The sequence below is a fragment of the Lactuca serriola genome, chromosome 9 (assembly GCF_051521515.1).
Source record: "Lactuca serriola cultivar US96UC23 chromosome 9, Lser_US96UC23_V15, whole genome shotgun sequence".
In the NCBI taxonomy this organism is placed as follows: Eukaryota; Viridiplantae; Streptophyta; class Magnoliopsida; order Asterales; family Asteraceae; genus Lactuca; species Lactuca serriola.
This window is the reverse complement of record NC_136416.1, coordinates 60,749,893-60,810,840: the sequence shown is the minus strand read 5'-3', so window position 1 is coordinate 60,810,840 and position 60,948 is coordinate 60,749,893. Positions and strand designations below refer to the sequence as shown.

Here is a 60,948-nt window from a genome sequence, read left to right as displayed (position 1 = left end):
GTAGTCTGGCGGAGACCCATAAAATCTTGCGCCAACTGATGCACCTCAATTTCCGGAGCAAACTCAGCTAGAAACTCGGTCAAGAAATCATCCTATGACACAGTATCAACTACATCATCACCTAACTCACTATTAATCTCTTCCCACTAATCACGCGCCTGATCCTTCAATAGGCAGGAAGCATATTTGACCTTCGCCTACTCGAGGCAGAACTTGTCTTGAACGTATTAGCCATATCTGCTAACCACCTCCTATTGAGAATGGGGTTCCCAGCCCATCTTAGTCTGGAGTTCCGCAAGCTCGGAACTCCCTAATCGTCATCGCACGCGTCCCTATCATAGTCATCACCTCAAAGAGAAATGAACTCATCCTCTCATTAAGGACCTCTAAAATGCCCTCCTTGAGCGTACCGAAGATCATGGGGGTCTGGTCAGTGATACTGCGTGTAATCTGAACTAGAATAAACTCCCTCGTCTGATCATCGGGCTACTCGACTCCAGAGTCCGAGCCTAATCCCTTGCCGGCATCAGAGCTACCATCTGGTCTACCATGTAGCATCGTCATGCTAGAAACATACCATAACAACCATCCAAATACTCATCCAATATCAAGGGATCACATACATGCTACAAGTTTCCCGGTATCATCGTAGCCCTCCTTGAATCGAGTACGGATCCTCTGCTTTCAGTAGTACGGGCCCATACTACCTTCCATATCTATCCGTACTTTCCTCAAGGATTGTCTTGACTCCACCAAGTCCCTTTCACTACTACTTCCCACTGCACTAATCTCATCCTAGGCTTAACTTAAGGTACTCTCTGACCCACTCTCCACCATCAACTGCATAAGAAGTCCCTGATATCTCCCCCTAACTAGCTAGCGAATACCTTTACATATTACTAAGACCAGATAATTATTTGAGAGAAAGGTCCTACCCTACAATGGTTGGACTCAGACAAGAGCTGCAAAATAGGGCTATACCTAACCTTCTGAAATTATTTACTCCTCGTAATATGTAACTTAACGTATTTGTTTACTAGTTAATGAAAGATAAATAGAACTCCTAAAAGCACAAAGCAAGCAGCATTCGAGCATTGAGTAACCAAACCAAGCATATCCTAATTAGGCCATCATATCACTTACTAATCAGTACTAGCATGCAGTTCAATAAGCACATACAGTAGGCATACAGGGCATCCTTCCTTGATCCTTAGCCCTAATCTAGTGTGGAGTTCAATAAGGACATACAGTAGACATACAAGGCGTCATCTCTAGATCCTTAGCCCTAATCTAGCATGCATTTAACATATTCACACTTCATATCATAATATAACATGTATGGGTATCTTGGGGAAAACTTACTTGAGCTTAGCCGATTACACGCATAACACTCCTTATTCTTTATCTAAAACCCTTATTTTAAATTTTAGAAAAAATATTTTTCTTGAAAAAATCTCTCAAACCCTCGATTTAAGTCCAGACACCCCCGAAGGTGTGTCCGAATTCCTCAAACCAAGGCTCTGATACCAACTTGTAACATCCCAAAATTTAAGACCAAAAGTTCATTTTTAATTAAGTAATTATAAAACCAATAGTCTCAAAACATCCATAGTGTCATCCCATGTCAAAACCAATATGTTAATAATCAAAACATGTCATAATAAAACAACATCATAGTATAACTCCCAAAGATCTCACGTGCAGAAATAATGGTGTGATGCGCTGCAATCATGCCGACTCCTTTCCTTTCGAAGAAGAAGTACGTGAACCCAAAACTGAAAACCGTAATCACAAAGATTAGTGAGTTCCCCGATCATACCACATAATCACATATTTCCAGGCATATCTGGGTGCCCGACCTACTCTGTGAGGCATATCTGGGTGTTGCACCTACTCTATCAGGCATATCTGGGTGCCCGACCTACCCTCCGGTATATTTCAACCGGTTACGGGGTCTATTTCACCCCTACCACTACCACATAATAAATATAGCGAAAACACATTGTCAGACATATCTGGGTGCCCTACCTACCCTTCGGTGTATTCCATCCGGTTACGGGGTCTATTTCACTCCTACCACTGCCACATAATAACATAGCAATAAGCACATAAATCATAAGTGGCATAGCAGACAATTATCGTAAAGACAATCATATCTACTATAAATAGTTACTAGTGGGTCGGTATTGGTGCCTTTGACCCACTCATACAGGAAGGTAACTCACCTCACACTGTTGGAGTTCACTGTAAGAAATCCTTAGCTTTTGCCCTGACAACTCCTCGAACTATCAATACCAAAATATCACCCAATTAGCAATTGGGTCCCAAACCATGATCCATAATCCATACTTGGGGTAAAATGACCATTTTACCCTGGCCCAACAAGATTCATAACAAAGGCCCAAGCCCAAAACCAAACAAGTCTAAAACTCCAAAATCCATATAAGCCCACTTATGGTCTAATTTTCCAAATTAGGCCCAAACCCTTGCATGGGCCTTAACCCTAAGCCTAATAACTTATTCCCAATCTAAACATACATCCTTAGCCGGTCTAACAAAATCCATGAACTTATAAGCCCATAAGAAAGCCCAAACCCAAAATGGCCTACAAGGCCCAATAAGGCCCAAATCCATTATTGATCTAACCCAAGAAGGCCCAATGTCCAAAAAGTCCTTAAATACTGAATGGTCAACCCTATTCAACTCTTGGTCCAAGGTCCAAAGCCCAAAAAGTCAATAATCCAAGAAATCCCAACCTGGTCGAGTAGTCCCAGTGTACTCATCTAGTATGCTAAGTGTACTCCTGTTGGGGCTAGTAAGCGCCGTGTACCAGGTGGGTACGCCCAACGTACTCCCCTGTACTCTAAACTTCTCCAATAAGCACTTAATCACTTCAGCCCTTGCTCCAACTCTCCAGTCTGACTCCTTAAGGTGACTTTTCAAGTAAAGTTGGCAACTATACTAACATGCATGGCTTAATGGGACCCTAGAGCTCAAAAGAACTTAATAGATGGTCTTAATTCATGATTGAGCTCAAAATCTCCATAAAGCTTTCACCTTTATGAGAGAGGGAATCTTAGAATGTCCAGATCTACTTTGAGTCCCTAAAACAACCCTAGCCCACCAAGACCAAGCAAAAGGGACTAAAATGGCCAAAAACCAACCCAAAGTAGATCTATGAAATGAATGGCCAAGGTAGAGACTTTATACCTTGAAAGTATTGAAATGGAGATGTTAGTACTCGATCTCCAAGCTCTTCTCCAAAGGTTGAGTCTTTCACCTCCTTCTCCTCTTGCACAAACCACCAAAAGTCTTCTTTCAAGCTCCAAGCTTCATCCAAGGCAATCTAGGGTTTTATGGACGTAGGTTGGGGTGGTGGCTGACTTAAAATGACCTAAGAAGTGGTATAATGTTACTTATATAGGGTAGAAACCCCGATGTTAGGGTTTTGGTCTGAAGGGAGTACGCCCCGTGTACTCCTTTGTACACACTCATGAACCACCCATGACCAATCACCTTTATATGCCGGGTGTACCTAGCCAAGCACGTGCATGCATGGGACTGATTTGCATGCTTTTCCATCCAAGGACCAATTCTGCCAATAACTTCAAAATACCATAACTCTCTCATCCTATGTGTGTTTCCAACGAACCTTATATCCATGAAAAGGTGGCGAGAATCCCTACGCTCCTAACAATACACCCAAGCCTTAAAACGCTTCGAATAAAACCCAAAACCCATAAAATACCGAGATATCAATTTACATTCATACCCTTAGCTTTCGAAGACACAATCGAATACATGGATCACTTAAACCATGACAATTAGATCCGAAATGGGCTAAATCCTTCCTTTCCCGAAGCCCTAAACTCCATGTCAACTGATGTTTGGGCTTCAGCCCCAAACAACAAGGAGAATCTGAAACTGGGTGTTACACCCTGTCATGTGATGTACGTGAAACAATGAATCAAACTATAAGCCAAAGCTTAGTGAATTTCCCCCAAAGTAACACACGCGGTAACATAATACAATGCACGCAACCAGACCTACAACACAAGGCTGGACCGCCACTGAGCCTTCATGTAACGACCTAATTTTGAAAGTAAAATTGTCATTTTTAGAGTAGTCATACATAATTCCATACATTAAGAAACCCAATTATAATTGTTTTCAAAACATAAGTCAAATACAACTTTTATTCCGAATATCAAAGTGTCCCATCAAACGCCTATGAGAGAGTGCACGCCGCGCCATCACGCTACCTGAAACCATAAAGAAACCTGTAACCACGAAGCTTAGTGAGTTCCCCAGAGCATACCCCACGCACAATCCACATAACATGCTAGCTATAAAAGCTACCTCTACCACATAACACATATCAATTAGCTATAAATCTACGTCTACCACATAATGCATATCAATTAGCTGTAAAAGATACCTCTACTACATAACACATATCAATTAGCTATAAAGCTATCTCTACCATTAGCCATAAAGGCTCTCTCTACCATTAGCCATAAAGGCTCTCTCTACCCTTAGCCATAAAGTCTATCTCTACCATTAACCTTGAAGGCTATCTCTACCATTAGCCCTGAAGGGTATCTCTACCACTAGCTGTAAAAGCTTTCTCTACCACATATCAATGCATAATAGTGCCACACACCTCTACACAACAAGTACACCAACTATCATAAAATGGGCCGGACTTGGTGCTTTAGACCCATTGGTATGGTGAGAAAACTCACTTCGAATGCAGAAGCTTCCTGAAGAAATCCTTAACTGCTGCCCCGCCCACTTCCTGAACCATCAATACCGATCAATATACCTAATTAGAAACTGGTTCCCATACCATAATCCTTAATCCATGCATGGGGTAAAATGACCATTTTACCCCTAGCCCAGTAAGATCCAAACTAAGGCCCAAATCTCAAAACAAAACCCAAAACTAGGTAGGCTTTCCAAGCCCACTAGTGGTCCAATAATGGCCCAATTTGCTCAATTGGGCCCAATACCTCTAATGGCCCTTAGCCCAAGCCTAAACATATTCTTGGCCTAAATTATCTGACTTCTAATGGCCCACTAAGGCCCAAAGACCCAAAGCATGGCCCAAAACGTGGCCCAACTGACAGAGTACGCGGGGCGTACGTCCACGTACGCTAAGCGTACTGTCTAAGTGGTGTGTACGTTGGGCGTACCTTCACGTATGCTCAACGTAAACCCCCTGCTAAGTCCATTTCTCATTAAGTGATTAATACTTCACTTCAGAAGCTACAATCACAGATCATGGTTCTTTTCCATGTCTTAATCCATAAAGTCACTGACATGGTGACTTTACTTGGCCCAAACAAGCCCAAACTCCAAAACTGATATTCCACTTTCATGAAAAGGGCTAGATCTCATGCATGAACCCATTAAGACATTCAAGATGGAGACTTTACTGCTTATGGGACCCTTTTAGCTCTGAGGGTGGTAACCTTAAGCTCACAAACGAGATTTCACCATAAAGGTCCATTCTTGGGACCAAAATGACTCTAAAACCAAACTAAACTAGATCTAAGAATTCTTAGGTAAAGTTATGAACTTTATACCTCTAAAGAGTCCCAAAGGATGATCCTATCCTAGATCTATGAGCTCCAACTTTCCAAGTTCTTCCTTGCCAACTACTTCTTTTCCTCTTCCAAGCTTAGACCACCAAAATGAGCTTCTTAAGGTTAAAACCACACAAGAACAAAGGGATGAGGCGTTCTAGTGTATCTCTGAGGTTGGGGGACTGATAAGGAGGCTAGGCTTTGAGCCATTAAGTTCTTTATATAGTGGTTGGCCTCAAATTAGGGTTTCTGGACACTGAACGTATGTGGGCGTACGCCAAAAACACCCGCGACCATTTCCTTGTTATACGCTGAGCGTAACCCAGCTTACGTTAGGCGTACTCACGCGCCTTCCACTTTGCATGCATGGTCCTTCCTTGTCATTTATTTCCATTAGGGGCTAAAAATTGACAATAACTTCAAAGTGTCATAACTCCTTCATTTTAAGTCCGTTTCCGACGAACTTTACATCCACAAAGAGGTGGAGGGAAGCCCTACGCTCCCATCGACACTTCCAAGTCTAAAACCTTCTAGATGAAACTCGGGACCCATAAAAGACCGAATCGCCCCTACCCTTTGGTTTTCGAGACCCCAAGCGAGTACTTTTAAACAAGGAGTTACAACTCTCCCCCACTTAAACTAGACTTCGTCCTCGAAGTCATGCATCACCATCCCCGACATACCAGGCTACCTGAGCATCACGACCACAAACCCGAGAATACCCCAGACCTCCTAAGACAATCAAAACCAACCCTCGCAGGGTTCTAGAATCCGAAGATGAACGATTTCCTTGCAACCTGATCACATCCGCTCCATCTGAAACCTAAAGTCTCGAGGTGGTCTGTCTCCCTGACAGCCTGCCCACAACGAATTATCCTTGAACTGATTCCACCAGAGTCCTGCCTAGATAGAATACTCCCACTCGTAATACGTTGAGGACTCTTAAAGAACAAAAGTCACCGACCAACTGCGACTACCGAATGACCTCTGAAGTCCCACATGCTCAGAAGTCCTACATGACCTCCAAAGGACACCTCGTCCGACAACAACTGCCCTGGCAATACCTCTTCTCTCAACTCCTTCAATCCTTGATCCATCCGATCATGACAGGCTGACAACCTGTAGCCACTGAACCTGACACAAAGATGAATGCTACTAGAACAACTTTAGTCTTACATCATACCCGACCTCCTTTGACCCGCCTTTCCTGGTTTCAACATGTTGTGGTCCTATCACTGATAGAACCATTCGAGGTACATCGTGACAGCTTGAGCTACCATTCAACCCAACCCATTCATTACCCTGGTATACTGCCTTTGATTCCCTTGGCATCCTTATGCTCCCGTATCCCATGACACGGAATCAAAATACTGAACTGATTATGCGTGAACCCCGATTCGGAGTCCTCTACGACACAGGTCGATATTCCGCCACTACCTCGCGGTCCATTCTGCATCATAACATCTGATTACCCTTACCTAACCGGTAAATAGACATCCTTAGCCGATCCCCAAGATTACCAGTTTTGCACTCGGTCCCACCTCCAGGTTCCCAAGCGATCAAATATCAGGACCACCCAGTCGTAGCTCTTCTGCGTTACGTACCGCTTATCCACAAATCCTGCAACTCAGTCCTCAACCCTTGCCTCAACAGTCTCTACCAATTTCATTATGAATTCTCATAACCACCTGGCTCGCCCACCGATATCCGATCGAATAATCATCTCAAATCCTGATTCCACCCAAGCTGTTGATTCCCCCTGACCTTATGAACTGGTCTAAGCCATCTGAACGAATCCGTGAATGCTGCAGCTACACCCGTAGACTTAGAACACTCTCGTCACAAACATGATCCTTGACCATAGCCCTATCGCTCATCTCTTAATCCGAGCGCACCTCAGCATTGAGCGCCCACGCAGTCTATCCTCCCAGCTGAAATCAAACACTGACTAGAACTCTACCTGGTTCCCTCCTCCAAATTCTGTTATATGGCGTTAAGAAGACGTGATCCAAACGTTGGGGAGTTTCCCAAACTCCCATCCCTTGTTATCCTATGCTCAGTTGGCCCCTAAGCCGCCTTTTCTCGCTCAATAGGATGTGAAATGCATCCTTGTCTCACACTTGCTTCCGTCCTGGATATCTGAAATATTCTCCCCCACTTAGATTCATCTAGGTCCGCTCGACACACAAGAAATGAAGGATTCTCTAAACCCTCTTCCAAACAACATGACTCCTGAAAACCACTAGCACTTCTCGAATCCCAACAATGCCAATGACTCTAGCTGCTCCAACTAATATCACTCATGCAGCACTCGCCATGCGGTCATCTACAATCTCTACCTCGAGCGGGAAACCAAGGTTCCCGGAGCATTCCAGAACTCCTTGCTAAGCATAGGTGACACGAACGATCGGATAGCACCCGAATCAAAACAAAACATGTACCAACATACCATTGACCGTAAAGGTCCTCATACAAGCATAATGTTCACACAATTCATATGAATAATAAAGAGCAGAGAATAATAGACACGTACCAGCCATAATGTATGGCGCTGCCTGAGCCTCCTCAGTGGTCAACTGAAATGCACGGCTCTTCACCGCTGGAGTATCCGCCTTGGCAGGGCGGTCATCAATAATCCTCATTGTTGCGGGTGTAGGTGCCGCCACTGCCCCTCCTCCTCCTAGCAACCTCGGACAGTTGACCCACTTATGGCTGGTCTGGTTGAAGTGAAAACAAATCAAGCCTTTTATGGGGCAGTCCCTGCTCAAGTGGCCCTGTTGGCCACATGCGTAGCATCCTGTGCCTATGATACGACAAGCTCCACCGTGCACCCTACTACACTTGGCACACCGGCCCTGACCCTGCTGACCCCTGCTGGAAGTGTCTGAGGTCTTAGGCTTCTTAGCCTGACCCCCCGCTACCTGCGTCTGCTCCGGCTTCCACTTAGTGCGGAAGTCCAATTCCATCTCCCGTTCCCGAGCCTTCTCTACCATCTCATTCAGAGTTTTGCACCCTGTAAAGCTCACAAACTCCTAGATATCATCCCACAGTATGGAATGATACCTCTTCCTCCGTATCTCTTCATTGGTGGCATACTGCGGAATCTACAACACTCGCTCTCGAAACTTGGAGGAGATCTCTGCCACAGTCTCGGTGGTCTGCTGTAAGTCATGAAACTCTCTCACAAGTCGTTGCACCTTAATAGCTGGAGCAAAATCCAAGTCGAATCGCCGAACAAACTCGTCCCATGTCATTTCAGCCACACCGGCTTCTCCCACCTGACTCGTAACCTCACCCCATCAATCCCGGACCCTGTCTCTCAGCATAAAAGAAGCAAATCCAACCTTTGCCGCATCCGGGAAAGAACTCGTGCGTTGGGCATTCTCGATATCCGCCACCCAGCGTCGGCTAACAATGGGGTCCCTAGCCCCGAAAAACTCTGGTGCCCCACATGCCTTGAACTCCCGGAACGAGGGAGTTCGGGCCCCAACCTGACCCGCAACAATCTCAGCCCTGAATGTCCTGAATCTCTCCTCCATAATCTCCAGCATGCCCTCCTTGACCGTCCCAAAAATGACTGGGGTAGTGTCAAGGATGCCCTTGGTAACCTCAGCTGCGATAAGCTCGCACAACCTCTCATTAATCACATCAGTAGTGTCGCCTGACCCTGCCCCGGATCCAGATCTCGATCTTGATCTCCCTACTCCAAATCGTGTCATCACCATGTTGAACTGTAATGTCATAAATCATAACGATCAGGATTTCCATATAAGGGATCTCCCCACACCAATCCTCCATGAAGTTGTCAGATCTAACACTGGTTAGGGTACAGGTCCTGTGCTTTCAGTAGTACGGGCCCAGTACTACCTTCCACACCTACCTGTACCTTTCCCCAATGTTCTACCTGATAACCCCAATTCGTCCCAAAACCAAACCATATTCCACAAACTACCACATACATCAATCTCAGGCTGTCCTAAGATTGGCTATACTCATATCAATTAGACCAATCATAACATGTTGCCTTTATGCATGCAAATTATACACAGAAAAGGATCAAATAGACTTTCGAATAAAAGATTCTACCCTAGGACCACAACCAGACAAGGAATAGGAAATAAGGCCAAATCAATCATTCTAAGCCTATAAGCTCCTGACCGTATATAATTTTAAAAGCATACACAGAGCAAGTTCCATACGATCATCAAAGCTCAAATATCAGAATAACATGGCTAGCACATTAGGGAACTACTTACTTGGCTCAGCTGATCGCACGCCTTGCACTCTCATCTTTTCCTTTCTTTCAAAAGATTTTTATGTCATTTGTTTTTAAAATAATTTTACCATTTCCTTAGTTTGAGTCCTGACACAACCGAGAGTATGCCCGAATCCCTCAAACCAAGGCTCTGATACCAACTTGTAACGACCCAATTTTCAAAGTAAAATTTTCATTTTTAGAGTAGTCACCCATAATTCCATACAGTAAGAAACCTAATTATAATTTTTTTCAAAACATAAGTCAAATACAACTTTTATTCTGAATACTAGAGTGTCCCATCAAACGCTTGTGAGAGAGTGCACGTCGTGCCATCACGCCTTTCCCTTGCCCTTGGGATCTAAAGTACCTGAAACCATAAACACACCTGTAAGCACGAAGCTTAGTGAGTTCCCCAGAGCATACCCCACACACAATCCACATAACATGCTAGCTATAAAAGCTATCTCTACCACATAACACATACCAATTAGCTATAAAGCTACCTCTACGACATAATGCATATCAATTAGGTATAAAAGCTACCTCTACCACATAACACATATCAATTAGCTATAAAGCTATCTCTACCATTCGCCACAAAGGCTATCTCTACCCTTAGCCATAAAGGCTATCTCTACCATTAACCTTGAAGGCTATCTCTACCATTAGCCCTGAAGGCTATCTCTACCACTAGCTGTAAAAGCTTTCTCTACCACATATCAATGCATAACAGTGCCAAACACCTCTACACATCAAGTATACCAACTATCATAAAATGGGCCGGCCTTGGTGCCTTAGACCCATTGGTATGGTGAGAAAACTCACCTCGAATGCAGAAGCTTCCTGAAGAAATCCTTAACTGCTACCCCACCCACTTCCTGAACCATCAATACCGATCAATATACCTAATTAACAACTGGGCCCCATACCATAATCCTTAATCCATGCATGGGGTAAAATGACCATTTTACCCCTGGCCCAATATGATCCAAACTAAGGCCCAAATCTCAAAACAAAACCCAAAGCTAGGTAGGCTTTCCAAGACCACTAGTGGTCCACTAATGGCCCAATTTGCTCAATTGGGCCCAATACATCTAATGGGCCTTAGCCGAAGGCTAAACATATTCTTGGCCTAAATTATCTGACTTCGGATGGCCCACTAAGGCCTAAAAACCAAAAGTATGGCCCAAACTGTGGTCCAATAACACAAGGCCCAACTGATAGAGTACGTGGGGCGTACATCTACATACGCTAAGCGTACTGTCTAAGTGGTGTGTACGATGGTCGTACCTTCACATACACTTAGCGTAAATCCCCCTATTAATTCCATTTCTCATTAAGTGCTTAACACTTCAATTCAGAAGCTACAATCATAGATCCTGGTTCTTTTCCACGTCTTAATCCATTAAGTCACTGACGTGGTGATTTTACTTGGCCCAAACAAGCCCAAAATCCAAAAATTATGTTCTACTTTCATGAAAAGGGCTAGATCTCTTGCATGAACCCATTAAGACATTCAAGATGGAAACTTTCCTGCTTATGGGACCCTTTTAGCTCTGAGGGTGGTAACCTTAAGCTCACAAACGAGATTTCACCATAAAGGTCCATTCTTGGGACCAAAATGACTCTAAAACCAAACTAAACTAGATCTAAGAATTCTTAGGTAAAGTTATGAACTTTATACCTCTAAAGAGTCCCAAAGGATGATCCTATCCTAGATTTATGAGCTCCAACTTTCCAAGTTCTTCCTTGCCAACTACTTCTTTTCCTCTTCCAAGCTTAGACCACCAAAATGAGCTTCTTAAGGTTAAAACCACACAAGAACAAAGGGATGAGGCGTTCTAGTGTATCTCTGAGGTTGGGGGACTGATAAGGAGGCTAGGGTTTGAGCCATTAAGTTCTTTATATAGTGGTTGGCCTCAAATTAGGGTTTCTGGACACTGAACGTACGTGGGCGTACGCCAAAAACACCTGCGACCATTTCCTTGTTATACGCTGAGCGTAACCCAGCTTACGTTAGGCGTACTCACGCGCCTTCCACTTTGCATGCATGGTCCTTCCTTGTCATTTATTTCCATTAGGGGCTAAAAATTGACAATAACTTCAAAGTGTCATAACTCCTTCATTTTAAGTCCGTTTCCGACGAACTTTACATCCACAAAGAGGTGGAGGGAAGCCCTACGCTCCCATCGACACTTCCAAGTCTAAAACCTTCTAGATGAAACTCGGGACCCATAAAAGACCGAATCGCCCCTACCCTTTGGTTTTCGAGACCCTTTTAGCTCTGAGGGTGGCAACCCTAAGCTCACAAACGAGATTTCACCATAAAGGTCCATTCTTGGGACCAAAATGACTCCAAAACCAAACTACACTAGATCTAAGCATTCTTAGGTAAAGTTTTGAACTTTATACCTCCAAAGAGTCCCAAAGGATGATGCTTTCCCAGATCTATGAGCTCCAACTCCCCAAGTTCTTCCTTGCCAACTTCTTCTTTTCCTCTTCCAAGCTTACACCACCAAAATGAGCTTCTTAAAGTTAAAACCACACAAGAACAAGGGGATGTGGCGTTCTAGGGTATCTCTGAGGTTGGGGGACAGATAAAGAGGCTAGGGTTTGAGCCATTAAGTTCTTTATATAGTGGTTGGCCCTAAAATTAGGGTTTCTGGACGCTGGGCGTACGCTAAAAACACCCGCGACCATTTCCTTTTTATACGTTGAGTGTAACCCAGCCTACGCTGGGTGTACTCACGCGCCTTCCACTTTGTGTGCTTGGTCCTTCCTTGTCATTTATTTCCATTAGGGCTAAAAATTGACAATAACTTCAAAGTGTCATAACTCCTTTATTCTAAGTCCATTTCTGACGATCTTTACATCCACGAAGAGGTGGCGGGAAGCCCTACCCTCCCATCGACACTTCCAAGTCTAAAACCTTCCGAGACCCCAACCGAGTACTTTCAAACAGGGTGTTACACTTCAGCTCCAAGCTGGATCGCTCCGGAGCCTACATCATAAGCTGGACCATTCCCTTGGGCCTACCGTATTAACTGGACCACCCATGTATCTTGACCTTCTGTACAAAGTAGGATTGCCTCATACCCACAACACATGTTGACATATACAAATATAACCAATAGTTAGCCGGTGTGAGTAATCATACAAATCTATCAGTCTATCATATCACCATTACATACATGTAATCATACAGATCTACCAGAGTAACATATAACCAACATAGGATCATCTTATATATCAGGATACATAACCTAGTGGGTCGGCATTGGTGCCTTCGATCCACAAGTACAGTGAGGAAAACTAACCTCAACCAGCTATTAGAGAAAACATGAGCTAGAGCTGTTGACCTCCGAACTCCTCACACTATCAATTCACCAAAGCAACATTAAGTCAACCAAGGTAAAAACCTCCAACCAACAAGTCCTTAGACTAAGACTAATTTTTCTAACTGAAAAATACCATTTTCCCTTCCTGAGACCTATCCTAACAGTTAACCAAAAGTCAATAAGTCAAACGTCAAAGGCCAGTATACAGACCGAGTACGCCCTACATACTCTAGCTTTACACCCTGCGTAGAATGTTACTTGGCTTTTACGAGAAAATATAGGGCTACGTGTTGCGTACCCATATGTACACCCTGCATACTCACATTAAAGTCAAACTTCTCATTAAGTGCTTAATATAGAAAGACATCACTTCCAACTCTCTGATCTGGTCTAAATCAATTTCCTAAGTGATAATGTTCCAAACTTTATGCACTTGCATGACTTATTAGAGTTCAAGAACAAACCTTAATCCTATAACATCTTTCAAGGATCTCAAACTCTTGCATGGAGGGTTGTATATGGCCAAGACACCATTTTGTGACTTAATACCCCTTAAATATCTCTGAAAATACACTCAACAAAGTCTAGAATCATTCATACTCAAAGAGACCAAAGTAATCGGATAAAATGACATAAATTCAACATCTAAGCTAGATCTATCAACGGAGGAATAAAGGTACAAACATTATACCTTTTGGAGATGAATGAGTGAGAAGAGCTTCCAGATCCAAGCTTGGTTCAATCTTTCAAGCATGACCACCGCCTTCTTCTTTCTTCAAAGGCAGCCACAAACACACTTTTAATCTCATAATGCACTAATATGGGGTTAGGGTTTCAATGGAATAATTTGGAGAAATAGATCCTGAGAATGGAAGAGGCTTATGAAGGTTAAGGTGCTTAAATAGGGCTCAAAAACCCAAATTTAAGGTTTGGACTTTGGCCGAATACATCCTGCGTACTCCTATCTATGCCCCCATATAGTTCATTAAAGGCCCATGCACATTTTCCTTTTCTATGCAACTTGTAGAGGCTATCTACGCCCAACGTAGATCAAAACTCCATACTTACACATAACAAATATACAAAGGAATTACCTGCAAGGACTGGGTGTTACAGTACAATCTTTGATCTACAAGAAACTCGTAAGAGAGAAGCGAGACATTTTGTGAAATTCCAGAATGCAAAAGCAGGATGAAGGCACCTTCATGGAAATCGAACTGTCATTCATGCATCAGCGTTAGGTGAAAGTGAGGAAAAAATGGCGTAAAGGAGAAGAAGATGAAAAGGCGTTTAGATAAAAAAAAAAGGGGGGGGGGGGGGTATCCTGGTTATTTTAATTGTTTTTTTACTTAAAAAGGTATAATTAAAATATACATGTGGACTCTAGGTGGCTATTCTCACATCAACATTAGATGCTTGATTAGTGAAACCTGGAAATTTGGGTTATATAACTCTTTTTAACAGGCCAGTTGTAAGTTTACTGGTATACACTTCATAAAAAAAAAACTTTAGTGACCATTTAAAATAAAATACAAGTTTATTGTGCTATAATGAAATTACCTAGGGGTGTCGAACGGGTAAAATTTTCGGGTTTCGGGTAGAACGGGTATTTCTTTAAGAAAATAATACCTGATACTCGACCTATATTATAATTCGGGTTTTTGGGTTTCGGGTATTTGTGTTTGAGGTCGGGTTGGGTAATTATCGGGTATACCCGAAAATTTCTTAAATAACACTTATTGATAATTATTTATTTTTTTTTATTTTTATATGTTGGTTGGTTTAATAAAGAATTGGGTAGGAAATACTTCATATAATTAACAAGTACATATATAATAACAATACAAATCATTATAATATGCTATGTACTTTTTTAATTCAATTCCGTGCGATAGTGAGAAACTAAGAATTGTGATGACGGTTCAGGACTTCAGCTTCAGCGTCGTATTCTCTTTGCAAGTTTGCGTCGACTGTTGAGTCGTCATTCATAAGAAAGAAACGAATGGAAAACTCGAAATATCATTATTCTCGAGAGGAACATTGTAGATGATATTAGTATTTACTCATTTAATTGGATTAAGATTATATAAATCTAAGTTGCAGGCTTGATTTGTCTATTTTGTTAATATAGACCTAGCAGTTTAATACACGAATACACGAATTCCTGTGTGATACGATACGATACAAATACATTTTGAAAATGTGATAAAACTTATTTCTTTTTGTGTCTTCATGTCGTGTCAAATTCGTGTCTAACACCGGAATACAACACAAATTGCCAGATCTAGGTGCATGTCTCCCATTTACAATGTTTTCTTGTAAGTTGATTTGAACTCCTTATGTCTTTGGGTTTTTCTGCTAATGATATTTGCTTTCCAAAAGAAAAAAAAAAAGTTTAATTCAAAATTACAAAGCGTGGTTTCTATATTCCGGGGATCTAAATACATTTTCAAAATTAAGTTGCCAAAACCCATAGCAAATGCCATTGGTTTCCTGAACTTTGGTTAGATCCTAATCTATTTAAGTCAAATTTCTAATACAAAATAAATATAAAAAACCCTAAAATTAATAATCATCTTCTTTCCCAGTTCATCAAGAACAGAAATCTGCATAAGAAGCACCTAAAAACCTCAATTTGTGTGCATGGTACTCATGTGATACAAGCAAATCTTCACTATGTATCGTTCCAAACCGTGAATGTGGGAGCGCCGCCATTAGCCACCACAAGGTTGGCGGTTCTTGCTGGAAGCGTTGGTATGGCAGTCGGCACCCAACCTCCAAAACCGGATCCCTGGTGTTGGTAATACAAGTTTCCATCACCATCATGTGACGAGTCAGCAGTAGTTGCAGTAGCCATAATCTGGTTCATATAACCCCCACCACCATATCCCACAACCTGGTGATCACCTCCTCCGCCACTGCTATAACTATGTTCCATTGAAGATGAATCCAAGTTCATGAGATTATGGAGCACCGAAGAGTTGGGTGCAGGTTGGAAAAACTGATGAATCTGTTGAAGGTCTTGGAAACTTTGACCATCGGGTTCCTGTTGTTCTTGTTTGCACCATAATCGTTGTTGGTTCGAGACGTTATAGTGTTGTGGATAGTGCATGCTAAACGGTTGCGCCTGTGCTTGAGCCAGGGCTTGGTGGTGGTAGTTAATGGAGCTCGGCCATGTCATGGTGCCATAACTGTTGAGTCCCTCGTGGGTCAGTTGGGTGGTCAAGTGATCATCTTTTGCAGCCCGAAGTAACTCAGTGGCAGCGGCTTGTTCTGCATCCTTGAGACGTTTAGCTGCACCACCAACCGGTAAGGTGGTGCTTTCAAGTATGCATTTAACGTCGTATCTGTTGATTTCAAAGTTTGTGACTGCATTCAGTCCACGGAATTTGATGGCAGCAATGTCATAAGCCTCAGCAGCTTCTTCCTGTGTACCTGTTAACAGATATAAAAACACGAATTACATGAAATTATCCATTGTATATATATCTAGATATGAATTGTAAGGAAAGAAAAAGATTTAATTACCAAAAGTTCCCAAGTAAAGATCTTTGTTCCCTGCAACTCTTCCAATTCTTGCTTGCCATCTTCCATGTTGATGGTGTCTGCATGTATGTTTCAGATTAATTTCGTTATAAACCAATCAAGTCTTCTTTAAAAAGTATATATCATGAGTACTTAATCAAACCAATTGCATAATTAATAAGACACAATTTAAATTGCCAATGATACATCACAATGAACAAACACCAGAAACTTGTCTCATCAAGTTGGCCGGATATTGTATGGAAAGTTGCTCAAGGTTAACTATAATTAACTCGTAACTAATTCAAAAAGTTCTCATTCAATCCTCTTCAACCTTGCAAAAGTTTCAATCTAAAACACATTTTAAATCGTCTTCCAGCCCACTCATATTATTAGCTCCAACGTTAATTAAGATTCCTATTGTTTATTGATTTATGTACAAAAAAGGAAATCTTCCAAAATATATTCTGACTCCTGTTGGTAAATGGCATGTGCAAACTGGTATTTGTTGGTCCCATGTAATCACATATGTCAATATAGCAATTTATAGCATGCAAAAACTATTTAAATGTTTTTTAATAAATAAATATATTTATGATTTAGGTACTACGTTAAGTTTTCTTGAAAACCATCTAATTTTCATTTATTTGCTTAATATTATGTACTTGATTTATTCTTTGCTTCAGCTTTAACAAGGTAAATGGTGATAATAAACTAATTTAATTAAAAAAGTGAGCAAAACGAGGAGCAAATAGTATATTTAAAACTAAACCAAATTATATTTAAATGCTTATAATATAAAATATAAATTAAATATTTCTAATTATTTTTCTTACCCATCCTCCTAGCATAATGACAAATATAATAAAAAAAATATTAATTTATTAAATATAATAAATATCACAATTTTAAATGTATAAGAAGATAGTAAAAGAAAAAACTTAATAGATATAAGTGTCCCAATGGTAAATTATAGGAGGATAATAAAATGTATAGAAAGATGATAAGAGAAAAAAAATAGAATAATATTTGATTCTCTATAAAATAATATGATTTCAAAATTTATTATTATTTTGATGATATAATATGATTGAATTTAAAAATATATATATTTATAAAATACTAGTTATGGCATGTTGGCCATAGATACCATTCCGACATCATAGAAACAATATTTATTTTGACTTATATATTATTCTAACTTGTTATGCATTTTTGCTTAGTTATTTGCTTAATTAGGAGTTATTACTTGATGTAAAAAGATTTGGGTTAGAAAGTTTTTCAAAACTTATTATTATAAAATGTTATTTCAGACATGTAATTTGTAGTATATTAAAACATTTGGCTCATTTGACATGCAATAACACCAAATTTAATACTATGTTCTAAATTAATATCATACTCTTTAATTTTACGTATATATCTATGAATTTTAGTACCATGGCACAAAATGTACCTTGTCACACCTCTATAGATGGAAGCACCTCGAGAAAAACCGCTACTTTTCCTGCATGAATTAACAAAAAAATATATCACATGATATATACATATATCATATATGTGTAATTTATATAACCGATAACTTGCTTTGCACTACGCACCTTCTAAGTGATGCTACGTATTCTTGTCTAGTCATGTGTTTCATCTCCTCGATCTCCTTCTCATAGTTGCTAATCTACACGTTTTTACGATGCCAAATTAATTAAAATCACATTCATATCGGCCAATTGATTTCGGTCTTCAGACACAATTCCATTATAAACGGAATTGAAGTTTGTGAGAGGAAACAAACAATATTTTATGTTGCAGTTTCAAAAACTGTCCTTAAGATATGAAAGAAATCAATTTTAAACTTATTTTAAATACAAAATAAAAAAATTTAAAATGGATTCTAGCATGTATAAAATATTACAAACATGAACAAAAACAAATAAATGAAACTATGAAGCTTACAGGGAAATTTGTCGTAGTTGTGGTACCCCAATATTTCAATGCAGCTAAATCATAAGCTCTTGCTGCCTTATCTTCTTTGTCGTAACCACCTACATTAACACAAAATCGATATCATGAGATCTACACAAGAAAATGAGAAACACCTTTCCTGGTAATTAATTATACTTACCCAAATAAACTGCAAGAATATTGAATCAAATCCCAGTTGAATCATTTATTAATCCATGCGAAAAAAAGAGAAGAAACCAAATAAATTAAGTTAGTAGATGAATTTATTAATCAATTAATTCAAAAAGCATATTTAAAAGTATTTCTTTTTAATTTATATATAATTAATTACCTTGTCTTCCTTTGCGAACTTGTCCTTCTCTTCTGCAACTATTGTCCCATAAATGAGCCTCGTATCTCCCCGTCCATCTGTGTCTGCACTACCCAAAACCTAAATACTTTTAGAGTAAAAATAGTAATAAAACAACGAAAATAAAATGGGAATTTATAGAAATATCAAAAAATGATATATTAATATTAATATTAGTTGAATAATAAATGAATGTGACCTTGTGACACCACGGTAAATGGAAGTTCTTTGTCCAAACGTATCGATTGATTTTCGGGGCACCGCTTCCGTCGTCACACCGCCGCTTTCACTACCTATGGTGGTTGCCACCTCCATTTGCTGCCGTTTATTATCGGAAGAAGAACTGTCTCCACCGCCACTGACAACAAACCCACCAGTATCACCGGTGCTCATGGATAAAGATAGCTCGTTGCTTCTACCACAACCAGTAAAACCACCTGTCACTGCCGTCCCTGTCCCGCTGTCGTTTTCTTGATTAAGCGGTGATCTTGTGGTGGTGGTGTTTTGATTAGATGGAGTTGGGTTATTTCTGAGCCAGTTCTTTATCATCGAAAGACCAATACTACTGTTATTGTTCATGTTGTTGCTTCCTCTGGTGGTATCGTGTGTGGTGGTTGTTACCTCTGTCACCGCCGCTTGAGGCGGGAGTTGCATAGTGGAGTACATATAATCTCCGCCATTACCAACACTTAGAAAATTTTCGAACTTTGGAGGTTGTATTTCAGAGTTTTCACCGTTGCATGAACCACCACCGGCCATTAAAACCGACAACTCCGAGCTCCCTTTCATGTTCCAATCTGTGTTTTCACCATAAAAAACAATCCAAAACTTTATTTCTGTTTTCTAGGGTTTTTTTATTTCTTCAAGATGAACAAAACCCTATAAAAATCTTGTTAAAAAATAACAAACTAATTACCATGGTGATTATGATAAGGTTGAAGTATGCCATACGGAGGATGGAGGTTGAGAGAAGGTATGGTGGAGTGAACGGCGGTGGAACCAAGATCGAAGCATTCACTACCGGTGCCGGAAATGTCATCAGAGTTGAAGTTATCAACAATAGATGTTTGTGAATCAACCATTTGTTGCTGATCTTGAGGTGAGAGTGAGAACCCTAACCAGTTGTTCATGGATGCTGCCATGAAAACAGTAATTAAAAGGCTTTTGATTTGTATTTAATGGTGGGATGATGAGTTCATGCACACAGATGGATTAATGGATGATCAGAAGATGAATGTTTGAGGTTTGAATCAAAAGAAAGAGAGAATATGAAGGGTCTATGAAAGAGAAGAAAACCCAAAGAGAAAAATCAATTGAAACACCCCTTGTTCATACTATATACTTGTTTGTTCTCCAAGAGTACCTAGATACAATGAACTTTTATATCTTTTATAATTATAATCGGTATTGGAATTAGAAACTCTATGCGAAAATGACAAATCTTTATACTGGGAACTAAAAAAAATAAGTAATTATGTTTTTATTCTAAAATTTTTAAATATCATTATTAGTTACGTAAATTGGTAAGAAAACGACAACAAATGTTTGCCCCTCCAAGCTCTATCGCTTAAAAGACCAAAGGGATTGAGCATAGTTTAGCTATGGTTTTGTCACGGTGGCGGTGGCAGTTATATATATATATATATATATATATATATATATATATATATATATATATATATATATATATATATATATATATATATATATATATATATATGTTCAGGTTCATTTGAGACCATTCAAATTTTGTGAGACCGTGAAACCAAATCTAAAAATAATTTTAAAATTCAAAATAAATAGAAAAATCCAAAAATTCTTTTTTTAAATATTATTTTCGAAACTTGAATTAACTAAAACAAACTAAAAAAAAAAAAGTAAAAAAATTCCGTTTTTTTTTTAAAAATACGTGAAATATTCTAAATAGAATATTACACTGACATATTCTAAAAAATAATTTTAAAATGCAGAATAAATAGAAAAATCTAAAAATTCTTTTTTTAAATATTATTTTCGGAACTTGAATTAACTAAAAAAAAATAAAAAATAAATAAAAAAAATCTATTTTTTTGAAAAATACGTGAAATATTTTAAATAGACTATTACACTGTACATATTTTAAAAATAATTTTAAAATGCAAAATAAATGAAAAAATCAAAAAATTCTTTTTTTAAATATTATTTTCGGAACTTGAATTAACTAAAAAAATAAAAAATAAATAAAAATAAAAAATAAAAAAATGTGTCTCACGGTCTCACAAAATATAGGTGGTCTCAAATGAACCTAACCCTATATATATATATATATATATATATATATATATATATATATATATATATATATATATATATATATGATCAAATGAAAACACCTAAAGATTGAGAACGCGACAACAAGTATATTCATTTGTGATTTCATATATTTATTTATGAAAAAATAATAAATTTTTACGCCTTTAATTTCAATTGAAGAGAAAAAACATATTGAGGTGAGATCGGTTGAGAACTCATACTTTTTTGAAAACCCAAAAACTAAAAGTGGAGCGTTAGATTAACACTAATTCAATAAACACATGATCGTAATTATACCAATTTCATTTAATGTTTAATTTTTTGTGTTATTGGAAACATTAACAAAAAAAATTTACAAATTAACATAAATTTCAATATATATATATATATATATATATATATATATATATATATATATATATATATATATATATATATATATATATATTAAACAAAATTGTAATTTTTTCAAAAAACAACTGCATTTTTTTCTCAAAAAAACTTCATTTTTCTTAAAAAAACTGCAATTTTTTCAAAAATAAAGAATAAAACTGCTTTTCTTTTAAACAAAATAGCATTTTTTTAAAAAAAATCTGCAAACTTTTCAAAAAAAAGCTACAATGTTTTAAAAAAACCTGTAACTTTTCTTTTTTAAAAATACATTTAAAAAAAAACTACAGTTTTTTCAAAAACCACATTTCTTTTTCAAAAAACCTGCAATTTTTTCAAAAAGACACTATTTTTTAAAAAACAAAACTACATTTTTTAGGTGCGTATATGCATATTTTTGGTACATTTATGCATATTTTTACAAGTGCATATATGCATATTTCATATTTTATAATATTTATAAATGAATCATAAGAAAACTCATTTTATTTACTAATCTGTAAAGACAATACAATAAATATTTTATTCGATACAATATAAAATATCAAAAACAAAAAAATGCTACAAAATTTCAAAGCGTTTTCATGTCTACGTGTCAATATTTCTATATTTTCTTCAATTTATCATCTTTCACCTTATCAATATTCACCACAGTTTCTTCCAAATCTAGAAAACAAAATAAAAAGAAATTTATTGATACAAAAACAATCACAAAAATATATATGTGATTACATGTGAATCACATATAATTTATTTGTAAATTATATGCGATTTACATGTGAATCACATGTAATTCATATATGAATTACATGTGAATCACATGTAATTAACTTATATGTGAATCATATGTAATTCATATTTGAATTACATGTGATTTACATGTAAATCACATGTAATTCATACGTGAGTTACATGTGATTTACATGTAATTCATACGTGAATTACATGTAATTTGTATATGAATTACATGTGATTCACATATGATTTACATGTGATTCACATGTGATTCATATATGATTTACATGTGAATCACATGTAATTACAACGTTGAACTTTTTTTTAAATTTAGATAAGTAAAAAAGAAACAATCATAGTTATCCAGATTTAAGTGTTGAACTCATTAAGCCCATTAAGTAAATAAGATAACTGCCCATGAGTTGTATTAAGAAACTGATGAAAATGCTTACTCTTGTTGAAAACTGAATCAAATTCCACAGGGTTTGCCTTCCATCCTGCATACATGACATTATGAGAAATTATCAAGTCAAATGTTTTTAACATTGAAATGTACGCTTTCATGAAACTTTAAATCATCCGAAAAGATAATTTACCTTTTGTGACAACACTAGGATCCTCATAAAAACCTCCTATGATTGCAACATGTCCAGGTCTGGATTCTGTTGGAGGACAAGCATGAGAAACACCCTAACGCCCTTGTCCTTTGATTACACTTCTCAAAGTTGGCGCTCTGTAATTCCCATCAGATTCTGGCTCAAATAACTTGTCGGCTCGTAATCCATCAGCTAAAATCACAATTAAAGTGTCTGTGATTACTTTGTTATATAGATCTCAAAAAAGAAACCTCATTCATGAGTGACATATACGTTAAAATGTGTGTCATCTAGCATTGTGTTTAAATAACCGTTTGAAAGAGTTAAGATTTAAGAATATTCTAATATTTATTATACTTTAATTTTCAAAAATACCACTTTGTTTTACTCATTGAACTTTGAAATTTAAATTCCTTGAATAAGAAAGATATTGAATTAGAGAGAAAAATTACAATATTTCATTAAATTGAAAAACTATATATATATATATATATATATATATATATATATATATATATATATATATATATATGCTACTGATCTATCTATATATAAAGGTAACAGCTGATCAAATTGAGAAGCAATAAGATTTTGGTGAGAACATTATCTAGTTTAGATCTTGTACGTAAAAAATTGAGATGAAAGGATTAAATATTACCTTGAGAGGAGGATTATCAGGCGCTAAAGCCTCAGCAACAAACTATGGTCCATGAGCTGAGCCTCCAATTCCAACTAAGAGTATGTGTGTGAATCAGCCTTCTAGAGAAGAAGGAGGCTTTATTTGAAATCATAAAAATATAAAAAAACATTTTACAACCACAATTTTATATGTATTGAAATCAAATAAACTTTTACATGGATCAGAGCCTCGTTGGCATCGGGAGGAAACCTAAGACGAGATCGAGATCTTAGTTCGAAATGCTTACTGAATTCCGATGGAGTCATGTAGGAGAATTGAGTGACGCCATGGACCGCCGACGGATCAAGCTTCTGGTGACGTACTGTGAGGCGGAGGTTAGTTTGGAAGACGGTGAACCTGTAATCATCCTCTTGTTTGAATGTAGAAGGGGAATGGTGTTAATCGGAGGAGATGGAGACGGTTGGACGCGAGGAAGACGATACGTACAGTACGTATATTTAGGACAATTTCCATCGATCTTTATCATATGTGTTTGCGTTCAATCTTCAATGGAGATCGATTTTAATAAGACGTGAATACTCCGTCAATCCCCAATCGAACATTTTAGGTCTCCAATGATCATTGCTAAAATTAAAGATGATCACGGACGGGATCGATCTCTTGGATCATGAATTTGTCTTTGATGATTTGGAGATTACTAACAGTTGATTGGTAGTAGTTGATGATTATAGAGATAAGATGAAGAGGAAGACAGGAAAGACGAGAGAGAGAGAGAGAGAGAGAGAGAGAAGTAAATGAGGGATTTAATCAAGGAAATCAAGAGTAATTATTTTATCTCTAAGTTACCCCTGATTCATTTTCAGTTTCATGCCCCCGGTCTTTTCTTTTCCCAGTATTTATAAAAATACCACAAAACATCTCAACCGTCTATTATTTTGATCTAAAGGTCCTCGTATGGTTCTCGGGTTCTCATGAACATATAGGTTATCAAATGATCCTTCGTCTATATATATATATGGGAAAAGTGAATATACCCTTAAGGGTATATAAAGTTAGGTACCAAAGAGCTATCTGACGTCGTTTCAAGTTAAATATACCTTAGCAGCTATTGCATATCTGAGAGAAGTCAAAAACATAATCGATCAGGCTATAGCCTCTTCCGCTCCTATTACGAAGATGGGGAAAAGATGTGACTCCTTCGATTCTTCCCAACTTAATGAATCATTGAGATTCATCTTATTTACATCAGAGGTTTTTGATCACGCAAAGTGGGATTATTTCAGTTGGTTCTGGCACACATGGCTTACACCCTAACGACCGAGGGAGAGAATGATTTTCGTTTGTCATATTTTAAACAACTTCCTTTTCTCAAGACAACCAATTGTTAGTTGATTTCTTCTCCTAATTTTTCCTTCCAATTTTTCTGATTTAATCTGAATCTTGAATTCAGAAAACTAGAACACAAAAGTTATTATATATCTTATTGTTGGAAGTTGATCTTTCAAGAATGGAGACTAATTCACTTGAAGTTAAAATTCATTTATGATTCAGTTTGAGTATGTGTTTCGACAAAATGTAAATGATTTTTGACTCTCAAATGGTTTTTCATTTGCAACTATATAAAAAGAAGCCCACCAGGTGTTCGACAAAATGTCATCTCTTATAATAACACTATCTTTTTCATTTTTTATGTGAATCTCAAATGGTTTTTCATTTGCAACATTGTTTTTGGTTGGTGCATTTATATTATATATATATGCATCTAAGAATTAGTCCATAACAAATATAAACTGCAAGTGAGTAAGTTTCTGAGAAGCCTGTCTAGGAACACATAGTCTTGGAACCATGGGTGTGTGTGGTATGTGTCACCTCTTTATGTTTTCTTTTAAATCATATTTATGGTATATATACATATATATATATATATATATATATATATATATATATATATATATATATATTGATTTATTTTCAAAGGTTCAGGGAGCTCTAGAATCTCTTGTGAGTCCTTTAACACCAATTGCTCATGCAAAGCTACATGCAAATGAGGTTCAACCAGCTTACAAGAAGTATTTATCTTCTTTTAAGCTTGCTTGTAAGGCTTCTAATCTTGATCCTTTTTACCTCAGGAAATGAATTCTTTATTTTTTTTTCTGTGGTTTGTGATCGGTAATCAAGTGTCTTTACAGGGAGAGGATGACTTTTATATAAGATACTATACGCTTCAACTTTTGACTGCCCTTTTAACAAATTCCCCCATTAGGTATGTGTCATACACACGTTTTCTTTGTTTTCTTTTTAACTTCTATTTCATATACTAAGGTCTCCTTCAGGTTACATGAAGTCATTCTTACAATCCTGTGAAGTAGAGGTAATCTTTTTCCTCTATTTAGTGCCAAATTTTTTATTTAACTATAAGATTACATTACTTTCTGTCTCCTGCCTATTGTCATTTTATTGCTATACTAGGAAATCAAAAAAATCTTGGTCTTTGAGGGTGCTTTTGAGAAGATTTTCACTATCATTAAAAGAGAGGGAGGTTCAGAAAGTGGTGTTGTTGTCCAGCTGATTAGTTGACTCTTCGTCAAATCTATACCATCAATGGTTTCTTGTTGTTTTTGGTCAGCTGATTAGTTGACTCTTCGTCAAATCTAAATTTTTCTAAATTTTAAATTTTAAAATTTTCTAGTAATTTACTTTTTCGACCCCTACCCCACACTTATTACATACAATGTCTTCATTGTATGCATAAAATAATTTAAAAGCAATAAACGGGAGAAAAAGGAACAGAATCCCCTTGGGTAATAGTGGTGAGATCAAATTGTTGATGCGTGTGGAAAATTTCAAACATCTTGAGAATGGACACCTTCAATTATGGATAATGGAACTTGGATCTTCAACGAGCGAGATACGTAAATATGTCAGCAAAATATGAATATGAGACTTTAATCTTCAAAAAATTTAGTGTAGAAAATCTTCAAAGCATAATAGACCAATGTGGGAAAGCATACACCACATTGCATGGTGTAGAGAAGAAGAGAAATGTAACTTCTGAATTCCACGTCGTGGTGTACGAATACACGACGTGGCTTCGAGCGATTATGTTTTCTGAAATCGTGATTTAAAATCAATCCATGATGTATAGTTGATGTCCACGTCGTGGAAACTAGACGTCACAATTTACATAATCTGTAAATCAAGTTAGATGCAACTTGATTAAATAACTTTTAGACGCTATCAAAACTCCCAAACTTTGTAACTCTTCACTACTTTTTTTTCTCTAATGAATATAACCCCACACTTATCAAATAAAGTGGGTCTTGACTCTGGACTGTAAATGACACAGCCTCTCTGGGAAACTCCTATCTCTAACTCTTAACTTCTTGCTCACAGAAACTCACGAAATCTACAACAAAACAATGTATAGAGAAGCAAAGAAAATAATCATCCATCATTCGGTTACAAGTGTTAAACATAAAAGGACAAACAAACAACTTCAAAAACCAAATGAAAACATAAAAATAAAAACATAAATATAAAAACTAATAATCATTGTTATCTCCTTGAGCTCCACTAGTTCCTGCCCCGTCTCCTTGTCTCGTCCATAACTCTTCCCATGTTGGAATATACGGGAAATGAGGTGGTATTGTGGGAGGTCGCTCCATATTCATATGTGTACATAAAGCATTGAGCAATTGGGTGTTGTAGTTGACACCTCCATGAAGATTATCCAAATATAAACCAACCCGAATTTGAAAAGGATTGGTCGGTATCCCACCCTCAAATTGTTTAGGTGGTTGTCCCCTCTCTCCTCGGGCTCTCATATTCCTCCTCCTCGGCCTAAGTTGTTCTCCTTGTTTCCTTATAGGTTGTTCATCATCCTCCGGTGGTATCACAAAAACTCCTCCAATATTCACTACAACCCGCATCACACTCAAAACTTGGATAGTTAAGTCATTGTCTGGAAAGCGCGTGAGGTTCCTAATAAAATTAAGATCAAGGTACCATAAGACTGGGCAAGTCGGGAAACTAAGTGTCCACCCGTAATGGGGCTATCGGGTCTTGAATTAGTTTCCTTCCTTCCCATAAACCGCACAAGCATATAATTAGGAACGTCACAAAAAATACCGGGTGTAATTATGCTCCACAAATGAAATAAATTTTGAATGGGCACTTTATCTCCATGATTTTTATGATTGATCGAGAAGGTGATGAGGCGATGCAAAAATCGATAAACGTGATTCCAGATTTTCCCTTCGCTTGCATCACGAGAATTGTACTCATGATTCGAAATGGTTCTCCAAAACTGGACATCAAAAATCCCGAAGGTGAAATCTCGAACACACCCTTGTAAAAATTGAACAAAAAATGGTGATTGTGTTTCCTCCTCAGTGTAAAGTCCCATGCGCCATGCAAATTCTCTAAGGCTGCACTCGTGGTATACACCTCCCAATCGAAAAGCAAGTGCCCGGTTGTATTTGGGATCGGTGGTCTTATCCTCAAAATTCACGGTAGTGAAGAACTCCACCGATAATTCCCGATAAATGGGGTCTTGAATAGAAAAGAGGTTCCTCCAATCGTTACACGTGAATGTAAAGTTATCTCCCATAAATACTTTTGTCCAATACCTTTCCAGCTCCATAACGATACCAACCCCGCGTAACCATGCCAAATCCACAATTGGATCAATTGCGAACTTGCGGTTGTACAACCACCCCAACCGATTTTCATAATTATTTAACATAGCATGGGAGAGGTTTTGAGGAAACCGGTAGAGTGGGTGAATACTCGACACATCAATAGGGTCTTGCGCTTGAGGAACTACCCTTTGAGGACCCATTTTTCCTAAAATGACCAACAACAAAAAAAACAAACCAAAACAACCAAGAGATTAAATTGTAAACCAAAGCAGGAAACTGGTCGCCCAGATTCCACGTTGTGGGTTTCTGTCCACATCGTGGGCGTGATTTGTGTCGTGGTTTCTGTCCATGTCTTAGCAAGGCTTGTTGTTCCTTCATGATATTTTGATGTTCCCTTATCACTGCATCTGTCTCATCGTGTCTCTTCTCGGAAGCCTCTATAAATATATGTAACATAGACTCAAGATCAACTTTCTTTTCAGGATGTGGTTTTTCTTTTTGGTAAAAGCCTTTTTCTATCTACCTATATTTTTCTTCTTTCAGCTTCTTATATTCGTCATATGGTAACCACTCCCTCTTTGGTTTTCTCCAACTTTCATCATACTTATCCCCACTCGAGTAGCAAACTTGCATCTTTTTATTTCCATTTTCATCCAAGTGGCAATCTTTTGTTAAGTGTGGACCATTGCACCTTTCACAACCAACTCTAATAGCATGAACTGATTGGTCCATCTTGGTCATTCTCCTATCCATGCTGTCAAGCATAGCTAGTACAACAACCATGACTTTGGAATTTCCTCCCCCAATTCCTTTAGCTCCATCATGTCTTGGATTATGGTACTCACAAGAATACTTCGAGAACTCTTCAATCAACTCCTTTACTTCACCTAGATTTTTCTTAGTATATGGTCCTTGAGAATCAAGGAGTTGCCTTGTTATGACATTCACCCCGTCATAGAAGATAGACACTTCTTGATGTATGTTAAGGTCATTTTGAGGGCAGTTTCTTAGTAACCATTTATAATGCTCTCATGCCTCATAAAGCGACTCACCCGGTTGTTGCTCAAATTTGGCTATTTCCGTCTTGAGTTTAGATATCTTTGATGGTGGGTAGAATTGTTCTAGGAATTGCTCACGAATCTGTGCCTAAGTAGTAATTGCACCGGGTGGAAGTGCTTTCAACCAATCTTTTGCAGTTCCCTTAAAAGTCACGGGAAGCATCATTAACAAAATTGTCTCTCTAGGAACATTCGGGATATTGAAATAGTCTGTAATGTCATTGCCCTCATATAGGTGCTTATAAGCATCCTCATGATCCTTCCCAGAAAATGGTACATCCTTAAGGGCAGTAAGAATGTTTCCTTTCAACTCGAATGTCGCAGCAACGGGAATTACGGGTTGTACTAAACCAGGACTAGCATCGTCTCTAATTTACTTCTTGTATGCTCCCATGGACATATCAACAATGTCTGCCATCTCGTTCTTTGGCTCGTCCTCTAAATCGCTTTCTTCAAAGTCGGGTTCAGTCTCGTATTCAGTATCTTTTAGATTTGGATTTTGTTCAAAGCTTTCTATTTTGCTCTCTTCCTTCCTTTGACTACTAGGCTCACCCACGTTCTTTCCTTTCTTCTTTCCAAAAACCGATTTAAGGTCCTTGAAATGTGACTTCTTTGGCGGGTTAGCTTCTTCTACATTTTTATCCGTCTTTTTGTGAAGGGCCGATTCTAGATCTCCAAGCAGTGGTACCAAAGGTGTGTTGGAACTTATGGTCAAGAACTAGTGCAATAAAAACAAAAAATAAAAACATAAATCTGAACAAAAACTAAATAAAAATCACCTACTGACTGGACTCACGTTTTGAGCTTAAGGCTCACATCGTGAGTTCAGTACTAAAACAAAAACTAATGTAGAAACTTAACTTTTTGCAGGTTTAACCCTACAAAAATGATCGATTAACCTAAAGCAAAAAAAAACAACAATCAAATAAGTCGTTCCCCGACAATGACGCCAAAAACTTGATGCGTGCAAATAGCTACACCTAATTTTACCTATTCTCCTACTAGCTATTCGACCCAGGGCAGTGTACCCTTTCACAAATAGTATAGAACAAAAATTCGGGTATCGATCTCAGGGAATGGAATTAATTATTTAATCTACTTACTAATAAATTAATCTAAAATTCTAACAAAAGTAAAAGGGTTTTTTTAATCTAGTTTTGCAAGCCTAGACAAGCTTAAATTCTCAAACACTTATTCGATCAAATATTAAAAACACTTCTGTTAGTTTGAATCCACTTTCCCTCAATGGTTTAGCTGTTAATTATGACAATTCTCGTTGGTTACCAATTAATGTATTATTAGCAATTCAAGTCCAAATTTACAAATATTGAATTAATTCATGTAGAGCTATGCATGGTCATACATAAGTTAACACATAATCAATTATTAGATAGGATTGGAGATATGTAAGATTGAGTTAACAAACACAATTATGATCATAATATGAGTTCTCCAACACAGCCAAATTCAATACTTTAATTACTTATCTAAGATTGGTTCGATCTTAGCTCTAATAATCTAATGTTCACTAAATTACTAGTTAATCAAATTCATGAAGATTAATGGTCACTAAACTATACAGAATATGAATTAAAGCAATCTAGTATTAAATTAAGCATGCTAGGTATAAACAATCAAACACAATCCATTAACCAACAAGAAAAGTCTATATTAATATAACAAAACCATGAGTTCCAACTTCATCTAGCTAATAGATGCAGCTAGATTTAGCTACTCATAACAACAAATAAACAATCAATCTCAACTAATAAAGACATAGTAAATTGTACCAAACCAGAATAAAGTTTTGATCTTCTCTTCTTTTTCCTTGGTGTTATTACCAAGTTTCTGGCTTCTATTCCTCTGAAAAACGACTTCTGGACTCTTAATTCTCTCCATCCAACTTCACAAACCCGTAAGTACCAAGGATATATATATATATATATATATATATATATATATATATATATATATATATATATATATATATATACTTATCATGAATATGCACTCCACATCATGGAGAAGAACTCCACGTGGTGACTTTGGATGAATCCTTATCGGGTAAGGATTTCGACTTTCCATGTACTCATCTTCCAAAATTTTGCATGCCACGTCGTGTAAATGAAGTCCAAGACGTGGCTTCAGCTGTTTACGTGGATTTTCTTTTCTTTAATTCTCCAAGCCTCCAAAGTTCAATCTTTTGTCTCTTTAGTCCTTGTTCTTCAAGAATGCTCCTTTTAGCTGCAAAATACAATTTTAATCTTATAAGTACCACTTATCTATGCAAATAACTAAAATATTAAGCAAAACGTATTGAAATATTGCCTAAAAATATGTATAAATATGGCAATATCATGAACATAATGGTGTTGTTCACCGAACTTCTTGTGTTTACACTCCACAACAAAAATGGTGTTGTAGAGAGAAACCACATACACATTTTAAATGTTGCAAGGTCTCTTCTTTTTCAATTTGGAGTTCCATTAAAATACTAGGGTGATGCCATTCTTACCTTAATGTTTTTAACCAATAGAACTCTTTTGTTTGTTTTAAAAGGTCTATCTCCTTATGAATTCGTCTATAAGAAGTGTCCTAACTTTGATAATATTTGTGTGTTTGGATGCTTGTTTTTTTCTATGAATTTGAATAATAATGATAAGTTTTCTTCTCGTGTTCACAAGTGTGCTTTTTTTTTTCGGGTTATTCTTTGTAAAAGGAAGTGTATAAGGTTTTAAGTTTTGATTCGAATTCTATGTTTATTTCCAGGGATGTCAAATTTTATGAATCCGCATTTCCTTTCAAAATGCAAAGTTTTGTTTTTGGTAAGTCTAATGAACAATCTAGTATGTTCGATCCGTTTTCCTATGATGAGCATGTTTATTCTGAGTAATCTCTTGATGAAAATTTACCTGGTAGTAGTAAAAAATTGGATCATCAGTTAGATAGTACCAGTTCTCCTCTAAACCTAAATAGAATAGATTCTACTCAGGTAAGTTCAGATACTAATTTTGGTTTTCAGGAGTCTTATGTGCCTTTATCTATTGGGTCTAGTCTCGATACTACACTAGTTTTTCTATTGAAGGTAAATGTCTTGTTGCTAATCTTGATAAAATTGTGAAACCTTAATCCTATTATGAAGCTTCTCTTAGTCCTGAATGGGTTAAGGCTATAACTCAAGAAATGGAAGCACGTTATAAGAATAACACTTAGATAGTAACTGATTTACCTAAAAATAGAAATTCTATTGGTTGTCGTTGGATTTATAAAATAAAATACAAAACCAATGGGGAAATAGAAAGATATAAAGCTTGTCTTGTAGCAAAAGGATACAATCAAAGATAATGAATTAACTATAAGGAGACATTTATCACTTTAGCTATTAATTTTAGTTGGAATTTCTATAAGTTTGATATAAATAATGCTTTTTATATGGTTCTATTGAAGAAGATGTTTATATGGTCTTGCCTCCTGGGTATCATAGTGACGCTGATAATAGTGTTTGTATGGTTTAAAACGTGATCCATGAAAGTGGAATGAAAAATTAAGTGCTTCTTTAATCAGTTTTCGGTTCAAACAAAGTCTTAATAACTATTCTATGTTTGTTAAAAATGTTGGAAAGTTTGTTATAATCTTGCTAGTCTATGCAGATGATATAATATTAGTAGTAGATTGTGAATTTGAAATTAGTAAAGTAATAGATTTTCTTAAATCTTAGTTTCTTATAAAAGACTTAGGAAAGTTAAAATATTTTTTGGTAATTGAAGTTATTGAAATTCCAAACGATGTGTGTTTATCCCAAAGAAAGTATTGTTTGGAATTACTTCATGGATTTGAAATGTTGGTTTGCAAGCCAATAAAAACTACTCTTGAATCAAATCTTGTTTTAGATAATAATAATAATAATAATAATAATAATAATAATAATAATAATAATAATGATACTTTACTTGAAAATATAACATATTTCAAAAACTTATTACAAAACTCATCTACCTCACTATTACTAGGCGATATATTGCATATTTTATTCAAGTGTTGAGTCAACATATGCACAAACCGAAAAAGACTCATTTCCATGTTGCTTTAAGGTTGTTGAGATATCTTAAACATAATTTGGGTAAGGGTGTTAGTTATTTGAAGTCCAAGTCTGAGTCTCTTGTTTTAAGACGATTTTTCAGATGCAGCTTGTGCAAAAATGTTGTTCTCTAGAAAGTCTGTTAGTGGTTATGATGTGTATTTTGGTAACTCTCCTGTTTTTTGGAGAAGTAAGAAACAAGCTACTATTTCTCATTGTTCTAGAAAATTAGAATATAGAGCTCTTGGTTCTTTGTCTTATGAGTTAATTTGGGTATTGAAAGTTTTGTATGATTTGGGATTTAAGATTATTGTTCCTATAAATGTTTTTTGTGATAAGAAGTCAGCTATCAAGTTGGCTTTGAATCTTGTGTTTCATGATAAAATAATGCATTTCGAAATTAATGTTCATTTTATAAGAGAAAAAATTTCTAAAGGAGTTATTAAGTTGGTAGAAATTAGTTCGTCTAATCAAATGGAAAATATTCTTACTAAATCTCTTGTGTCTTCTCAACATGAGGTTCTTTTTGAAAAGTTATGTCCGGTTAATCATTTTTATTCAAAATAATTGTTTTACAAAATGGTTAGTTCAAGGGGGCTGTTAAAATATATAAATATTACAAACTAAACAGTTTGTTATTTATATTGCTTTGGATATATTTTGCGTTGTAGCATTTATTTTGGTGTACAGGTGATATAAGTTTGATGTTCGAGGATGAAAGTGTAACATTTTCGGGTTTACACGCGAGTCTTCAGGTCATGCTCGACCAGGTGTATATAACATTCAACTGCTTCGTATTGGATTCATTATTCATGTTACAAACAAACAACTCTCAACTTTTTCTCACATTCTCTCACAAACTATCTCTGTGTTAGGGTTTCATCACTGTATATAGATTAGGGTTTGCTATTGCTCTAATATGTGCTTGTTGATATTTTAGGTTAGATTGAGTGATATATTCAGAGAGTAGATTAGGTTATTTGTAGAAAGGTTTATTTTGTAACTATATAAAAACCTTCTATTCTTTGTCCTATAATAATATAAAAATCATTGATGTTGACAAAGCTTTGTTTCTATATTTTTCTCACATTCGTAATACGAGCACTCATGGTTAACATTTTTAATGTTTAAATATGAGCCATAATACCATTGCGCCGGCCTAGGTAAGTTGGTTTTGATGTTAGTGTCGCGGGGTTCTTGGTGGTTCAATATGTTAAAACATAGGAGTAGAGTTAGAAGAGGATAAGCAACACTAGTTATTTAGCATAACCTTGTAACATGTTAGTAGCCTATATTAGTATGTTGAAAACGTGTGTGAAGATAGTGCCCTATTTTGGCATGTTGCATCAATTACTTGGTTTCTACGACCTATAATTAGAAGATTTAATAGGAGTACAAGTTAGAAAATTATAAGATTTACATTATTACAATTAAAAAGTAGAACAAGTGCATGTCTTTGGGAAGTCCATGTGACCAATTGGTAACTAAAGTTTACTGCCTATCATTACACTCAACCCCCTCCCCCACCCCACCCCACCCCACATTCCATATATATATATATATATATATATATATATATATATATATATATATATATATATATATATATATATATATATATATATATATATATATATATATATATATATTAACTGTTACCCAGCTGGGTTAATTATTTTATATTATACGCATTTTCCTTTTATTTTATTTGTTTTGGGAAGTCTCAAGAATCAGCTGGAATGAAGGATTATATTTGACTTGGTCAAAAGTTACATACATTGGTACACGATAATTTTATACGTTATTTTCAAATTTATCACATGTTAATTATTAATTTACATATATATATATATATATATATATATATATATATATATATATATATATATATATATATATATATATAAAATGTGGATAGACAACTATTGTACGGACATGTAGACAATGTTATTCTATGATAATTACTAAGATAATAAGTTGTTTAATAATTTGACTACGTTCAATATTATATAACTATCGTTATTTTTATTCATTCTCATTAATTCTTATTTATTTTTGTTCCTACACATCGTTTTTCCCTCATTTTCATTTTTACAGAATACGATTTAATAAACATTCTGACAGAATGAGATTAATAATAATAAAAAGTCTATAATAAGTGAGAATGTGTGAGAATGACAATATTTATGTAAGATTGAATGTATTTATATTATTAAACAACATATTTTCTTTGTCATTCTCACAGAATGACACTGTCCACACATCCCCACAATAGATGTCAATCCACATTTGAACCTAGCGTTCTTTGTCTCTCTTTATATATATATATATATATATATATATATATATATATATATATATATATATATATATATATATATATATATATATATATATTGTGTGCATGTAAGATTGATTGTGGACCAATCATTTTAGTTATTTTTAGAAAATAATTAATACATATTAAATGGTGAAAAGTTAATTAATGTTCATTATATATTTAACATGTAATATGTATTAATTACTTTTTTAAAATAACTAAAATGATTTATTTACAATCAAACACACAATAAATAGTTAGAACACCATAACTAAGAGAAAATGATTTAGGAGGGTAACTATCTCTTATCCATGTTCACATATTGGCAACTTCTTATTTTTTGTACATAAGAAAGCAACTAACTTGTTTTAACTGTGTAACATCCCAAAAATCATGAACAAAAATTTCGTTTTTAATTTAATACTAAAACCATAATTGTCAAACCATTAATTTAATACTCCGGCATCGGGCCCCGCCTGGCATCAGGCCCCGTCTGGCATCGAGCCCCGCTCGGTAACAGATATGTCTCTCTTAGGCCCCGCCCACTAAACACATGCAATCATATAACATGCTAACACGTAAAGAAACATACTCTACTGTATCCCAGTCCTAAGAAACATACTCTGCTAATAATGAGATACAGAACTTCGTCCGTACTCAACTAGTTCCAGCCAAGGCTTCAACAGTGCAAGGTGAGTCTCCTCATTGTGAATGAGTTTAAGGCCACAATGTCAGCCCATGCAGTCTATGAGTAGGAAGACCCGGGGTTAGCCCTAGGCATTGTATGCTAGTATGTTATTCCAGACCAAGGTCCGATGTCGGGCGGGTGCCCGAGGAAGGTTTACATGTTAGATTATACTTGTTGTCTGTGTGATACTTGTATGTGACTGGTAAGGAGGTGAGTGTGGGCGAGGTCCCATATCTCATCACTAGCTGAGTACGGACGATGTTCTGTATCTAATTATTAGCAGAGTACGTTTCTTAGGACAGAGGTATAGTAGACTGTTTCTTTATGTGTTAGCATGTTATATGATTGTATGTCTTTAGCGGGCGGGGCCCGGAGACAGGCGGGGCCTAAGAGAGACAAACATGTATACCGAGCGAGGCTGGATGCCAGGCATGGCTTGATGCCGGGCGGGGCCCGGCGTTGGAGTATTAAATTAATGGTTTGACAATTATGGTTTTAGTATAAAATTAAAAACGAAATTTTTGGTCATGAATTTTGGGATGTTACACAGTTAAAACAAGTTAGTTGCTTTCTTATGTACAAAAAATAAGAAGTTGCCAACATGTGAACACGGATAAGAGGTAGTTACCCTCCTAAGTCATTTTCCCCAATAACTAACTCTCTCTCTCTCTCTCTGTGTATGTATATATATATATATATATATATATATATATATATATATATAGAGAGAGAGAGAGAGAGAGAGAGAACACATAGAACATAGAACGACGATTATTAAACCGAAACTTTCTACATATGTTGATTAAAGCCTTTTTTACTTTTCATTGTGTGTGTGATCGTAAGGGTTTTAGGATACAGCAGTTTTGTCCATATTTTCTGTTGTAGAGTGTTATAAATGTGGTTTGTAGATTTGGTTTCGAAAAAATAAAAGTACACATTATATATGGCTTTGAATCGTCAAAAATGCCCTTTATGAGATGATAAACAAGTTTAGTACTTTAACGTATCTTTTTTTTTTTTTTTTTTTATTTATTATTCTTTAGTTTTAAGTTTCTCAATCCACCCATGTTAAAAACGGGATGAAAATATATAGTCACATGAAAGTAGAAAAATATATAAGAAAACTATAATGTTAGATTAGATAGTTTGTAATTCCAACAAAGGGTAAACACAAATCGGAGTTATCTTGAACTTGAAAGGGGTTTTTAGTAAAATAAAATAAAGTGAGGTTCCGGGGTAAACGCAGAAGTGCAGAACCCTGCAACTGCACCCATGCGGTTTCGTAACTTTAAAACAAACTCCATTCATTTATTACTCTTTTGGATTTGGATTCTTTTGACTTAATTTTTATTTATAATAATAATAATAATAATAATAATAATAATAATAATAATAATAATAAGTTTTAGCTTGGTTCTAATAATTAAGGTTAGAGGTGTTTAAATATACGAGATGCATGGATGAATATCATAGAGAAAAAGGAAAATAACACTCTAGTCATATATATAATGTTTTCGGAATTGTTCTAATCACTCTTAAATTATCTTTTCTTGTTTTAGGGGGCGTAAGGTCGTTTTTGTCGGATCAAATGGTCACTATGGAAGAATTGAAAGGGTAACCAATGACATTTTTGTCACCTCACCACGTATATGTTGATTGTCAAGGTTACCAAGAATTTCATTGTTGAAATCTTAATTAACCGACACTCACTCACACGCAACCCCACGTGTCCAATCATCTTTCATTCGATTCAAGTATTGAAACCTATATATAGTTATATTCCAATTCATCATTTGAAATTTTCATTTCGATCGATTCTTGCTTATTTCTTTAGTCGGTGTTTGAATTACTACTGAAGAAAATCATAGATAACGAAAAAACCAAGTCATCTTCTTATTTTCTTATTTCTACCGGTATCATTGTTATGTATTGATTTTAGTTTTTGATTGTTTTTGGTCTTCGATTGGTTGATATTTTTTCTTGTGGTAGGGCAACTAACGATTACGAATTATAATTAGCTTTTATGATCTAGTTTACTCTGCATAAATTGAAGGGCTAGGTGTGAACTGTAGGACGAAGGCGACACATAAGATGTATCCAAAAACGGTGGTTCGGATGTTGAAGGACAACATATTTCCGCAAGTTTTGTTTTTCTAGTTTACATTTTGATGTAAGACGTTGTATTGGAATCCAAAGATGCACAAATGAGCAATCTTTTACAACTTATCATGGATGTGGTATTGATTTTGTTTGTAATGACGAATATTGTATTGTTATTATCAAGTATATTAGTATACATGTTGTAACCTCCGCGTTTCTTGTTATGCATAATTATAAAAAATCTGTACCAACGTCTGTCAACAATTATAATCCTTTATGAATAGATAAAAGGCAATTATTTGAATATATGTGTTTATATATTATGTGTGTGAAAATTGGACAGATGTTATACGAATATACTATTTATAGAAAAACTTATGTTAAAACTTAATAAATAGGGCTAAAATAAACATTAAAAATAAAAGCATAATTAGGATAAATGGTCTAAACAAAAGTCGCAGTGTTCGTCAATACCTACGTTTCCATATAAAGAACACTAAAATTTCATTTCATATGAGGAAGTTATGATTTTTTAAAGTTTCGACTGCGACACAGTAGAATAATGAGCGACACGGAAATCGAAATGAAAATCAGTTAACTTCTAATCGAAATAATATAAATAAAAGTTGTAGTATTCAGAGATACCTTGGCGTGGATTTAAAGAACGTCGAAAACGGAGTTCGTATAAAGAAATTATAAATTTCGTAGCGTTATTTACAGTTCGAGCCTCCTTGAACCGAAACACAGAAAATAAAGAGAAAATTAACTGATAAAGTCTAAATGAAAGTTGTAGTGCTTCTCGATAGTAATGCATGAATCTAAATATCGTCAAAACGGAGCTCATATGCAAAAATTATGAATTTCACAAAAACATTAAATTTTGACGAACCATAAGCCGACACAGGGCACTACCAGAGGGTGACACATGTTAGCATCTCAACCCACCCTTGTCCTCAACAGAAATGCACCAGATGGCGACACGTGGCATATGACGCGACACGCCCTATGAAAATTGGTGTGTGTATGTGTGTGTGTGTGTGTGTGTGTATATATATATATATATATATAGACACACACACACACCACACATACACGTCGTTTTTACATGTTTTGGTGCTCATCTCTTTTTCAAACTCTCTCGAACTTTTCTGACTTTTCGAGCCCTATTCTAGCACTTCTTAGACATTAGTAGTGAAGCTCTGGAGCACCAGAGAGCCCGTTGAAATAGAGTTTTCCGTTTTGAAGATCAGTCCGCACATTGTCTGTTTTTCTGGTAATCAACCTGTAAGTTGAGATATATTTTCTATGCTTCAAGTATAACTTATATTTATGTTTATAATCGTTATTATGAACTTATAATAATATTTATCCATAATACCAATCGTTGTATTGATCAATCTAATTACAAGAATGATGAAAATGTAAGATGATTGAGGTGTTTTAAGTGGATTTTTCAAACAATATATCTTTATATGTCAAACGGATCCTACCTCGTTTGGGATTATTAGTAAATCTAAGAAACTATAATTATAGCCATGAATAATATGGACAATGACAGAACGTAGTAATATTTATATTTAGGTTCGTTTTAAAGAAAAAGTTAAAGCGTATTTGGAACATAGACTTAATTAAAATTTATCCACCTTAACAGAAAAGTGCATAGTTATTTTCATTTTACTTATAAATACAAAGTATCTAACTCTTTAAATGTTATACATGCTTTATCTACATTTATGATATTTGTGCTAGACATGATTATACTTTATTCAAATCATATTTTGTTAAATATAGATATACTTATTTTATCATACTTAATTTATATTCGGTATATAAGGGATGTGGAAGATGAAATAATGATGTGAGGCCGTGACAATTATAATACCTTTATATTGATGAAAAAGTAATCTAACAGAGTATAGATGAAAAAAGTAATATAGCATAGTATAGATGACGACCACAAGTTATTCTAGACAGTTTAGTGGAACATTGGCAGACTCATTATCTTTAGGTGTTAATGAATTGTACGTTTATTTTATGTACTTTATCCCCCCTCATGGTTTTCTTATTGACAAATATTGTTATGGAACCCTCAAAGCGATATCGTCTACTCGTTGCTTACAGTAATCCTTTAGCAAATGTCTCTTTAGATTATCATTTTAGTATAAGGGAGTGAGAGTAATGGGAATGGGTAATCGGGTTAATTGTTGGTGTGAAATATATATTTAAAAGATTCTAGTTATATTTTTGTGAGTTGAAAACCATATGTGCTCACTAGACTCCCAAGCATGACCCACTCAATTTCTTTGTATCATAGGTAACGGTACAAAGATATAGGGATAGTGATATTTGCTGAGATATTTATGAAATTAAGGTCATTAGTATAATAAATAGTTGTAAGGCCTATAGAAATAGTTTGTGCTTATGTTTCTATATCAACCTTTCGAGGTTTTTTTAATATTAAAATGTTTCATAAAAATGTTTTGACTCTTATTTATGTTTAAAGAAAATGTGTTGGAACAAATTCTGCATTATTATATTGTACAAAAGGATACTCTAATTTAAATAAGTATAAAGAAAAAGTATTATTTAGCCTTGAAAATTAGGGATGTCATAGTTGGTTTCAGAGCATTAGTTTAAGAAAACTAGTAATTTTGGTAAATTCTAGACTTAAACTTAGAATGGTAAGTGACTATGGTGAGGTATGTGTCTATTATATTTTAGGATGTATACCTAAATTGACACAAGCACTAAAATAAGTTAGGTATGTGCTTACTTGCTATTATATGCTAAATGATTTGTATTATAACATGCTTTTGGTTGTCTACCTAGATTGTTGTTACTTGAATAAATTTAAGGTTCTTAGCTGATCTTGATTAGGAAACTATATGTGTTCAGAATTCTAAACATGTAATTATAAGTATTAGAAATGTCATGTAACTTTTCAAAGTGATAAAGATTTATGCATCGAACATAAGTAAAACCTTCCCTATCATAATATACTCATGATTTTGGTACACTTTAAAATTGTTTGGTGTACAAGACGTCATGGTGAGAATACATATTGTAACGCCCGCATTTTCAGGCTAGGCATTATCATTGATGTAATAGTCTAGGTTAATCCTTGTAACTCTTTTTGAAGTATTAATGATGAAATATTTGAGTATTATGTGAGTGATGTGAATTATGTGTTTATTTTCTTAATTATTATAATTTAAAAAATTAAGAATAAAATAAGCGTCAAAATTTAAAGTATAAGATAGGCCCGATATTTTTGCATAAAGTTGTAGTGGCCGAAACGAGGTTTCCGAATATATATAGAACGCCCAAATCTGACTTCGTATGAGGAAGTTATGATTTTCTGAAGTTTCGACTTAGCGGTATGCAGCCCGAATACTCGATTTGAGATCGAGCAGTTTTTAGCCAAAACAATCTAAACGAGAATCGAAGATCTCGTTGTTAGTAGCAAAACGATGAAAAGTTAGGCGAGAACGGACGTCGGACGAAGAAGTTATGAATTTATAATGAAGTTTTCCTGTCCGGGCCTACTAAAAATAAATAATAAAAATAAAGTCAAAATTAGCCAACGGAGTCTAAACGAAAGTCGTAGAGCGTAGTCTCACCTACGCGTGGATATAAAGAACGTCGAAAACGGAGTTCGTATGATGAAGATATGAATTTTAAAAGTTTATTAAATAATTAATATTTAAATTTAATTATTATGCCCGATATTATCCGAAGAGGAGTCACCGAACTTATCAGGATTACGCCCAGCGTAAGGCGGTACGTCTCGCGTACGGCGAAGCATGACGCGCCTCGCACTCGAGTGATTTCGGATACGTAAGCCATGACGACTGAGGCAGTACGCCCCGCGTAACCTCGTACGCCCAACGTATTGCGAGGCCTCAGCCTCCTATAAATGGGATGCGAGGGTTCCGTGCATTCTTGCTCATTTCTTCTCTTTTTCGTGTCGAAGCTCTGCGTGTAAACCCCCAAAGCCATCCCGACACTCCAGATCTCATATCCAAGTTAAGAAGGAAGTTTTATGCTCCTGAGATCCCGAGAAGTGCGATTCCCGAGCCGAAGCTCTGCCCGAGAGGAGTCCGATTTTTGGTGAAGATCTTCCAGATCTATCGAAGTATACTACTTCTGCAAGCCGTAGTGCTGTCTGATCATCTTCTAATCAAGTGAGTGTGTAGTTACTTTCTTCCAACACATTATTATGAAGTATTTTATATAAAATACGTGCTATGTGTATATATTTTGTTGTTATATGTGTGAATGCATATTCACTTTCTTCTATCTCATGGATCTGATTTATTCTCTATGAAATACATATTATGTGTATGTGTCTCATCTGTTGTTTGGAATATCTATTGAATGAGAATGCTATACATGTTTTAAACTATGTATAAAAATATATATTTTTAAACTATGTATAAAAATATATATTTTTATATACTAATATGTTGGGTAGAACATGGGTAGATAGTTGTGTGATAAACAGATGAGAGGCCTCGATGTTGTTTTGATTTAGTCATCTAGCAGAGTTTAGATGACGACCACAGACTTTTCTAGACAGTCATGTGGAACACTAGCAGGTTCGCCACCTGTAGGTGTTAATGAACTTGGATGTTCATTCAGTGTACTCCGTCCCCCCCCCCCCCCCCCCCCCCATGGTTGCCTTATTTGACATATATTGTCGGGAAACCCCCGAAAGCATGTGTTGTCGCCCTGATGAAATATTCTTAGACTAGGTCCCTTGTGTTAGTTATTTTAGGGACATAAAGTGAGAATAACGGGAATGAGTAATTGGGTTATTGTTGGTTGATGAATATTAATTTAATTATTTATTGTGGTTTGAAAACCCTATATGCTCACTAGGCTCACAAGCCTGACCCACTGAGTTTTATTTGTATTACAGGAAGTGGCGCAAGGGCATAAGATGGATGAATCATCAAGTTGTTTTGTTTACAAGTTTGTATATGTATATATTTGTTGAATGACTTGTAATGTTATCGTTTATGCTTTATGGTCTGTATCAGAACATGACATCCCGGGTTTTGATTATATAATGAAAATAGATTTCTTTATGAAATGCTTTGGTAAATATTATTTTATCATGTTTTGTTTTTGGGAACAAATTTCGCATCTCTTTTAAAATCAAAAGGATTTACTCTGAAAATGTTTAAAAAGCATAAATGAAACCGGTCTTTTCTGGCCGAGATTATGGGGATGTCACACATATTGGACTGGAAAATGATAACGGAGACCAACATCCTAACCCTCAGCCTTAACATGTGAATGGACCGACAATAGAAGTCGCACCAACAACTGAACTGGTCACAATGGCAGGAGTTCAAGCTATGATTCGAGTAATGTTAGCTAAACAAATAGAGGAGGTCAGGCAACTATTATAAGGGAATAAGAGAGAACTCACTTCACTGATTGTTGAATAAGTGATAAATAAAGCTCAGCCCAAAGAAAGAAGCTATTGTAAGACTATAAATCAAGCTAAACCACGAAGGGTCAGGAAGAAGAACGCCAAAAAAGAGATTGACACAAATGGATGCAGGTATGAGGACTTCATGGAATCCAAACCAGTTAAAGAGGAAATATTGCTCATAAATAGACCTTCTGGAAATAAGTAATGAATTCTAGAATTTGAAAAAGGAAAGATGAGTGTCAACGAGTACGTTGATGCCTTTACTGAGAAAATGAAGTTAGTTCATCACCTAGTTCCTACTGAACTCTCCAACATAAATGAAATTTCTAATGGACTACCAACATATTTCGGTCTAACAATGAAGCTATCAAATACTCTAAAAGAAGCCATCAGGGTTTGCCAAATCTATTGAAGACATGATCAACGGGAGGACCTCCGACAAAGCTGAATTTGGAAAAAAAAATAAAAGGAAGAATGAAGGATTCTCACAATCCAATAAGAAGAGTAGAATTTAGAAGCCTGACATGTATTCAGAAAACAGTTGAACTTCTAGAAAACAATGCTCATTGAGTTTCTTAAGTTCAAATTTCTAATACTAAAACGCTTCAATAAGACTTTATCTAAGCTTCTCAACCTCAAACGCCTTTTCTTAGATAACGCATGTGTGTGTCTAAATGATTCTAGAACTTATAGCAATAAGTCTAAAATGTTCAGACCCATTTTCCATTTCCCACAATTCGAACTATGAAGAGAGATGTCGTAATCATAGTTGAATTTGAGAAACCCAAATTACATAATGTTATCTTCAAAATCTCTCTTAGTGAAAGCGTTTCCTCACAATCATTTTCATGAATGAGAGAAACCTGATGACACTTAGATTTTGTGGTGTATGCATTCCCATCTATGTGAATTCGTCATAGCCATAATCACAAGATAATGTTAGTGACAAATTCAAACTTCTTATGGATAGAACTTGTTCTTCTTAATTTCTTGCCATCAAGGGTCCCACTATTACTTCCAAGTTATTGAACAGCCCACCCCTTCATTTCAATGTACTTTCCATTGAACAAGGTGCCTTGCCCCTATACAACCCATTGAGAACTCGTAGAACTCACATGCATAATTAGCTCAATTGGAATGGCACAGAAACAAAATTAGTGTCAACACGATAGTTTGTAAACCTCAAGTCATGTGCTAGGGATGATTGATAAGGCTTATTCTTGATTTGTTCTTGAAACCTTTCAAGACCATTAAGACTCCCACTGACTCCTTGACATATAAGATTCTCTTGTCAATAAACATTTCTTGACAAAAAAATATTGAAGAGTTAGTGTAGCTTTTATCTAGACAAACACTTCACATAATTGGTCCTAGTTGGTCTTCGTCTTATCCAAGACATCACAACTTACCAATTTCAAATGTGCAAGAATAAGAAAATCCTTTTTCCAAATTCCACATTTGATGAATGTTATAAACCTTCTTAAGACTTGTTACTCAATTCACAATCTTGAAGTAGAACTCTAAGACTTGATGTTGGAACGAAGTATGATTGACTTCTTGATTTAACCATTTCCACAATTCTCGATTCCCTTTTTAGACATACAAATTGTACTAAGACTCACTTAGAGGATCAATTGAGATAAGGTTCTTAATCATTAAGACTTATCATAAAATGTACTCTCCCTTCTTCTTAGAATAGAGAAACTTTTATTTTTTCTGCCTACTTGATTCTTCTTATTCGTTTTGCTATTGATTGAAACTCTTTCAATCAACTTAGAATTATACTCAATCTTATAGGTATAACCATATTCACTAAACTTTAGTAAATCATGACGAATATCTTTGTCACTCTTGTGGTAGACTTGATCAACGTACGACCTAGTGTATTTGATCTCCTAGTCCTTCAATTGACACTTTGTCAAGGAATTAGTCCAAATTTCCCAAATGTGAAAGTTTCCATTCATCATATAATACTTGTTATACGATTCCAAGTTCCTATCCACTTGAAACTTGGGTGATGAGAAACTCTCCCTATTTGGTAAACTCTAGACACTTCCATAACTAACCTAATTAAGAATCAAATCCATTTTGCTAATAATAGAAGTACACAAACATCAATTTTTCATATATGCCATTGTAAGGATAAACAAATAAGATAAAACCAAAATTTATTTTATTCATAAAAGCAGCGGAAAACATGTCCTTGCAATGCAAAATTCAACTGAAAAACTATGTAATCAAATACTCCTAACAAATCTTTCATAACTTCCTAAGCTCAAAATCTAATCTTTGAATCCATGCGATCGTAATCCATTTCTCCGTGATCAGACTCATCTTGCTCTTCCATCAAACTTCCTCTCTTTTCTCTAATTCTGCAAAACATTCAAATGTAATCTTATCACATTATGTATAAAGAATATGAATTTAATGGAGTTAGATAGTGGATTTTATACCTGAAGTAGAGCCATACTTCTTGACTCTCCCATCTCTTAGACTCTTCAGGTCCTTTGGGCAGCTTCATATCCATTGCCCCTTCTCTTGGCAGCTGAAACAGGTGGGTTCTTCTAGAGTGTCCATGGAAGCATGATTGGTTGAATTATCAGACAAATATGCTCCATTACTTCGCCAAATCATTTCTGATTCAGCATCAATAAGCATGTAAGTTAAGTCAATGAGGGCCGCGTCAAGATCCATCATATAATACTCTCTTATGAACTTATCATATGATTTAGGGAGTGACTGAAGAACCCAGTCCACAACCAACCTATTGGGGAAAGACTCACCAAACATAATCAACCTATCAATGTGTGATTTCATCCCTAGGACGTGAGCACACACGGGTTTACCATCTTCATGTTCCATTGCCAATAGGGTTTCGGTGATCTTGAACCTTTCAAATCTTTGTTCTTGTGGGCCAGGGAGAACAATGGGAGGAGGAGGAGGAAGTGAAATCAAGCTAGTCCACATTGATCCTTCACTTTGGAACAAGCTTTTACTTTCAACAGGAATACATTTTCCTTGGGATTCAGGAAGACCACGGTTAGAATCAGACATCTACAAAACGGGAGAAATTTCAAGTTAGTTGATTGAATCCTTAATGAAACACCCAAATGAGACATTAAGGCTAGGATCCAACAACATTATTTACACATTATAAGAGGGATGCCGTAATCCAACATGCAAATAATTCGGAGGTAAGTGAATGATGATTCACTAATTCTTCACCATGAAAAACATAAAGGCTTAAGTTTTAAATGTATTAAGAATTCCTAGATTTCCTTTGAGATTCATTGAACTTTCAATGGCATGTTTAAATCTCGATATGCCCCTCTCGTTTGTGACTGGGATGTCGAGGATCATAAAGTGGGTGTGAATAACCATGCAAATCTACACGACGCCTTCATTGTTACAGACACCTATTCGATGTGCCGGTAAACCACACACGCTCCATCGAACTATGACAAACATTGAGTCACCCTTTTCCACATTTTCTTAGAACCCAATTAATGTGCCGATTAACCACACACGCTCCACTAACATCTTAGCAAGGGTACAAAGTGTAATTTCATGGGATTGCATCAATTTCACTTTTGCCTAAAGTAACTAGGATTGGAAATTTGTAAAAGCGTTTAGTTACTTTACATAGATTCATTATACTTATTAATGAAGAGAGGATTGCCCTATCCTACCCATTCGGCTAACGACCATCCACCAATCAAGGAAGCGGTGGGTAAGAGTGGATAACCATTAAACGGCCATTTTATAAGCCATAACCTTATACTCCCTTTATAGATCGGCTTTGTGAATGAGGCCTACTAATGGTAAGACTAGCATTTTAGTTATATATATATATATATATATATATATATATATATATATATATATATATAATATTAGACTTTTAATGTTATACATAGTATAAGGGTGTATTTTACACTTTTAAAATACTAGGTAGTTTAAATTTTATAAATTACACTTAAAATACAAACCTTATCATTATGGATTTATTAACTCTCTTTTAATCATACACTTAATTGATTTAATAAAACCATAAGGGTGTAATTTGAACTTTTCAAATTTAGGGTTTTAGAATTTAACATTTTTCAAAATTAAACTTTTAATCAAACAATTTAAATTCCAAATCTTGAGGGCAAGTTTTGAAACTTTTCAAAAAAATTAGGTTTTAATCTCACTTTAAAATTTTCGAAATTTAAGACTATTTAAATTAAAATTTTAAATATTAAAACTCTTGACTTAGTAATTATCTTGAATTAAACTATTAATTTAAATTATTAAATCATAAGAGATTAATTAAATCATGAAGGATAATTACCAATTAAACAATTAATTTATCCTAATCCTTTTAATCCCTCTAAATTTCGAAAATCATGGGATAGGATAATTCAAAGTCTTTAATTACCATATATAACCATTAATGGATAATTACAAGATATAGGATAATCCAAATCCCTAAAATTTAGGATCTTATCTTGGGGAGGAGGCTAATCTCGAAAATCCTAGGGTTTGCAAACCCTAGATTTCGAAATCTTGAACCAAAGGAAAGGATTTAAAAAACCCTTTCATAATTTTCGCAAATTTAGGGTTTAGAAACCCTAATCTCGAAATTCTTGCCTCCTAGGGTTTATTGGCTATAAACCCTAATATGTCAAGTTCATACAATTGTATAATACTAATTGAAAACAAGTTAACCAAAGGCTCTGATACCACTGATGGGTTTTGTACAAACAATTCTATGTGTGCATGCAACCCTAGAATTGGATCTATGTTTTCACTATTAGATACACAACATTATGAACACATAAAGAAACCCTAATATGCCCTAGTATTTTTAAAACACACATAGAAAACTAGATCACATACCTCTTGCTGTTATATTGCAATAACAACTCAAATCTTTAAACCCTAAGTCTTGAAAACAAGTACCACAAGTGTAGTACCTATAATGGCTCACAAACACCAAGAGCAAATGGAGAGACAAGAGAAAGAGGGAAGAGGTATGAAATCGGCGCTAAGAACCCTTTAGGATGCATGGACGAATTCATGTGCCAAAGGGGTGTTTATATAGGTGTAGAGATTAGGGTTTCAGTCCTTATCCTTATCTAGTTGCTTGCCCACCAAGTAACAATAAGATAAGCCTTGAAAACCCTTTATTCTTTATCCTTTGGATGATTTCAAGGATATCTTATCCCTTGAATTCGTCCAACCTATATCTAGGATAACCATTACCCTATTTTATAACTATCACATAATTACAATTCAGCCCCTCAAGTTTAATTAAGTACACTTGATCACTAAATTAATTCTTAATTAATTATTGACCAATATTAATTAAAAAAATATGATTTTCTCCTTTAATATATTATTCTTATAACATAATAATAAATCATAATAACCTTTTTCTCTATTATTTCTCCAATCAAGTTGCTCTGCTGAAGGCAACCCAAAAGGACCATGCATAATCGGGTCAAGTACTTGACAAATATGGTTACGGGCTTAGACACTAATCCAACACTCACGTTGGATGAAGACATGTCGCCTCGCTTCACTCTACGCCTCACGTCCGAAGTTGGTACGCCCAGCATACCTTCGGTCCTTATCCTATTCCGGTGTGCGAGACAGCTGGACGCAGTTGGACCTTATCTGAAGACTACGCCCAGCGTAGCCAAGGACTACGCCCAACGTAATCCGAGGCCTCGCAGGCTATAAAAGGGGGCCGAGAGTTCTGAGTTTTTCACACCAATTCTCTTTCTCTCTCTATTTCTTTCTCTCTCTAGCTCCTTAAGCCTCCTTAAACACTAGGGAACCTCCCTAGCACCTGAAGGAAGCCCTGAGGCTCCCGGAGTCCCGAGAAAAAGGATCTTTCGGTTCGGAAACGCTGCTCCAAGCGAAGCCCGGTTTTCTTTAAAATCCGATGTAAGTGAGCTATGCCTATGAAATTTTTAATATAGCTTTTAAATAATTATAGTAATGTTATTAGGTCCTTAAAATAATTATTTGGGCTATTATTATGAGTTATATAGAGTGTTGTTTAACGCTTATATAATAATAATAATAGCTAGACTATTAATTAGTCACGGTTAACGTCAGACTAAACCCTAGTGGTATTGATACTAGGTTTTGTCGAGGGAAAAATTGTTTTGAGATAACAAAGTGTTGTTTGAGTACCGAGTCACCACCTAATCAAGTGAAAGCATAGTTAATTTCAGCTTACACATAGATATGAAGTATTTTATATAAATTACGTGTTGTGTGTGCATATTATCTGTATACTTGCTATGTATGTTGGATGAACGATTTTATACATGTTTTAAATGATTTAAACTGTATATGCATTTTATATCTACAAAAATGTTGGGGTAAAACATGGGTAGATGTAATAGACGATGTGTGATAAAATGATGAGAGACCTCGATGTTGTTGTTGTAGATTCTATCATCTAGCGAGTATGGATGACAACCACAGACTCTTCTAGACAGTACAGTGGAACACTAGCAGGCTCGCAACCAATAGGTGTTTGTGAACGATGTGTTCACCGGTGTACTCCATCCCCCTCATGGTTGCCTTTAGGACATTTATTGGTGAGGAACCCCCTTAGCAGTAGTGTCCATCCCGATGATGATCCTTAGGCTAGGTCCCTTATGGTAGGTGTTTAGGGACGTAAAGTGAGGATAACGAGAACGGGTAATCGGGTTATTGTTGATTGATGAAATTAATAAACTTATTTATTGTGGGTTGAAAACCCTATGTGCTCACCAGGATCCCAAGCTTGACCCACTCAGTTTCATGTATTACAGGTAGTAGCGCTCGAGCATAGATGTGATGTTTTGGATGAGGGATTACGGATATAGTCCTGTAGATATGAAATAATGTAGTAAGGCTTATATTGTACTGTTTATGCTTTTGATCTGTATCGAACATGACATCCCGAGTCTTTTAATGAAATACATTTCTTTGGAAATGCTTTTGATAAATCTTTATCATAATTTGTTTTGGGACGAATTCCGCAACACTTTTATTTAAAATGTTACTCTAATTTTCAAACAAGCATAAACAAAATCGGTCTTTTCTGGCCGTGAAAATGGGGACGTCACATATTATATTATGTAGGATGATGTAAGAGGCATGGAGTATGGTGAACTTTGAATATCACTGTAATAATTTACAAAAGTTATATAATCTCTAATTATGTTATATTGTTCAATGACTGTGATCCAATGTCAAACTCAAATAGTCCGACATGTACATCGTCGACCAGGGGTGTGACAGTGAGGAATTATGGTTTTGACATGATGGATTAGCTAAGCACCAATGATTCTAATATAGGTAGTTCGAGAGTGTTTATCTCTATACCAATAGAATAAATTCTGGTATAATGTGCCTTGTATATGTGAGACTACACGAGATAGAATTTGTACATAGAGTTTAGAAGTAGAATTGCAATTGAAATTACGAGTTCTTTAAGGGAAAAAAGTGGAGGGGCAGAACCTGTTATTACTAAGACAACATTTTAGTACAAGTATTTCTAAAGACTTCTTTAATGTTGAAAATTCGTTTAGATTATTAATTTTGAGATAAAGAAGCGCAAAGTTAGAATATGCTAGGTCGAGCATATGCACGAGAGGGATTCTAGAAGGAGATTCTAAGGAGATTCATATGTGTGTGGTAAAACGCATAGCCATTATTATAGCGCCTAGTTGTAACGACCCAAAATACGACCCAAAAATTTTGTTTAATCATTACTAAAATCATTATATCAATACCATAAAGTAAAAACCCATACGTCAATATCTCAAGACCATAACAAAGTATCACGAGAAAACTGTATCAAGACTGTATCAAATCATATCTATGAAAAGCAAAATTAACTCCCAGGACAAAAACTGAAGTTGTGGTGTGTGCGATGCCATCATCCCGAGCTCTTCCCTTTACTTGCATAAGTACCTGAAACCAAAACTGAAACTGTAAGCACGAAGCTTAGTGAGCTCCCCCAAACTACCACATACCATACAATAACATAATAAGCACATACTGGGCCTTTCCCACTGCATCGGACTGAAGTTCGGCTAACTGCATCGGGCCGAAGCCCGGACTAATTGGGGCCTTGCCCCCTGCATTGGACCGAAGTCCGGGAACTGCATCGGGCCGAAGCCCGGACTAACTGAGGCCTTGCCCCCTGCATCAGACCGAATCCGGCTAACTGCATCGGGCCGAAGCCTGGAATAACTGGGGCCTTTCCCCCTGCATCGGACCGAAGTTCGACTAACTGCATCGGGCCGAAGCCCGGACTAATTGAGGCCTTGCCCCCTGCATCGGACCGAAGTCCGGCTAACTGCATCTGGCCAAAGCCTAGACTAACTAGGGCTTGCCAACTGCATCGGACCGAAGTCCGGCTAACTACATCGGGCCGAAACCCAAACTAACTGGGGCCTTGCCCCCTGCATCGGACCGAAGTCCGGCTAACCATCGGGCCGAAGCCCGGAATAACTGAACATAACATAGCATAAATATATCAACTAGCATGATCACATATACTGCATACTATATCGAACCGAAGTTCGGAACACATAACACAAACATGCTTGAAACACAAAGACATCAAGCACACTGAACTACTGCATCGGACTGAGGTCCGGAAACTACTGCTAACTAGACGGGTTGGCATTGTGGCCGTAGACCCGTTCCTACTAGAAGGAAACTCACCTCGAAGAACTGACTGTTGAAAGCCTGAGTAAGAAATCCCTGACTGCTGTTCCGACTGCTCCTTGGCTATCATGACCAATTAAAACACTAAATCAGAATAAAGATCCTTCCATGGGTAAAATGACTATTTTACCCCCTGCTATGGTGTGGGTCATAACCAAGGCCCAAACCCTTTAATTCTTCTAAGTCCATCAATGGCCCACTAATGGCCTGATTCTCTAAATTGGGCCTAACTCCTCATAGGGGCCCTACTTAAGCCCAAAAAGTCCATGGCCCATAATCTAACTGACTTCCGATGGCCCACTATGGCTCACAGGCCCAAAATCCACAACACATCCTACACCGAGGCCCAATATACACAAAGCCCAACTCTGCTGAGTACACCGGGCGTACTCCATTGTACGTTAAGCGTACGGGCCTGCTAGTGAGTACGCGGGGCGTACCTTCACTTAAGCTCGGCGTAACCATCTTGTTAAGACACTTTTTCCATTAAGTGCTTAATACCCCACTTCAGAGGCTACTAACTCAGATCCAGGTCCTTACTGATGTCTTAGTCCATAAAGTCACTAACTTGGTGACTTGCAATCCACCAAATATACTCAAACTCAAAAAAGGTAACCATACATTTCTAAAACCAAGGCTAGATCTCATGCATGAGCTCATTGGGACCATAAAAATCAACACTTTACTATTTATGAGGAACTTTTAGCTCTAAGGATGGCAATCCAAAGCTTGAAGGCGAAGTTACATCTTAAAGGTCCAACCTTTGGACCTAAAAAGATCCCAAAAGCTCCCTAGATCTAGATCTAAGCTTCTAAGAGGAAAGTTAGAAACTTTATACCTTCAGGAGCTTGCAACTGAGCTAAAGAACTTGGATCCAAAGGCTCTTCCTTGATCAACGAGACCTCAAGATGGTCACTCCACTCCAAAATCACCAAAATGCACACAAAATGGCCTTAGAATCTCCAAGAACACTCTAGAGAGTTTAGGGTTTCGTGGTGGCTGAGTGAGAATGAGAGGGAGGCTGAAAACCAGGGTATCATGTTCTTTATATAGCGAATTACCCTAAAAATTAGGGTTTTGAGACTCTGAGCGTACGTTGGGCGTACTTCTCGTATGTTGGGCGTACGCCTACCCGGACCCGCGATCACTTGCTCTTCTACGCTGGGCGTACCAGCTAAACACGCATGCACTACATGCATGCAAAGGGACTGCCTTGCCAACTTTTCCATTAAGGGGCCATCATCGTCTACATCTTCAAAGTGTTGTAACTTCTTTATTTTTGATCCGTTTCCGGCGAACTTTATATCCACGGAAAGGTGACGAGAAACCCTATGTTTCTAACAACCCACCCTGGCCCGAAAACTTCTCGAAAAATACCCCCAAAATTAATAAAGGACTAAAACGCCCCTGGCCTTGGCCTCTGAAATTCGATAAATGAATATTTTAGAACAGGACGTTACACTAGTAGAGTCTATCTGGAGATGTGCTTATCTGGACACATTAGTATGTGTTTAATTGCTTTATGGTTATTTTGTATAGAAGCGTCTCTGGAACTACGAGGCCATTCTTAGGACGAGGATGCATAGGTGTGAAAGGTAGTACATGCCTATACTAGAAGAACAGGATCGGTACTTGAATCATAAACAGTCACAAGGTTACCAAGGCACTAGTAGTTGAGTAAGTTTTGTCTGTTTTCTGTCATTACCTGCATTATGGTGATGATTAGGAAAATGATTTTTGTTCTAAACCTAGTAGACATAAAGGACCGAGTCCAATTAAATTTGCATAAGTTATTCGATTGGTTCAAAGAACCATATCTGTTGTAGAGACCAACTATAACGCCCATGTTTCTAGTTAAACATTAATATTATGATGTAATAGTTAGGGTCAACAATTGTAACCTATATTGAAGTATTGAGAACAATTATTTGAGTATTATGTGATTTATGTGACTTGGTGCAATATAAGTGCTTATAATTATGTAATAAAATAATAATAAAAGTATGCGTCAAAAATAAAATTATAGATAGGCCCCATATATATTTAGAAAGTTGAAGTGATCATGACAAGGATTCCAAAGATATAAAGAACATTGAAATCCGACTTATAACGAAGAAGTTATGACCCATCGAAGTTTTGCGAAAAAACCAGCACGACGCCATGTGTCGTAAAAACTGAGTTTGTGATAAAATAATTTTTAGCCTTAGTGATCTAAACGAAAGTCATAGTATACGTTAAACTGAGAGCGTGCATATAGAGAACATCGAAATTTTACTTTGTTAGAGGAAGTTATGATTTTTCTAAGATTTGACATAGCAGTATGCAGTCCGGAAATCGAATTTTAGATCGATCGATTTTTAGCCGACACAATCTAAACGAGAATCCAAGATCTCGTTAATAGGAGCTCAACAATATAAAGACAAACAAAAATGGACGTCGGATGACAAAGTTATTAATTTTTAACAGACTTTATCTGTCTAAGCCTAATAAATATCTAAAATTAAATTCAAAAATAGCCGACGGAGTCTAAACAAAAGTTGTAGATCACGTTGCTACCTACACGTGGATATAAAGAATGTCAAAAAGGAAGTTCGTATGCGAAAGTTACAGATTTTAGAAAATAATTAATTTTCTTAATTAACTTCGGAGATGATACGTGGTTGAATCAAGACCGTTGCTTCCTCCCCACGCCTTGCAACCGGATTGTGACACGTGTTCAGTACGTCCAACGTACCAGGCTTGGTATGCCACGCATACATGAGAATTACGCCCCACGTACGTATCATTTCCAGCCTATAAATAGAGGTGTAAATCACCTTATTTCCTCACACCAAAACCATTCTTTCTCTATCAAATACCCCCCCCCCCCCCTTAGCCCCTCCCCTTCCCTAGCACTTCCCAAGTGTTAAAGGCGAAGCCCAAAGCACCATAAGGCTCCGAGAAGAAGAGATTTTGAGTCAGAAACTCTGCCCCTGCAGAGTCCGACTCCTAGCTAAATCCCCTTGTAAGTGAGTTATGCTTACCATACTTTAATTATAACTTATGTTTAAGTTATTTATCATTATTATAAACCTATAAACAAGATTTATTAGTGATTCAAAGTTGTTATACTGATTGATCTACTTACAGGGATGATGTCTAGGCTGTGATTTAGTGAGGTGTTTAAAGTGGGATTTCCAAACAGTATACTACGTATACCAAACGGACCCTACCTCCGATATGATCCTACCTGGTTGTTCCTTACTTGATAGATCAAGACGTAGATATGGAGTTAATGATAAATCTCGACTGATAATTAGCTGCAATACATATTAGACTAAAATCTAGTAATAATGATACTAGATTTCGTCGAAGGAAAAAAAATGTTAGAAGCGAAGTGCTGCCCAAATTACGAGTTGTCACTTTAACAAGTGAGTGCTAGTTACTTTCATCTTACACGTAGATATGAAGTATTTAATATAAATTACATGTTATATGTGCATATTATCTGTGTTCATGATATCTATGTTGGATGAAAAAAATTACATGTTTTATTCGATTTAAACTGTATATGTATTTTATACCGATAATTATGATGGGTAAAGATGGACAGATGATATAGATGATGAGAGGCCTTGATGTTTAAGCTGATTCAGTCATCTAGCAAAGTATAGATGACGACCACAGGCTATTCTAGACAGTCCAGTGGAACGCTAGCAGGCTCACAACATATAGGTATTTTTGAACTACGTGTTCATTAGGTATACTCCATCCCCCTCATGGTTGCCTTTTTGATATATATTTTTAAGGAATCCCCTAACCAGTGTTGTCCATCCCAATAAAAATCATTAGGCTAGGTCTCTTAATTTAGATGCTTTAAGGACAAAAAGTGAGGATAACAGGAACGGGTAATCGGGTTGATTGATTTGATGAAATTAATAAACTTAATTATTGTGAGTTAAAAACCCTATGTGCTCACCAGGCTCCCAATCCCGACCCACTCAGTTTCTTGTGTTACAGGTAGTGGCAATAAAGCACATGAGTAATCATCTGATGAAAGATCAATGGATTATAAGCCATTAGAATAATAGATGTTGTAAGCCCTGCACTATTTCTGTTTATGCTTATGTATTGTATTGACAATGAGATCATAACGTTTTAAATATAATGAAAACACATTTCTTTGGATATACTTTGATAATTTACTTATCATATTTTTGGGAACAAATTCCGCAACATATTTCTTCAAAAGGATATTCTGATTTTCAAATAAAGCATAAACAAATCGGTCTTTTTTGGCTGTGAAATTGGGGATGTCTTAGTTGGTATCAGTGCATTTGTTTAAGCGAACTAGGAAGTTGTAGGATTTCTATACTTAAACTTAGAATGCTAAGCAATGATTGTGAGATGTGTGTCTACTATATTTAGGAAATATACCTAAATAGACACAAGCAGTAGCTTATTTTAGGAACGATGCCTAAATTACTTTTATGTGCTAAATGATTTATGTTATTATTTGATCGGATCTATGGTCTATTGCTGAACGGATCTAGAAACTTTATGTGTTCAGATTTCTAAACGTTCAACTACGATATTAGAAATGACATGTAACTTTTAGGAGTAACAAAGAGGATTTAAATGTTTATCAAAAACAAAGATCTAAATTTGCCTACTTTGGTGTATAGATCAATATGGCAAGAACCCGAAGTGGATTTGGAAATGCTAATGTAAATGCTAATGCTAATGCTAATTAGCAGCCTGTGATTGAGCGTGCACCCGAGGCTACAGCTGCACCCGAGCCAATCACACTAGAAGGAGTACAAGCGATGATGAAAATGATGTTGGATCGTCAGATGGAAGAGACAAGGAGTCTACTTCAATAGAATAAGGATGAACTTACTGTACCCATCGTACAGGTTGAGCTGAACATTCAACAATCAAATGAAGGAAACTATAGTCAGACTGTAAGTCAAGCAGAGCCACAAGTGGGTAGAAGAAACCACCCTAATGGAGGAAATGATGGACGTGGGTGCAAGTACAAGGATTTCATGGCATCCAAACCATTAAGTCTTTCTGGAAGCCTAACACTGGTGGAAGTCATGGAATGGATCTCTGAGATGGAGATGATATTTGAAAGTTGTAACTGCAACAAAAAACAGAAGACCTCTCTCGCGGTTACACTGTTAAAGTCAGGGGTATTGAGCTGGTGGAAGCTACTAGCTGATACCATGCCCAAGGGTTCAAAAGCTAGCAAGATGTCTTTGGAAGACTTTTTGGTGCAACTAAAATTACAATACTGCTCTAAGCAGGATCTACTGGAGATCAACAACAAGTTTCAGAACCTAAAGAAAGGAAGAATGAGCGTCACCGGGTATGCTGCAAGTTTTACGGAGAAAATGAATCTTGTTCCTTAAATAGTTCCATCTAAGCTCTTCAAGGTCCACAAATTTGCCATTGGTTTACCAGCAGAATTTGGTCAGATGGTCAAACAAGCAACCACCTTTCAAAGCCGCCATCTGGGCAACTAAAAATGTTGAGACCCAGATAAGGGATAAGGGTCTGGAGAGACCTGAGGTAGGAGAGAAAAAGAAGTTTGATGGATCTTAAAGGCCCAAAAAGAAACATAAATTCTTGAAGTCTGGTTCCAAGAAATTTGGAGGAGGAAGAGGAGGTGAAGAAAGATGGTGTGAGAAGTGCAAAAAAAAGTACTTTGGAAAATGTGATGGGGAGGTGACTTATTACATGTGTGGGAAAACTGGGCATTACGCCAATGAGTGTACATCCAACAAGAGGGTGTGTTATGGATGTAACGAAGAAGGGCATATCTCAAAGGACTGCCCGAAGAAGAAAGGCCTAATGTTCCGCCGTGGCCAAAGGAAAGAGCATCTAGATGACCCTGGAAGCAGCAACGGATGCAACAGATGTCGCTTCAAGTAAATTTCTTGTAAATGGATTGCCTGCCTATGTATTGTATGACTCTGGAGCAAATTACTCCTTTATATCACATAAATTTGGTAGAAGACTAGCATTGCCTGTAGATAAACTTGATAATTCTCTAGTTGTATAAGTTGTCAGTGGAAAATTCATACCTGTTAGCGATTACATTAAAAACATAATCATCGACTTGAACGGGAATAAATTCCACGAGGAGTTGTTGCCCATTGAGTTGAGCGGTTTCGATATCGTATTGAGAATGGATTGGATTAGTGAACACGATGTCGAGATACTATGCAGGAACTGGAAAAAAAAACTTTTATGGTGTACGAGGACAAACGTAGAGTGAATTCTGGAATCATTTCCCTAATAAAAGCCATAAAATGTTTGTCCAAAGGATGCACATCATACTTGGCATTTTTGATTGATGCAAACAATGAGAAGAAAGAGATACATAGAATACTAGTGGTGTGTGACTATCCGAAAGTCTTTCCCAAAGATCTTCCTAGATTTCCCCTTGATAGACAAGTGGAGTTTCGAATAGACATGTTTGCCAGGATCGATGCCAATATTGAAAGCACCATACCGATTGGCACCAACAGAGATGAAGGAACTTATGATTCAACTTCATGAGTTGTTGGACATTGGTTTCATTAGATCTAGTTCTTCACCCTGGGGAGCTCCAAAGTTATTCGTGAAGAAGAAGGATGGAAGCATGAGGATGTGCATATACTATAGAGAGTTGAATAAGGCAATGGTAAAGAACAAGTATCCACTGCAAAGGATTAACAACTTGCTCGATCAGCTGCAAGTTTCGAGATATTTTGCGAAGATCGATATTAGGTTAGGATATCATCAGCTGAAGGTGAGAGAACAAGATATTGAGAAGACCGCGTTCAGAACAAGATATGGACACTATGAGTTTTTGGTTATGTCGTTTGGACTAACCAATGCTCTAGCAGTATTTATGGATTTGATGAACAGGGCTTGTAAACTGTTCCTCGATAAATCTGTGATAATGTTCATAGATGACATTCTGATTTACTCAAAGAGCCTGCATGACCATGGCAAGCACTTACGAAAAGTATTAGAAGTTTTAAAGAAGGAGAAGTTATATGGAAAGTTCTCCAAATGTGTTTTTTGGATTCGAGAAGTCCAATTCTTGGGTCATGTGGTTAAGCAAGAGGAAATATTTGTTAACCCAACAGAGATTGAAGATGTGATGAAATGGGAATGACCAAAAAATCCCACTGAGATCGGAAGCTTTTTGGGATTAGCTGGATATTACCGAAGGTTTATCCAAAGCTTTTCTTTGATAGCTTCTCCATTGATAGCTTTGACCCATAAAGGAGGTACATATACATGGAGCGAGAAACATGAAGAAGCATTTGAGAATTTAAAGAAGAAGTTGTGTGAAGCACCAATTCTTTCTTTGCCCGACGGAGTTGAAAACTTTGTGGTCTATAGTGATGCATCTGGAATTAGGTTAGGTTATGTTTTGACCTAGAGAGATAAAGTGATAGAATATGCATCTCGACAATTAAAAGAGAACGAAAAGAACTACCCCACTCATGATCTGGAGTTGGTAGCAGTAGTATTCGCATTAAAGATATGGAGACATTATATTTATGGCACAAAGTGCAAACTCTTCACTGATCCTAAAAGTCTACAGTATCTCATTGATCAAAAGGAATTGAATATGAGACAATGACGATGGCTAGAGTTGCTCAAGGATTATGACTGCGAGATACTTTACCACCTTGGTAAAGCAAATGTCGTAGCTAATGCTCTAAGTCGAAAGGTAAACCTAGAAAGAAAAAGGCCAAGAGTTTTAAGAATAGAATTTTTCTCCATAATTGTGGAAAGCAGTAAGAAAGCTCAAGATGAAGCTTTGGAAAAAATGATCGAAAGGAAGAACGTGTAGGCAAAACGCTGGTATTCAGTACAAATAGTCAAGGATTAAAGGTATTCCAAGATAGAATTTAGGTACCTAAAATGGGAGGAATAAGAGATCTTCTAATGGAAGAAGCTCACAAGACCATGTACTCGATTCATCTCGGCAGCACTAAGATGTATAGGGATCTGAAACCTTACTACTGGTGGCCGACGATGAAGCTCGATGTTGCAAAGTATGTGGTAGAATGTGTAACATGTGTGAGAGTTAAAGCACAACATTAGAAAACATATGGGAGTTTACAACCTTTACCTGTACCCATGGGTAAATGGGAAGCCATAACCATGGATTTTCTGACTAAAGTACCTAGGACAAAGAATGGTCACGACATGATCTGGGTAGTCGTGTATCATCTCA

General features: G+C 36.4%; 1 protein-coding gene and 1 non-coding gene across 2 annotated transcripts; one reads left to right on the top strand and one right to left on the bottom strand.

Moving 5' to 3' along the window:
* Nucleotides 1-15,578: 15,578 nt before the first annotated feature.
* On the bottom strand, nucleotides 15,579-20,354 carry LOC145073254 (AP2-like ethylene-responsive transcription factor BBM). The gene is made up of 9 exons (XM_079019810.1): nucleotides 19,937-20,354; nucleotides 19,220-19,817; nucleotides 19,003-19,085; nucleotides 18,832-18,840; nucleotides 18,663-18,751; nucleotides 18,311-18,384; nucleotides 18,166-18,216; nucleotides 16,713-16,789; nucleotides 15,579-16,619 (listed from the first exon to the last, which is right to left on the bottom strand). Exons 1-9 carry the CDS (start codon nucleotides 20,160-20,162, stop codon nucleotides 15,859-15,861), a joined length of 1,968 nt encoding a protein of 655 aa, XP_078875936.1. The 5' UTR covers nucleotides 20,163-20,354; the 3' UTR covers nucleotides 15,579-15,858.
* An 8,944-nt stretch (nucleotides 20,355-29,298) lies between these two features.
* LOC145077559 (small nucleolar RNA R71) lies at nucleotides 29,299-29,405 on the top strand. The gene has a single exon (XR_013693301.1). It is a non-coding gene; the product is annotated as a small nucleolar RNA R71 (small nucleolar RNA).
* The last annotated feature ends 31,543 nt before the right edge of the window (nucleotides 29,406-60,948 follow it).

Bases quoted from the DNA above. Each gene is read 5' to 3' on its own strand.
- LOC145073254 (XM_079019810.1), bottom strand. From the start codon at position 20,162: ATGGCAGCATCCATGAACAACTGGTTAGGGTTCTCACTCTCACCTCAA. The intron at 16,790-18,165 runs GTACATTTTGTG...ACATACATGCAG, and splicing joins ATCTATAGAGGTGTGACAAG to ACACCATCAACATGGAAGAT. The intron at 16,620-16,712 runs GTAATTAAATCT...ATCTGTTAACAG, and splicing joins TCTTTACTTGGGAACTTTTG to GTACACAGGAAGAAGCTGCT.